Here is a 72,089-nt window from a genome sequence, read left to right as displayed (position 1 = left end):
ATTGAGTACAGAGCTGCATCAGTACTAAGGGTGTAGTACTTAAGTACCAGTACCAGTACTTGGCAAATTATGCAGTACCATTACCAGTACCAGTACTAGATTTTAGCTCGGTACAGCAGTACCAGTACTTTTTTTGGTGAAGTAATTAAGTACCAGTACCATTACTTTTATATATTCATCAAAGTTTGAATAAATACAGTGTCAAACAAATAATTGCAAATATTATTATTCAGCAAAGAAATAAAATCATAATTTACTTTAAAGTTAACATAACATGTTTACAACTTTATAGTTTTAACATACTTTTTACAAACAATATTTACAACATATATTCATGTCATATCTAATTGTTTAGTAACCAGTCAACTGTATAAATATAATGCAAACATCTTTCATTTAAAACACAACAGTCTTTTGTTGCCTTTCACACCTTCACACCTCTGTTCAATTTATACCAAAGTAAATAACAACTTTTTATGGTGCTAACAATATCACTTTTTTCACTTGAAATGGGTTTATTTAGAATAGAAGAAATTAATTAGTGTTTATTTTGCTCTTTTACTAGTAAATACAAAGTAATACAAGATTTTAATAAGGATATTTTAGAGTAAATATTTATTGAGTCTGTTTATCTTTATTTAATTTTTACTTAAAGTCTTTGGTGTTTTTTATGATGAATACTATGTTAACATTTGAAAGAATATTGCAGCAAATTATCACTTACTTTTTCACAAAAATAATATAGTTCATGTAATTAACAGCTTTTTTATGAGAAAAATTGATGCTTTTTAGAATTTTTATCAAAACCAAAAGTACTGGGTAATGCAGTAGCAGTACCACTTTTTAAGACAGTAATGCAGTACCAGTACCAGTAGTAGCAAAATTTTGTAAGAGTAATTCAGTATCAGTACCAGTACTTGCAAAATCGCTGCAGTACGTACTGCAGTACCAGTACCAGTACCAGTCATGCAGCTCTGATTGAGTAACACATAGTAATGTTTAACTTTAATCGCTACAAACTTTTCAATACAACTCATGGTGGAACCTTCAGTTGATTTCAAAGATCATAAGAATCAAATACATCAAAAGGTCAGAACTGTGTAACAGTAAATTTTCCATAATATTGTCTACAATGAACACTGTTTAAAAGTCTATCAAAAATATCTTTCACGAAAACAGACAGTGTAAAAACGCTTTTCCCTATATCTAGTAAACAATGCATTTTCATCAGGAGCTAATGTCAGTATTGTATCAGTAAATATATATAAGAAACCCATAAAATGTGTCTAATTATAAATGGCATGACAAGCTTGCATTTGGCATTTCAAGAGTTGATAATGTGCTTATAGACAGCTTCTGACAGAGGGATGGTGTGTTGGTAATATGTGAGTTGCAATCGACTATTTCATGTGATAAACTATTTTACTTTCGTGGAATTTTTATGCATTGTATAAGTAATAGAAAGAGCACCGAAACACGAGGTTATCTGATTTGTACGAGGGGGCGTAGCCCCCGAGTATTAATAAGATTACCGAGTGTTTTGGTGTTCTTTCTCTTTTGTATCATGGTCAAACATAAAAACACGTTCCCTGTTTTTACAATATGAAACCCCGGCAAAAATGAACCAATGAACGAACATCTGAATATGATATTTCTGTCGCTTTCCCTTTCTCTGCCGTCACAATATGTAAACTCCAGCAAAAATGAGCCAATCAATGGGCATGGTCTGGAGTGCGTGTAACTAATACCCGCACTCCAGTTAACGCACTGTGCATGTACATTTTGTATATGTATACGATTTAACCCTGACACATTTTTAACAGAAAGGTCTCCAAACTATGATACAATACATAGTAAACTGTTTCCCGTTTTTTTATGATTCGAGTACAGTTTGCAAAAGAACATTTGATATTCAGTGTGTTATGTACAAATATTACGTCAATATAAGCATAATTATTAAAAAAATGGTATTTGTCATAACTGCATTACATTACATTGGACAATAATTAGACTTACTTATACCCGGTCTAAAAAGGAATCATTCGAGTAAGTAATTATTACTAAAGTCTTATGATAAGTTGTTCGTTGTTAAAAGACATTTGTTAACTTCAGAAAATAATGATTTTATTCCTTTGGTAAATCATACTGGTCGCTCTTGTCAGTCTGGTAAATCAAAGGAAGTGATATAATTTCTTTCCGAAGAGACACATGAACAGTACGTCGTCTAAGATTAGGGAACCGTTGACCTCATACAATAAAAGATGTATTCTTGAAGTTATTCATTGAATATAGATCAAGTTACAATTTAGTTTAAGTTAATTTCTATCATATATAACAACTACAAAATGTAGATTGTATGAGACATAACAACAAGTTTGTATAAGTTATGGATGAGCTGTCATTATTAAACGGTAGGTACTGGATTGTTCTAACCGTAACTCACCTTTCTTGCATATCAGACTGGCGTTTCCGTTAGTTTTACCCATGCCGGAAATTTCATCTGGCATGGGGGGTTCCAGATGAGTCGCGTGCTGTACAATGGCACGATAAAGATGACGTCATTTTACCGTTATGAATGATTTTGTAATTCATACGCTGTTGAATGAAAGTAGTTACGGTTGTAATGATATAAATTTTCATTGAAAATAAAGATATAGAATTTAAAATATAATGGAATATGGTAGAATATGCAAGAAAAAATATCTGACATATGTTTGCGGTTCGGATCGGAATATCCGTCCCGAGGTGACCCGCCCATTGGGCGGTAACGAGGCTTGCCGAGTTACCGCCCATGGGCGGGTGACCGAGGGACGGATATTCCGATCCGAGCCGCAAAATATGACAGATATTATTAATGTGTTATGACAGATAATTTGTCTGAAATACAATTTGCATGCAAAAAAATAAAATTATAAAAGGTGTATCATGTACATACATGTATACCATTACGTGTAAAATGAACAAACGTAACGAAATACATTAAATGGAATATCAAATTTACTGCTTGTCGTCATGAACATTTTGTTGAAAAAAAAATGTTTAAAAAATTGAAAAAATAAGGGTAATATTTTATTGGTGGGAGTTAACATTAAAAGCAAACATGCCATTCACATTCATTAGTGAAAGCTTTACGCTATAGTATAACAAGAGATCTCTAAAAACATATCGTTATTCTATAAATACATGTAAACTTCAGTTCAGATTATTATGCTAACTCAAAGTTGCGATTGTTCCGTAATCAGAATACCCCCGATTTTTTTAGTTACATTAAACATGGCAGAATCCAATTAGAAATAATACTGAAAATTCAGTGATGGATATAAAAATATATATTTTTAATTGCGTTTTATCTGATTTCCGTTTAAATATTCATGAAGGTTTTAGGGCAAATGAAAATATAATAGATGTATCATTTACATGTATATGTATGTATACCCTTGTGTGAAAATTGAAAAAATAACTTAGTATATTGAAATTGAAATAGCAAATTGACTGCTTGCAGATCTCATACGACACCGTCATGAAATTTTCGTTTTGCTTCTATCTAAAATCATATGTAGAAATAATAAGTGTTTAAATATTTATGAATGGAAGATAAAATTAAAAGCAAACCACACCATTCGCTATCAAAAGGGAAGGCTATATACACTATGGTATAACATTTTGCTATTGTTAAAAATATCGTAAATCTATAAATACATGTATTAACTAGCTTAAGTAGCTTGTGTACATATACGGTAAAATTATATCTGGCTATTTTAAGTTTAACAGTATAAAGAATAAATAGCTACTGTTAATAACCTAACGACGTATCCTCGATAGTATAGTGGTGAGTATCCCCGCCTGTCACGCGGGAGACCGGGGTTCAATTCCCCGTCGGGGAGGATTTTTTTGAGTGAAAGAAGTTTTTTCTTTAAAACATAATATATTAAATGTCATTATTATTATTATTGTTGTTGTTGTTGTTGTTGTTGGCGGTTGTTTCATATAAATACTGTTACATTGAAATTATGACAAGTTATCATAAGAATGTGTTAAATCATTTTTACACAAAACAAGCAGTTCAGTCTAATGTGTGAAACAAACATGCATGCATTAGCTATTCCTCTAACAAGGACGCTATGTGTTAAACACGACATTAGGAAATCATTGAAATATTGAAAGGAAATAATAGTATTGCGCATTTAAATGTAGTCAAACCTAACACTCGTACAATAGTATCCAAATAATACAAAATACAATTCTGCCTTGTAGCTAGAAAATTTACCACATTATCTTATTATCAAAGAAATGTTGCACATCAAAACCATTATGATACAAAGGTTGTTATCAAACCAGACCATCTATATGATTTTTCAGTAAAATTGCTAGGGGCGTGAGATATAATTATAGATTAATGAAAGTATGATGTGTATTTAGCTGCTGTTAAATCTTAGTCATAGTAAAGTAGTGAGTGTGTCACACTGGAGACCGGGGTTCCAATTTACCGTCAAAAGGTATAATTTATTGTTTAAACTTACTCAATTGATAGATTCCTTCTAAGATCTTTTATTTTAACCACAATACATTTAACCACAAATATTGACATGTGCTCTTTTGTTCATAAATTTGTTGTGGAGAAATTCTTAGTGTATCCACTATCTGATAATTAAAATTAGGCAGGTCAGGGATCTATGCATTCGCATGTAATTGAGAATTGTTTTATAAAAACTATTACATGTACATTCAGAATATTAATGTCAACACTGAATTGAGATAATCAATATCGACACATAATTAATTAACTTGTTCACTTCTTGTTTTCGCAAGAAAGATACAAGTAAAAACAGATGGGCTCCACAGACAAGCACAGTGATCGGAACTAGAAGGTTGTGGTCGCGTAAAGTGTTTTAGAACTTTAATGAAAGATATTGTAAAGACATAATGTACGAATCTTGATAGTATAGTGGTAAGTATATCCGCCTGTCACACCGGATACCAGGGTTCAATACCCCTTATATTTTTTACACAAATATCTTGTAATGTAGTAAAATTTTCAAAAACAATCTCATTGAAACTTTTGGAATTAAATATACAAACCATTCATTCCAATCATCATTACATTGTCTATTGTCACTATTATTTTATTTAGTATTTATGAATGTTAAAAGCCTAACAAAAATATCTTTTTTACACAATAATCTATAGTATACAAACACTGTTACCTATATCTAGTAAACATTGCTTTTTAGTTGGGACGTAGTCCCAACTAGTGCACTTACAAACCCGAAATTTCCAACCATACAGGGTAACGCCCACTGCTGTGACGTTTCATCGCCACTCTATATGCTATATTGTATTCTAACATATCAAGGTAAGCTGAATTCATAGTGATCACCCGACCATGACCGACGCATAACCGCCGCGAGTGAAAAATAGTGCTCTGAATTTCTGAAAACTTCGATTTATTGCGAACAGAAGTGGAGACAAGAAATTTATTTTTTGAAAATAATGTGCAATTGAGCTTGAATCACGGTATTAGAAACGTAGCGGATATAATTTGAAAGGTCACATAATTCTATGAATGGGATAGTAAATTAATTGGGTCATAGTGCTTGACGGCTTGCAATATTTAACTTAGGCTACTCATCCGCCTTATCATCACATTTTTTTGTATTATATTCCAGAATTTTTGAAAAAGACATTATTTATCGGATAAATTTTGTAGTTTATAATTGCAAAGTGGATATTGAAATAGAATTAGCCAGAGATGTAGATAATCTATTCGTCTCTGAATTAGCCGATAATTAGGTTAAATGAATCCGACAACTTCCGGTATATTTTTCGACCTACTTCACGAGCATAATTATCAGCCTGTTAAGCTCATAAGGTATGTTATAAAGCAAAATATGTTATGAATTTGATGACTAATAATATTAAGTTTATTTATTGATGCCAATTTGTTTCCGAGGACTAAAACTTTCGTAAATAATTTCGAAGTAATTTGGAGATCTCGAGTCTTTCGTACCCAAGACATTTCGATCATACTTAGAGTTAGACTGCAAAACCGACCTATTTTACAAATTGATATTACACAGATGTCTGCCTTTACAGGAAAACCGGCATATACGCCTACAATTTTTTGGTCTTGTCACGGCCGTTACGTCTCTACCAAATGGGGCACATTCTTGAATATTTCAGAATAATTTTATTTTGACCTTTATAAATTATTATATATAAAAATATCTATTTAAAGTCTAGCCATTTCATTTTGGGTCATCTTTTTACAATTTGAATAATTATTCTGGAAAAACGAAGTGCGCAAATGATCTAAAGGTTTGTACAAAGATTAGTGTTCTAAACATTCATCAAATGGTACATTTATCTGGAAAAAATATTTCAGTCCCATCATGACAAAATACCTCAATGGAACCCCTTTAAATTGAATTACACTTTTTTTAAATGTATGGGTAAATTCCATTTTCAGTGGTTGAAATTTTTCCTCTTTTCTGATTAATCAAGCTATAGTTTCCCATTTATAAAGCCACAGGTTCTGTTTTGAAAGTTGAAAAAAAAAATCACTGCCACCTTGATAATTGTTAACCTGAAAAATCTTCAGGCACTTAAAGGGATTTGAACCCCAGACCTCTTGATTACAAGGCAGACACACAACCATGTCGCGAAAATGTCAACACAACAGCAAGACTGTTGGAAATGATCTATACCTGTTCTCAATACATGGTTGAAGAAATTTTTCAGTGTTAATTAGACATTTTATATGATTTAACAATTTTAGACACTACTGATATTCACATTTTTTTGATAAATGTTGCTGATGACGCCGCTTTGTATATTTGTCTCTAAAGAGGGGCATTATTACAACTCAGTTCATTAAATATTTGCTTGAACGAAGTTACATCACACAGTATATTCCAATTCTCAAAAATCTGTTAGCAGAATGGAACGGACAGTATTATTAAGATATGCATCATTAAATGATATGTTAATGACATTCAAATATAAACACCGGAAATAAATATATCATCAAGAACTGAGGACATGGTTTACATGAAGAAAATTTCATTCTTAGCATCAAAATGTGTCCAGCGGCTGTGTAAGAGATTTCATTTTATGTAAAATTTCGGCTCTGGTTGCCATTTTGTCCGGCAGACATGAACGACTGACTTTAGCAGTATTTTTTGTAAAAGACCTACTAACGATACTTCCCATTATATTCACCACCTACCTTATGTTTTGAAATACAAATACAACAACAAAACATTCACCTCAAGGAATAAATACCTCTTTTAAAAATTACTTTGTAATTACCAGTCAAATGGACAGTTTATTTAAAAGTTATTGTAAATAATCTTTAACAATTTTGTAACATGCATAAATGGTATTTTACGTTGGACCCGACATCCCAAAGTCAGAATTCTTAGTAATTATAAAGCGAATATATCAAAAACAAAACAAACATCTTTATTAAATTGTCTTGAAACAAAATATGTAAAAGGCTAAAATTAATATCATTTTGACAGTAAAAGATATATTAAATAGCTTACATGAATTCAGATTCAGCTCTTGTTGGTATGCAAGGCTTTTTAGTTGAAAACAACGAACATAATGGAGAAATGTTCATTGTATGTAATATGACCGCAAATATAAAAGGTGGTTTAAAGATACGAATAGCAACGTATATTGATTATTCATGTAACCCGTGTTTAAGGGAAGACAGACACAACCCCACATGTCAAAACCCCACACGTCAAAATTTTATAGAGGGGACAAAACCCCATACATGAATTTTATAGAGTCGACAAAACCCAACACCTTTGATTCTATAGAGTTGATATAACCCCACACTTTATTACTAATTTGTATAAACCTTTGATTGACCATAAAATAACTTACATTGTGGACACTTGGAATTATTAATGTTGATTGGTGAATATTTACCATTCGATTTTTATTATAATAGTTTGTAATATTTGTATAGAATATTATTATTCATTCACATTGTATTGTATATTGAAATATAATATAAGAAAGCATTCATTATCATGATCAAAGGCACTAGTATATAAAATATTTAAAGTAACTACATGTATATCAAACTTTTACAGAACTGTAGTAAATAATCTGCTTGTTCTTTTCTTATAAATTTTCTTTGCATGATCAAAGGTGTGGGGTTTTGTCAACTCTATAAAATTCATGTGTGGTGTTTTGTCAACTCTTTAAAAATTTTGAGGTGTGGTGTTTTGAGGTGTGGTGTTTTGATGTGTGGGGTTTTGATGGATTTTCTCCTACATTTGTTTTTAGACGTAACATTTTCAGATCATCTAAAATGATTTGTTCTATTTTGAGATAAATCATTTTGGCGATAACATAGAGGATATTTGTTTGTTTGTGTGTAAGATGAAATTTTATTTCATCGAGTGGGCTTTAAAAATAGTATTCTCACGAGTGGCGTAGCCACGAGTGAGAATACTGTTTTTAAAGTTCACGAGATGAAATAAAATTAAATCTTACACAACAAACAAACAAATTTTCTTTTTATTTTATGCTAAAAAACAAGTAAAAACAAAATTTCCATAATATAAACGTAAATATTAAAATCTGTTTTCCCCATTGAGAGCCCCATTTAGTCGGAATTTCTCATTAAAAACAAGAAGTCTTGAGCTGTAAAATAAGTCCGACAATCAACGTTAAATGACAGTGATATTATTTATTTTGTTAAAAAAATATGAATGATCGCTTGTTTTAATAATAAAAACAAACAATTCTTGTAGGAGAAAAATTCCAACCATCCATCCATATTTCTGTTACTTACTGCGTATTTATATTAGACCTGGCTTTGTTAAATGTAAGCGGCAGCCATTTTTTAAAGTTGTGTATTTCACGGGAGGAAAATAATTGTGTTTGATTCAGAGGGATATCATTTGGATTTGTTAGTCATACACCTTTTTAAAAGAAAGAAAACATATTTGAGGATTGAAACAGACAAAAAATAAGTGTTGACAGATGTGAAAACATGAAAAAAGCAGCTATGAAAATGGAAAACTTGGAACTTGCTCGGAACGCTGGGTGGTTTAATTGTTCTACGAGGTGATAGCTGTCATTGGCATTGCTTTTCAATTTTTCATAAAGCATACAGCAGTTATTGCTCGTAGGATACTTTAATGTGCCCAAATGTCATCAAGAGCAGTTTGCATGTGGAAGGAATGTATTTGTCAGACTGTAAAAATGAAACAAAAAATTTAGAGATGAAATTTGGTGATTGGAATTTGAATGAATAGAAGTAAGTTTTCTTCTTTTTATTACTTTTGACATTTAAGTTGATTATCAATTTCAGCTTTGCGTTTTCTTTAAACAGCCTGACACTGTCAGAATTGTTAGCAAAAATAAAATTGAGGTACCACATGGGAAAAATCTAAAAAAAAGTAGTTTCGTCATTGAAAAGTGTGACATTATATTTTGATAATTTTCACTTTGAAATTATCAAATATAATTTTCACGGATAAATCAGTAATCCACTGAAAAGCATAAAATAAAATTTTTTCATCTTTTCTGAAATCAGAGATAAACATATTTACTGCAACCAGTGCATGTTTTTCGAGTACTAGTGTTAAGTTCACATGACAATATATCATTAAACATAAAGAAGTAAAGCATCGTAATTGCAGTTATTCCTAACACGCGATGATTGTTCAGAAATATATACCACCTCAAAGAAGAATTTACCTGATTTATCAAATTGGCACTCTTTCTTTGTTAAAGATGTCAGTGTCCATTTAACTTTATCATTTGAATCAATGTAATAAAGGTAGGAAAACTAGTCCGTCTTTTATAACGCAATTCATTAAGGTTAACATACATCATATACATTGTATATACATCTACTGCATGTAGTCCGCCTTCATCGATGGATATAATACTAAAGTTTATAAACATAGGGTGGAACGCATTGGTCATCAGTCACTGTGTTTTGATTGCATATTTACATTACCTCTCATGTACAAATTCAATTTTTATACTTCAAAACCTTCGGTGTCAGGTGTCATGTGGAGGATATAAAATGATGTCCCGTACTGCACTTCAGTGTTGAGTTCTCCGGGATCAATGAGTGTTGAGAATTGAATACATGTTTTGTAGGGTGACACTTTGTGCCTCTTGTTCAGATTTCTGCCTCTAGTCGACTGTCATAGAAAGCTTCAATCTAACAAAAATTGATGTTGATCTATAATTGTTGGTGAAATTATTTTTGTAATTTATAAATGACGTAAGGGAAAATAATTTAAGATATAGGCAAATTGAGACAATGATTAACGAAAATCTGTTCACCATTAAAACACTGTGAATCTCATTTAATTATAATTACGAACAAAGTGTCTGTTATCTTTTGAAAATAAAATACAATGTTTTGCAAATGCCTTTAAGGTAGTTCTTTTTAATATAAAAGATGAAAAACATAAAAATTGAACATGATGTGATACAAATCCTTGAAGTTACATTTTAAACATACTTGTACACAAAACAGACTAACATATGAATCAAACGAAATGTGGTAATGCTTTAACCTAAATTTTACTGAACGTATAACAACAACTTTAAGGCATTTTTTGCATAACTATAAAAATAAACTTACCAAAAACAAATCAAAGAATTATGCTGTACAGTCTAAAATAGAGAACGATTTCATCTGATTTTACAAAAAAAATTACAAGAACATGTTTATGTATTTTATAGCCACAAGTATAATTAAATCCTCTACTGCTAAAATATTTGTTCTCTTATGAAAGATCTCGGAAGCAAAAATTCATTGATATGCTGAAATCAGTTAAATAAACTTTCGGTTAGATTTATCCTTGTACTTCACCAAAAGCTGCTTTGTTGCGAGAACATCTTCAGATGTTAGTTATATCTTATCTTTAAAGGGTACAAATGTAATTAATGCTCAATAGTGCTTTTAAAATAACATGCTTTGCTCCTTGCTTTTATGTATATGGATAGTACATAGCTCTAATTAGCTTGTTTTATGTATGTGTATGTATAGTTTCAAGTTTCAAGTTTATTGGCAAATCGACAATGAACATTGTCTTTGGCCATTTACACACATACATTATATGGCAAAGACATTTAACAGCAATATAACTATAAACATGTTTACATTTTACACTGATATAATCAAACAAATGTACAGAAAAATACAAGTTAATAATCAATCAATTTTATACTTAAGAGACAATGATTTAAGAATTCGTTAAGAAGCCGTGAGAAATTCTAAATAATTGTTTCGGCATTTCATTGACTCATCTATAAATTTCGCTATTTTAAAAAGTTTAAATTTATTTTTTGTTGACATAAGCTGTTTGAATTTATGAACATTTGGCCATGGGATATTTCCCAAGTATTGTCTTCTTAAATCATCATATTTATTACAACATAGCAAAAAATGATACTCAGATTCAATAACATTTTGATTACATAATTTACATAATCTATTCTGTCTATCAATCCCATTAAATCTCCCTTGTTCAATTTCCAAATTATGTGAACTAAGTCTAAAGCGAGTAAGAGATTTTCTTGTAGTCTCATTGCTAATTGAAACTAAATAATCTTCAAACTCAAAAAATTGTTTAAACTTACAATAATAGTGTAATTTCGGTGAAGTATTAATTGTATGATTCCAATCTTGAATAAACTGATCCCGAATCCTACTTTTAAATAAACTTAAGTAATTTGCATTACAGTCGTAATTTAAGCGAATATTTGTAAGACCTAAATGATCAATAATTGAATGGAGTTTAGAAGCCCAACAATTTGTGTTTACATTATTACATAGGTCTCTATATAACATATACATAGGGGAGTCGGGAGTTTTCATAAACTTTAACCAAAATTTTATAGACCTTTCTTTACAAATGACTGATAATGGGATTCTGCCAAGTTCACCATAAACGGCAGATGTTGGAGTTTGTTTTTTAACACCTAAGATATATTTGCAGAAACGTAAGTGTAGTTTGTCCACATCTTTAAAATTGTACAGACCCCATACCTCTGACCCATATAATAAAATTGGTGCTATCATGGAATCAAAAAGTTTAAGTTTTGTTTTAATGTCTAGACTAATATTATCGAATAAAGACAATAAATTGTTGTAGGCTCTCAGAGCTTGATCGTTCAATGCTTTTACTGCACCAGACATATTACCAGTATATGTAAATCGGACACCTAAATAAGTAAAGTTATCAACATATTCAATTTTCTCCCCATTTATAAAAAACTCATTTCCCCTGACTTGTTTACGTTTTTCAAAAACACAAACTTTTGTTTTATTAACATTAATTTTGAGACCCCATTTTTCAGAATAGTTATATATCTGGTCTATTTGAGATTGCAAGCTTGTTGGATCAGTAGTGAATAAAACTATATCGTCAGCAAACAAAATTTAATACATTGATAAAAGTTCTAGATCCTTATCTGTCATAGTATCAAAGTTCAAATTCTCAGCAATATCATTGATAAATAATGTAAATAACAGGGGAGATAATGGATCGCCTTGCTTTAATCCTATTGTAACATCAAAAAAGTTAGATAACTCCATAGTATTTGATATTTTTACACATGATTGTACATTATTATAGATAAGTTTAATCATATTTGTCATTTTACAGCTGACACCTGCTTGAATAAGTTTAACCCATAGGGCATCTCTATTTATCGAATCGAAAGCTCTTTGATAATCAATAAAAACGCAATATAACTTTGACTTTTTAGATAAAACTTTTTGAATTACAGTATGTAATAGAAATATAGCATCAGCTGTAGAGCGACCATCACGAAAACCAAACTGCGTATTATTAAAAATATTCTCGGATTCGCACCATTTATTTATACGATTTCTCAATAGTAGAGAAAATATTTTACCAATAACATTTACCAGTGTGATTCCACGATAATTTGAGGGATTATCTCTATCCCCCTTTTTATATATAGGAACAATCACTCCCTTGATATATGTGTACAAGTCGAAAATAAAGCATATGATCTGCCCCAAGGCTATCGTGAAATTTATAATGATTATACGGTACGTGTGGTAATATCATTACGTATGTTATAATCACGCGAATCCAGCTTCAAAAAGAATAGAAAATAAGCAAATTATTGAACGTTTAAAAGATTGATTGAGTAACACATAGTAATGTTTAACTTTAATCGCTACAAACTTTTCAATACAACTCATGGTGGAACCTTTAGTTGATTTCAAAGATCATAAGAATCAAATACATCAAAAGGTCAGAACTGTGTAACAGTAAATTTTCCATAATATTGTCTACAATAAACACTGTTATTCTATACAGTATTTATGAATGGTAAAAGTCTATCAAAAATATCTTTCACGAAAACAGACAGTGTAAAAACGCTTTTCCCTATATCTAGTAAACAATGCATTTTCATCAGGAGCTAATGTCAGTATTGTATCAGTAAATATATATAAGAAACCCATAAAATGTATCTAATTATAAATGGCATGACAAGCTTGCATTTGGCATTTCAAGAGTTGATAGTGTGCTTATAGACAGCTTCTGACAGAGTGATGGTGTGTTGGTAATATGTGAGTTGCAATCGACTATTTCATGTGATAAACTATTTTACTTTCGTGGAATTGTTATGCATTGTATAATACATAGTAAACTGTTTCCCGTTTTTTTTATGTTTCGAGTACAGTTTGCAAAAGAACATTTGATATTCAGTGTGTTATGTACAAATATTACGTCAATATAAGCATAATTATTTTAAAAAATGGTATTTGTCATAACTGCATTACATTACATTGGACAATAATTAGACTTACTTATACCCGGTCTAAAAAGGAATTATTCGAGTAAGTAATTATTACTTTGGTAAATCATACTGGTCGCTCTTGTCAGTCTGGTAAATCAAAGGAAGTGATATAATTTCTTTCCGAAAAGACACATGAACATTACGTCGTCTAAGATTAGGGAACCGTTGACCTCATACAATAAAAGATGTATTCTTAAAGTTATTTATTGAATATAGATCAAGTTACAATTTAGTTTAAGTTAATTTCTATCATATATAACAACTACAAAATGTAGATTGTATGAGACATAACAACAAGTTTGTATAAGTTATGGATGAGCTGTCATTATTAAACGGTAGGTACTGGATTGTTCTAACCGTAACTCACCTATGTGTTATGACAGATAATTTGTCTGAAATACAATTTGCATGCAAAAAAATAAAATTATAAAAGGTGTATCATGTACATACATGTATACCATTTCGTGTAAAATGAACAAACGTAACGAAATACATTAAATGGAATATCAAATTTACCTCTTGTCGTCATGAACATTTTGTTGAAAAAAAAATATGTTGAAAAATAGAAAAAATAAGGGTAATATTTTATTGTGGGTAATATTATGTTATATTTATGGTGGGAGTTAACATTAAAAGCAAACATGCCATTCACATTCATTAGTGAAAGCTTTACGCTATAGTATAACAAGAGATCTCTAAAGACATATCGTTATTCTATAAATACATGTAAACTTCAGTTCAGATTATTATGCTAACTCAAAGTTGCGATTGTTCCGTAATCAGAATACCCCCGATTTATTTTTTAGTTACATTAAACATGGCAGAATCCAATTAGAAATAGTACTGAAAATTCAGTGATGGATATAAAAATATATATTTTTTAATTGCGTTTTATCTGATTTCCGTTTAAATATTCATGAAGGTTTTAGGGCAAATGAAAATATAATAGATGTATCATTTACATGTATATGTATGTAAACCCTTGTGTGAAAATTGAAAAAATAACTTAGTATATTGCAATTGAAATAGCAAATTGACTGCTTGCAGATCTCATACGACACCGTCATGAAATTTTCGTTTTGCTTCTATCTAAAATCATATGTAGAAATAATAAGTGTTTAAATATTTATGAATGGAAGATAAAATTAAAAGCAAACCACACCATTCGCTATCAAAAGGGAAGGCTATATACACTATGGTATAACATTTTGCTATTGTTAAAAATATCGTAAATCTATAAATACATGTATTAACTAGCTTAAGTAGCTTGTGTACATATACTGTTAAATTATATCTGGCCATTTTAAGTTTAACAGTATAAAGAATAAATAGCTACTGTTAATAAACTAACGACGTATCCTCGATAGTATAGTGGTGAGTATCCCCGCCTGTCACGCGGGAGACCGGGGTTCAATTCCCCGTTGGGGAGGATTTTTTTGAGTGAAAGAAGTTTTTTCTTTAAAACATAATATATTAAATGTCATTATTATTATTGTTGTTGTTGTTGTTGTTGGCGGCGGCGGTTGTTTCATATAAATACTGTTACATTGAAATTATGACAAGTTATCATAAGAATGTGTTTAATGATTTTTACACAAAACAAGCAGTTCAGTCTAATGTGTGAAACAAACATTCATGCATTAGCTATTCCTCTAACAAGGACGCTATGTGTTAAACACGACATTAGGAAATCATTGAAATATTGAAAGGAAATAATAGTATTGCGTATTTAAATGTAGTCAAACCTAACACTCGTACAATAGTATCCAAATAATACAAAATACAATTCTGCCTTGTAGCTAGAAAATTTACCACATTATCTTATTATCAAAGAAATGTTGCACATCAAAACCATTATGATACAAAGGTTGTTATCAAACCAGACCATCTATATGATTTTTCAGTAAAATTGCTAGGGGCGTGAGATATAATTATAGATTTATGAAAGTACTATGTGTATTTAGCTGCTGTTAAATCTTAGTCATAGTAAAGTAGTGAGTGTGTCACACTGGAGACCGGGGTTCCAATTTACCGTCAAAAGTATAATTTGTTGTTTAAACTTACTCAATTGATAGATTCCTTCTATGATCTTTTATTTTAACCACAATACATTTAACCACAAATATTGACATGTGCTCTTTTGTTCATAAATTTGTTGTGGTGAAATTCTTAGTGTATCCACTATCTGATAATTAAAATTAGGCAGGTCAGGGATCTATGCATTCGCATGTAATTGAGAATTGTTTTATAAAAATTATTACATGTACATTCATAATATTAATGTCAACACTGAATTGAGATAATCAATATCGACACATAATTAATTAACTTGTTCACTTCTTGTTTTCGCAAGAAAGATACAAGTAAAAACAGATGGGCTACACAGACAAGCACAGTGATCGGAACTAGAAGGTTGTGGTCGCGTAAAGTGTTTTAGAACTTTAATGAAAGATAATGTAAAGACATAATGTACGAATCTTGATAGTGTAGTGGTAAGTATATCCGCCTGTCACACCGGATACCAGGGTTCAATACCCCTTATATTTTTTACACAAATATCTTGTAATGTAGTAAAATTTTCAAAAACAATCTCATTGAAACTTTTGGAATTAAATATACAAAACATTCATTCCAATCATCATTATATTGTCTATTGTCACTATTATTTCATTTAGTATTTATGAATGTTAAAAGCATAACAAAAATATCTTTTTTACACAATAATCTATAGTATACAAACACTGTTAGCTATATCTGGTAAACATTGCTTATTTTTTAAAAGCTAATGTCAATATTGTATTATGACACGCTGAGGAAAATTTATTCGCGTTATAAGTTTAGCCTTTCTGAAGAAAGCAACATTTCTCGATGTTTACGTCTACTCCAATCTGATTAAAATCAGCTCTAAATAACTGCTTTTGGATTTAACCGTGACCAAATACAAAATATTTTCAGGTGACCTTTCACACAGTCAGCCAATCATCATCGAGTTACAATAATTTTGAAACCGTATTTTTTTATACTTCTTATAATGCCTATGTAAAACCCTGTTTAATTGCACGGCTTTCTCGGGAAATCCTAATTTTAAAGAAGGCGACAGGTATACGGCCATCATCAGATCTTCATAAAAGAAATAAGTAGATCTAAACTTTAGCCGGATTGACGTCTACTCCAACCTTTGGCAATGAATAAAAGTGTAATGATACGTAAACATCTATTTGAAAGATATATAAGAAAACAAATGTATCTTTATTAGAAATAAAACGACATGAATGGCTTGCAGCAAATATAATTTAATGTGATATTTCAAAAGTAAAAAAACTAGCTAGACAGATACTGACAGCGGTTTTGTGCGTTGGCGTTACGTGTGTTGACAATTTTGTTTCAATGAACGATTTTTTTTAACAGTGGTAAACATTTCCTCTCAATCTTTGTTACATTTTTATCTCATTTTTGTTTTCTTTTTTTATATGATACGAGTATAATGTGTCAAATTACATTTTATATACAGTTTGTTATGTAGGTATGTTATGTCATATTAATCATACATATAGAAATTAATTAATGTTTTGTTTGTCAACTGCATTGCAATAGATTGGACAATAAATATTTTTTCATTTTATAGAGTCTAGACATGGTGTTTATTACCTTTATCTTATAACAACGTGTCTGTTCTTTATATATTTCTTTTCGCTTCACCAGAAACAAAAATGTTTTTTTTATTCCTTTAGGAAGTTATAATGGTCACTATTCTCATTTTGATAAATCAAAGAAAATGACATTATTTCTTTCCGTAACGACACATTAAAGTTACGTGATCTAATATAAGGGAATCGTTGACATCGTACTATAGCTTATCAATTTATTCCTAAAGTAATTATTTGTAACATGCACTTGTAAATCAACTTACAATTTAGTTTCTTCAATTGATCGGTATGATTCAATAAGCAAATCCTATTTATGATGTTTAAAATAATGAATAATCAGGCGCCTTCCTATTTATTGAATAATTTCATTTTATCGTCCGATGTTCATACTCGCATTTTGCGTTCATCATCTGATTTTCAACTTTATACCCCAAGACCTAATTCTGAACAATTTCGTAAGTCTTTCGTTTATTCTGGATCTTGTATTTGGAACGGCCTGCCTGATTATATTAAGTCTGCTACATCTGTTAACCATTTTAAAACCTTATACTTGAGGTTTTATCACGCATTGATGTATACAAATTGATAATCTCCTGTATGTTTTTACATTTATGTATTTTAATAGTTTGAATATGTTAAATTTATATTGTTCCTTGTTGAGGGCCTCATGGAAGATTGATAGGTTTGTTCAAATGAGTTCTCTCGTTAAATAAAGTCTTTATTATTATTATTATTATTATTTGTTATATATTTGAAATTCCTTCATATCAGTATAATGTAAAGATATATGGTTCTCGTAGATGCAACATTGCCCAATCTTCTGAAGTAGTTCATGTTGTTTTTGATGCGTATTGAAAATAAATCTTTTATCTAAACCCATAAACACTGTTTAAACATGTCCTATAGTTGTTTTCTAATGATAACGAGGCTAAATGAATCAAAAAAGAAAAGAGATCAGCATCTCAATTTTATCAACACCAAAATGATCTTAACTTTTGCAGATAATTATGTGTTCTGATCAGAATAGTGTGCCTGATTTAGCAAATGAGTATATTTTGCTTTAGGTAAATGGCATCAACAGTTCGTTAAATGCGACAAATAGAATCAATGTAATTAACGCTTGACAAATGTTGCTGATGACGCCACTTTGTATATTTGTCTCTAAAGAGGGGCAGGGCAATATTACAACTCAGTTCATTAAATATTTGCTTGAACGATGTTACATCACACAGTATATTCCAATTCTCAAAAATCTGTTAGCAGAAGCGAACGGACAGTATTATTAAGATATGCATCATTAAATGATATGATAATGACAATATAAACACCGGAAATAAATTTATAATCAAGACCTGAGGACATGGTTTACATGAAGAAAATCTCATTCTTAGCAGCGGCTGTGTAGGAGGTTTCGTTTTGTGTAAAATTTCGGCTCTGGTTGCCATCTTGTCCGGCAGACATGAACGACTGACTTTAGCAGTTTTTTTGTAAAAGTCCTAATAACGATACTTCCCATTATATTCACCACCTACCTTATGTTTTGAAATACAAATACAACAACAAAAACTTTTTCCTAAGGAATAATTATTTTTTTTAAAAATTTCCCTTTGTAATTACCATTTAAATGGAAACAGTTTATTTAAAAAGTTTTTTAAACCCTTTAAAATTTTGAACATCCCAAAAATTTGGTATTTTACTTTGGGACCCCACCCCCAAAAGTCAAAATTTCCTGGGTTTTTAAAAACCCAAATATATAAAAAACAAAAAAAAGGGCATCTTTATTAAATTGTCTTGGAACAAAATATGTAAAAGGCTAAAATTAATATCATTTTGACTGTAATATATATATGAAATAGCTTACATGAACTCAGATTCAGCTCTTTTTGGAATGCAAGCCTTTTTAGTTGAATACTTCGAACACAATGGAGAAAAGTTCATTGTAATATGACCGCAAATATAAAAGGTGGTTTAAAGAGGCATTATGAGTGATACGAACAGCAATGTATATTAATTACTCATGTAACCCGTGTTTAAGGGAAGACAGACACAACCCCACATGTCAAAACCCCACACTTCAAAATTTTATAGAGGGGACAAAACCCCATACATGAATTTTATAGAGTCGACAAAACCCAACACCTTTGATTCTATAGAGTGGATATAACCCCACACTTTATTACTAATTTGTATAAACCTTTGATTGACAATAAAATAACTTACATTGTTGACACTTAGAATTATTAATGTTGATTGGTGAATATTTACCCGATTTTTATTTTAATAGTTTGTAATATTTTTATAGTATATTATTTTTCATTCACATTGCATTGTATATTGAAATATAATATAAGAAAGCATTAATTATCAGGATCAAAGGCACTTGTATATCAAATAAGTAAAGAAACTATATCAAACTTATACAGAACTGTAGTAAATAATATGTTTGTTCTTTTCTTATAGAACTTGCATGATCAAAGGTGTGGTGTTTTGTCAACTGTCAAATGTGTGGTGTTTTGTCAATTTATTTAAATTTTGAGGTATGGGATTTTGATGTGTGGAGTTTTTCTCCTACATTTATTTTTGGACGTCACATTTTCAGATCATCTAAAATGATTTGTTCTATTTTGAGACAAATCATTTTTGCGATAACAATTTTTTCATCTTTCCTGAAATCAGAGATAAGTATATTTACTGCAACCAGTGCATGTTTTTCGAATACTAGTGTTGAGTTTACATGACAATATAAGATTAAACATAAAGCAGTAAAGCATCGTAATTGCAGTTATTTCTAACACGCGATGGTTGTTCAGAAATAAATCACATCGAAGAAGAATTTACCTGATTTATCAAATTGGCACTCTTTCTTTGTTAAAGATGTCAGCGTCCATTTCACTTTATCATTTGAATCAATGTAATAGTGATAGGAAAACTAGTCTGTCTTTTATAACGCAATTCATTAAGGTTAACATAGTACATCTACTGCATGTAGTCCGGCTTCATCGAGGGATATAATACTAAAGTTTGTAAACACAGGGTGGAACGCATTGGTGATCAGTCACTGTATTTTGATTGCATATTTACATTATCTCTCATGTACAAAATCAATTTTTATACCTCAAAACCTTAGGTGTCAGGTGTCATGTGGAGGATATAAAATGTTGTCCCGTACTTCACTTCTGTTCAGTGTTTAGTTCTCCGGGATTAATGATTCGAGCTTGTAAGTGTTAAGGATTGAATACATGTTTTGTAGGGTGACACTTTGTGCTTCTTGTTCAGATTTCTGCCTCTAGTCGACTGTCATAGAACGCTTCAATCTAACAAAAATTGATGTTGATCTATAAATGTTGGTGAAATTAATTTTTGTAATTTATAAATGACGTAAGGAGAAATAATTTAAGATATAGGCAAATTGAGACAATGATCAATGAAAATCTTTTCACCATTGAAACACTGTGAGGCTCATTTAATTATAATGACGAACAAAGCGTCTGTTATCTTTTGAAAAGAAAATACTATGTATTGCAAATGCCTTAAATACAGTTCTCTTTAATATAAAACGTTTTCCTGTGGAATGTTTCAGTGAAAAGAGATAATGCTTTCAGTTCTGTTAGAAATGATTTTTTTATGAAATGGTCTTATTTCTAATTATGTTATACTGAAAGGACCTTGAGGAAATGATATATATATATTATTCATATAATTAATATTCCTTGACAGTTGTCTGGTTCGCCATTTCAAATAATAGTTGATTTTCCTGTGCAAATTCATAAAACAAGATGACTAAGTTATTGAAATTAGAAGCCAAAGCCATATACTGAAACAAAAAAAATGTGAACATGATGTGATGCAAATCCTTGAAGTTATATTTCAAACATACTTGTACACAAAACAGACTAACATATGTATCAAACGAAATGTGGAAATGTTTTGACCTCAATTTTACTGAATCTATAACAAAAACTTTGAGGCATTGTATGCATAACTATAAAAGTAAACTTACAAAAACAAATCAAAGAATTATGCTGGGCTAAAATAGAGAACAATTTCATCTGATTTCATGGAAAAAATACAAGAACATGTTTATGTATTTTATAGCCGCGAGAATAATTAAATCCTCTATTGCTAAAATATTTGTTCTCTTATGAAAGATCTCGAAAGCATTTTCATTAATATGCTGAAATCAGTAAAATAAACTTTCGGTTAGATTTATCTTAAAGCTGCTTTGTTGCGAGAACGTCTTCAGATATCAGTTATATCTTAGCTTTTTTAAAGGGTACAAATGTAAATAATGCTCAATAGTGTTTTCAAAAGAATATGATTTGCTCCTTGCGTTTAGTGTATATGGATATTACATAGCTTTTATTAGCTTGTTTTATGTATGTGACTAAGTATATGTGTACAAGTCGAAAATAAAGTATTTGATCTGCCCTAAGGCTAACGCGAGATAATTTTACGGTACGTGTGGTAATATCATTACGTGTTTTTTAATCACGCGAATCAAGCTTCAAAGGCAAATAAGTCTACCGTTTGAAAGTTTGATTTGTGAGTAACATGTAGCAATGTTTAGCTTTTATCTCTACACACTTTTCAATGTAACTCATGGTGAAACCTTTAGTTGATTTCAAAGACAATAAGAAACAAATACATCAGTAGGTCAAAACTGTGTATTTTTTTTATAAAAGCAAATCTAGCATAATATTGTCAACAATAAATACCGTTATTCTATACAGTATTTATGAATGGTAAAAGTCTAACAAAAATATCTTTCACGAAAACAGACAGTGTAGAAACACTTTTCCCTACATTTAGACAACAATGCATTTTCCTCAGGAGCTAATGTCAGTATTGTATCAGTAAATATATATAAGAAACCCATAAAATGTATCTAATTATAAATGGCATGACAAGCTTGCATTTGGCATTTCAAGAGTTTATAGTGTGCCTATAGACAGCTTCTGACAGAGTGATTGTGTGTTGGTAATATGTGAGTTGTATTTGGCTATTTTATTTGATAAACATTTTTTTACTTTTGAATTAGTGGAATTCCTATGTATTCTATAATATATAGTAAAATATTTCTCGTTTTTTATATGATACGAGTACAATATGTAAACAGATCATTTGATATACAGTGAGTCGATGTATTCTTAAATTTATTATTCATTACATGTGCTCGAAGATCAACTAACTGTTTAGTTCAAGTTCGTCAACTTCTATCATACATAACAATATATTATTGAAAATTGTGAGGAAAAATAACCAGTTTGTATAAGTTACAGAAATACAATTTTGTACGCAAATGAGATTACAATAGATGCATCATGTACATACGAGTTTCGTCGTAAGTACATTTATAAAATTAAGTTGCCGAAGTTGATGAACATTTTGTTTGCTAATGATCTATCTTAAATTATATGTTGAAATAATAAGCGTTAAATATGTATTGACTGAAGAGAAAATTAAAAGTAAAACATAAGTGAAGTATTGTTTTGATATGTATAAACATGTCGTATTTCTATAAATACATAGTATTTTAACTTTAACATGTACTGTTAAAGCCAACTTGACAAATCCTCGTTAGTATAGTGGTGAGTATCCCCTCCTGTCACGCGGGGGTTCAATTCCCCTTCTGGGAGATCGTTTTTACACATCTTATAATGAACTAATATTTTCAAAAACAATCTTAATCTAAAAAACTGTAATATGATATACAAAAACATTTTTCATTCCAATCATCTAACATAATATTGTCTATTATAATCACATTTATTTTATTCAGTATTTATGAATGTTAAAAAGCCTAGGAAAATAGCTTGGCACGTTTACCTATATCTAGTAAACATTACTTTTCTGTTCAGCTAATGTCAGTATTGTATCATGAATCTTTGAGGAAGTCATAGTAAGTTTAGCCTGTATGAACAAAGCAACATTCCTCGCTGTTTAGTTCTAATTGAAAAAAAAGTGTAATAATACGTAAATATTTACTGTTTGATAAAAGATATACCTGTATAAGAAAAACACCTATACAACGTTTCTTCATTATAAATGAAACGACATGAACACAATTTAATATAGTATTTAAAATGTTTTAAAATACTACCTAGACAGATAATGACAAGTGATTGATGTGTTTGATAATTTTGTTTAAACGATTAAACGATTTTTAAACATTTGAAAATATTTTCTCTAATCCATTTCTTTGTATATATTTTGATCTCAATGTTTTTTCGTTTTTATATGATACGAGTATAATATGTCAAAGTACATTTTATGTACATTTTGTTATGTATATAATTATTTTATGTCATATAAATCATAGTCACTTGTGTATTAAACATAAAACTAAATAGATGATTGTGTTTGAGTATACTACCGGTATGTCAAAGTTCACTTGATATCATTGTTTGTTATGTATATATGTTATGTCATAATAATCGGTTTCACTAGCAAAAATGACTGTTTTTTGTTTGGCATAACTGCACAACAATACATTGGAGAATATATAAAGTTTCATATGATATAGTCAAGACGTCATCAAGTTGGTGATTATTACCTTTATCTTATTACAACCTGTCAATTCTTAATATAGTTTTATTTGATTCAGAGGAAACAAAAATATTTGTTGATTCCTTTGGGAAATTATAATGGTCATTATTGCCATTGTGATAAATCAAAGTATGTCTGAAACGACACATTAACGTTACGTGGTATAAGATTAAGGACCCGTTGATATTATACTGTAGTCAATGTATTCTTAAAGTTATTATTCATAACATGTTCTTCTAGATCAACTTACATTAAGTTACTTCAACTGGTAGCTGATGACCATAAAACAAAGTCTGATCTCATTTAGGTCACAGTAAATTCTCTAGAGAATAGCTTCAAATTTTCATATAAGAGGACATAATTCCTTGATTGTATTTATGATATTCTCAAATAGTGACAGAAGAAGAAGATAATAAACATATAAAACAAAAAATACAAGATTAATAAACGAGTTCCATTTCTTATAGTAGATCGTACAATATTACCATTTGACATAACGTAAATATTGCAATACCTAAAGAGTCAAAACAAAACTAATCACGGGAAAGATTTCTTTTATTCACAGTGAAATAAAACAAATTCTCTTATATTAAACAGTAGTATACACAAAAAAGAACCCGTTATTTCTTTGTATATACATAAAAACAAGATTGTATGAGTCATAACAACCATTTTGTATGAGCAATTCTTATTCTACTAATGTTAAACAGTATGAATTGTAGCAGTAAACCGTAGCTCACCTATTTATTATGACTGAAATACAATTTGACAATAAAATAATAATGTACATACTAACTATCTAAACGTAAAAAACAATAGTAACTTAAAATATTTAATGCATTTGAAATATCCAACTGTTTGCTGTAGAGAGACAAGTCATCGGTGAAGGCTTCATGTATATACACTATATGCTATCAATAACGATGTCGTAATTCTATAAATAACTAGCCCAAGTAGAGATTATTATGCTTAACCATCTGCCCACATTTAGTTTAACGGTATAAAGTACATAAAACTACCGTTTAAATAAGTGCAATATATCCTCGATAGTATAGTGGTGGGTATCCCCGCCTGTCACGCGGGAGACCGGGGTTCAATTCCCCGTCGGGGAGGTCATTTTAGGGTAAAACAGCTCTTTTTTATTATGTTATATATTATAATTTTTCATTTTCTTGTTTATACATCACATACATACTGATACGTTCATAGGTTAAGCTTGAACAAAGTTAACATAATTATATTAATTCATTGGTATAATCATTAGAACCAAACGTACATTAGAAATCGACATTAATAGTGTGTAATTTCGTTTCATTTTTCGGAACTTTTTTACTTGGCAACAATAAATCAGATTTGAGATTTGGTCATGATCGTTCAAACCAGTGTCTTTCAAATAGAAAAATACAAAGAAAAACCCTGTTCAAAATCATCTCTGTCTTTGGAATATGAACAGTTACTAAAGCAGTTTCCCGCACAAAAATGATAGATCACTGAGTTTTTTTTTTGTTTTTGTTTTTTTTATCATTTTAGGGTATTTTTTTATTTTTTTACAGAATGGCTAATATTAAACTTGTGAACGCATTAATAAAATTATTGAAGAAGGAAGCACCGGTTCATTACAACACCAATTGATACACTCATGATACATAATGACGCTGTGATGTTTAAACAAGGAAATTAATAAATACAAGTTTCATTTATTCATTTATTAATATTTTAATTATTTTCTAGATTATTTGAATAAGACCTTTTATACACCAACAATACACCTCCGCGAGCATGACAAAATTTCAAATCTGATTTATTGTGGCCCAGTAAATATCATAAACACATTCAAGGGAATATGCTCACTTATCTAAAAATTCATAACAGATTCTCAAGAGAAATAACTGTGATCAAACTGAGACCAGACATTGTTTTATAAGCAAATGGTACTACTTGAACTAACAGTGAAATGAGAAGAAGGAATTGAACTACGAGTGGCATGGAAAGGGACAATGTTTGAGTTATTGGTGCTTTTCAGTAGAAGCTGATTGTCGATGCTTTTAAGTTCATTTTGGTGGAAGTTTTGCCGCTTCTGTGTGACATGACAAATGCGCAAAAGATACCGGTCATTGTACAAGAGGCAGACCAAGTCTCGTTGATGCTCTGGTGCAAGGGAGAAGAACTATGGATGGAAGACCGGAAAGGCAAATCGGTTGGCAGTTGCTGTTCATGGCAGATGAAAAAATGATAAATCAAGCCTTAATTTTCTAGCTAGATGTTGACGTAGTTGAAATCCTCTAATTGAAGGAGGAGATGGTGTCATAAGAATACATCGGTGTCATTTTGGTTAATTAGGTCACTTCCTTTGACAAGAGCAACCATTATATATTTCCAAATGTAGCGAAAATAAGTTTCTTTCTTCAAGACTAAACAAAAATATATTAACAATTGGAAAGTCGTAACAAACAAAATAATTATCATGAAATCGAATGATGCCTTATTTGACTATTTAATATAACAGTTTATTTGTTGTCCAATCAAAAGTAGTGCAGTTATGACAAACATCAACATTCATTTACATCTTTGTGAAATAAGAATGTTTATCATGACATAACAAACTATAAGTTATCAAATGTACTTTTGTATACTTTTCTCGTATTATATAAAAAGAAAAACATTGATACCAAATGTACACAAAAAAGGAAATTGAAATGTGTTTTTCATTAAATTAAAACTTTTTATCAAACGTAGTGGTCGAATTCAACACACATATGGTCAACTCGTCAGGTATGATAATTGCGACATATTATATAAATATTATATACGTAACAAACTATATATCAAATGTACCTTTTATATATCATACACATATCATATAAAACGGGAAGACTGTGGCCAAAAGTACACAAAGCAGAGGAATAGAGAATGTGTTTATTTATTGGTTTCTTATAGATAGTACTATGCTCACTTGGTAATACACTTTTTTATTCATTGTCAAAAGCTAAATTAGAACAAAAACACCGAGGGTTGATGCTTTATTTAGGCAGACTTCACTTACAAGAATAAATTCTGTTTTCTCCTATAGTCATGATACAATACAGTAATTGATATTAGCTACTGAGGTTACTGGATATAGGAAAGGTATTTCTATATTATAGATTTTTTGTGTCAAGGAATTTTTGTTTTAAAGCTTTTAACATTCATGAATACTGTATAAAATAAAAATGTTCTTTGTAGATGATATTATGATAGATTTGCTCTTACATAGTTCTGAATACGTTTAAACTGTTGAATTCTTATGATCTTCGAAATAAGCTAAAGTTTCAATCATGTGTAGCGATTAAAGCTAATAAAAAGAATATTTCGACATGTTTCCCAAAAAACGAAAGACTAAATTTGCTTAGAACTTTTTTGAAACCTTGCAGTTTGCATGATAATATTACTACACGTTCCGTTTGACTATCACGCGGAAGCCTGAGAATCACACATTTGCGTTATAGTCACATAAAATCGTTAAAATTAGATAGTATACTTTCGACTCGTACTCATGTACATAGTAACAATATAAAACAAAATTATGAAGGCAATATAGCAAATTACAATGATCAAATTAAACATGTACTTTTCAAATCAATATAGAGGATGAATTACCTTTTATTGCTTATATATAACTGTATTTATTTAAGAGATTCTCAATGCCACATCAGCTTTTGTATGATAACAATGATAAAATTAGTCCTTCGGGATCATTGAGTCCAGAGACAGTGCAAGGGTGTGTGTGTGTGGGGGGGGGGGGATGGCAGGGGGTATAAGAAAAGTTGAACATTATCATTATATCTCATGAACAGACAAAATCAAACCGAATCTGAAGGTTTATAGTTATGCTTTTTTACCAAGATAGAATAACTGTGAGTGTTATTTACCAATGGATATTTCCAGCACGGTTTTAAGTTACGTCTGAAGGTGATAAACATTGAACAATGTAATTGAAAGTACGAGTATATAATACAAAATTGAATCCAAATGTATTTCCTTCCGTATTTTGATATCTTTGTATATACTCGTTTGAGTAGAAATCACTCTTTTTATAATTTTTCTTATTTATTACTTTGTCTCATGTACAGGCTTACAAACGGCGCCGTACTTATCAAATGTTCTTTCGTGTCGTGGTATTCTATTCTTAATGTAGTAAATAATATAAGACTACACGCAGTGAGAACAAATAAACGATTCTAAATGATAAATAACTATTTGGTATATATCTCGTAAAGCAACATAAAAATGAATCAACATATTTGTTGATTTCTTCAAGGCCCAATCATATACATTTTTTGACTAAGATACATCTCTGTCTTAATCTAATCTCCGAATATTGTTACCTAAACTTGTGAGTCATATTTGTCATACTGTTAGAAATTAATGTCTTTTTATGTCTGCAATAATGTTAACAATAAAATTTAAGAAACATTTAAGAAACACTGTTCACAATAAAATTTAAGAAACAAGGCCCAATCAATATATCAGGTCAACAGTATTAGAAAGCACCAATTATTTATTAGAAAGCACCAATTATTTATTAGAAAGCACCAATTATTTATTAGAAAGCACCAATTATTATCCAAAAGCTGAATATGAAATAATAAGGGTTAAGATATGCATTGATGGGCAAAAACTTATCGAAAGGAATCAATACGATATGTTTATAGATATGGAATTATGCATAGTCGAAAATGATGTATAAGTCCTCGCATATTTACTATTGTAACCTGCATTTATATCATTAAATCGTTTAACCTCCCCGACGGGGAATTTCACCCCGGTCTCCCGCGTGACAGGCGGAGATACTCACCACTATACTATCGAGGAGCTTTAATTATATCCTTAAAACTGTTAAAATGAATTGAGACTGGTATAATTTTGCAGGGTTAGCATAATAAATATGCGACTACTTATCTGTACTTGAGCTAGTTGGTTTAAACATATTTTATTCGATATATTTACATTATGATGAACAATATATACACAATACATTTGGGATTGGGCAGAAAGCTATGAAAGCTTATGAGTGTCCTGTCCCAGTTTAAACAATTTACATATATACAGTTCATGGCATTATCATGCACAAAATTCATTTAGTTGAAAATATATCAAAGACATTTTCAAAAAATATGTATTTTGCAATTAATAAATACTAAATAAATGGTCATGAGAAAAAAAGCAAAAGAAAAATGAAACAAAATGGAGGTGAAAAAATAAATTATTATATGACAGAGATTAATTTAGTTAGAAGTCGCCGTTTAATTTTCACCTAGGAATGTGCAATCGAAAAGACAACTGTTTATTAACGGAGACAAAAGAATGTAATAAGAATCTTAATTGATAGTTATAAAGTACAATTATGCAATTACGAAAAAAACAAAACTACCAGCTAATATTGACAAAAAAAATTGAGAAAGAAAAGGAGAGGTGGATGAACAATAATAAAGCAGTAGGAGTAAACAAAGATGCATTGTATAGTAAATATGTATGTTTAGATGTAATAAGTGTAAGTAAGACTTGGGGTACGCGCTAAAAGCGTTTCGTTTCTCGGATGTATTTTTGAACAGCTGTAAAGATAGATACATTAGACTCGTAAGATAAAGAAGTGTTTCCAGTAAGAATGACATTTAAAGAAGGATTACAAAATTGGGAAATAGCCGTTATTAATTCTGGTCGAAGGTTAGTATATTTAGGGCATTCCAAGAAATAGTGATAAGCATTTTCTCTCGCACCACATTCGCAGAATGGAGATTCGATAATATTCTTTTCAAATAGATCGGCAGAAAGCGAACTGCAGTGAGTGCGTAATCTTGTGTGAAAAATTTGAAGTTTGCGATCACCAGAAAGAAAATAAGCAGGCACACTTGGCAAATCATTATTAAGAAGGCGCTTAAAAGAAGCTAAGGTTGATGCATTTTGCGTTTGAGGTGGAAGAGAATTAAAATCTCTGATAACAGAAGGCAAGAATGATTTATAGTAATAATCAGTATTTGTGTGAATATTCTGTGTGTCGTTTGAGTTCCGGAGTGGGTACCGATGCTCACTACCAACAGACGAAGGGACAAGGTCAGAGAGGTATTGAGGGGTAAGACTATTTTTCATTTTAAAGAAAAGAATCAATTTATGTTTGTAACGCCTTCTTTCCAAGGATTCCCACCCAACTTCTTTCATGAGTTTATCAATAAACACAAGTTTAGTTGTTCCGGTAATTATTCTAGCTGGCTCTTGGTGAATTTGTTCGAGCTCTTTTTATCATTTTGATTGCAATTGTCAAATAATACATCTCCATATTCTATAATCGGTCTAATAAATGATAGGTATATGATTTGTAGTGAGTTCCTGTCGAGTTGAAATTTTAGTTTTTTCATGACATTTATTCTTTTATAAGCTTTATTTTTAATGTATTCAATATGTGTTGACCAACGTTAGTTATTTATAGAATACGACATGTTTATAGATATATCTTTACAATAATGCCATTATATATAGTCTACACTTGTGGTAAAAATGCTGTTTTTGCCCATCAATGAATTATTATTTATTATTTCATATTCAACATTTGGATTATAATTCGTGCTTTGAAAATTGTTAATGCTGTTGACTGGATATTGATGGGACAATGTTTCTTAATGAACAGTGTTTCTTAAATGTTTTTTATTGTTAACATTATTGTAAACATGAAAAGACAATATATAGACAGTATGACAAATATGTCTCACAAGTTAACGAGATTATATTAAGACAGAGATGTATCTAGTCAGAAAATTTACATATATGCTTTGGCCTTGAAGAAATAAAAAATCAAAATACGTTAATTCAGTTTTATGCTCCTTTACGAGATATATATATATAATATTTACCACGATATATATAGGATATTTGTTTGTTTGTGTGTAAGATGAAATTTTATTTCATCGAGCGGGCGTAGCCACGAGTGAGAATACTGTTTTTAAAGTTCACGAGATAAAATAAAATTACATCTTGCACATCAAACAAACAAATTTTCTTTTTATTTTATGCTTAAAAACAAGTTAAAACGAAATTTCTATAATATTAACGTTAATATTAAAACCTGTTTTCCCCATTCAGAGCCCCATTTAGTCTGAATTTCTCATTAAAAACAAGAAGTCTTGAGCTGAAAAATAAGTCCGACAGTTAACTATGGATTTTCCCTCAGGAGCTAATATTAGTTTTGTATCATGACTGTTAAAGGAAAATAGAATCTACTCTCGTAATAAGTTAAGCCTGCCTGAACAAAACATAATCTTTGGTGTTTTTGTTTTAATTCAGCTTATGGCAATGAATAAAAGTATATTACCAAGTGAACGTAGTACTATCTAAAAGACACCGATAATGTAAACAACACATTCCCTGTTCCTCCTCTTTGTGTACTTTTGGCCACAGTCTTTTATAATATATAAAAGTACATTCGATGTATTGTTTGTTTATATAATATGTCGTAATTATCATACATGCTGAGACAGAAAATTGAAAAATTGACCTTATGTGTGTTGAAGTTTGACCATTTATTATCAAAAAGTTTTAATTTAATGAAAAACACATTTCATTTACCTGTATTTTGTCAATGTTTTATATGATACGAGTAAAGTATACAAACGTACATTTGATTACTTAAAGTTTGTTATGTCATGATAAACATTCTTATAAAACAAAGATGTAAATGAATGTTGGTGTTTGTCATAACTGCACTACTTTTGATTGGACAACAAATAAACTTTTATATCTAAATAGTCAAATAAGGCATCATTCGATTTGATGATAATTATTTTGTCTGTTACGACTTTCCAGTTGTTTATATGTTTTTGTTTACTTTGGAAGAAATAAACACATTTTTGTTACATTTGGGAAAAAACAATGGTTGTTCTTGTCAAAGGAAGTGACCTAATTAACCAAAATGACCCCGATGTATGACACCATCTCCTCCGTCATTCCTTGTTTAAACATCACAGCAATAGTCATTATGTATCATTAACAATGGCCGGTGTTGTAATGAAACGGTGCTTCCTTCTTTAATAATTGTATTAATGTGTTCACAAGTTTAATATTAGCCATTTCATAAAAAATACCCTAAAATACACAACTCAGTGATCTATCATATTGTGCGGGAAACTGCTTTATTAAGTGTTCATATTCCGAAGCCAGAGATGATTTTGAACAGGGTTTTTCTAATTTGTATGTTTTATTTGAAAAACCCAGGTTTGAACGATCATAACCAAATCTCAAATCTGATTTATTTTTGCCGAGTAAAAAAGTTCCGAAAGATGAAACGAAATAACACACTATAAATGTCGTTTTCTAATGTACTAATGGTTCTTATGATTTACCAATGATTTATTGTGTGTTAACTTTGTTCAAGCTTATATTATGTCTTGAAACCTATGAACGTATCAGAATGTCTGTGATGTATAAAGAAGAAAATGAATATAAAAAAAACTTCTATTTATTAAATTTTTATTATTTTAGTACATAACATGAAAAAAGAGCAGTTTTACCCTAAAATGACCTCCCCGACGGGGAATTGAACTCCGGTCTCCCGCGTGACAGGCGGGGATACTCACCACTATACTATCGAGAATATATTGCAATGATTTAAACGGTAGTTTTATGTACTTTATACCGTTAAACTAAATATGGCCAGATGGTTAAGCATAATAATCTCTACTGGAGCTAGTTATTTATAGAATTACGACATCGTTATTGATAGCATATAGTGTATATACATGAAGCCTTCACCGATGACTTGTCTCTCTACAGCAAACAGTTGGATATTTCAAATGCATTAAATATTTTAAGTTACTATTGTTTTTTTACGTTCATTTAGTCAGAATGTACATTATTAAATTTATTGTCAAATTGTATTTCAGTCATTATAAATAGGTGAGCTACGGTTTACTGCGAATAAGAATTGCTCATACAAAATGGTTGTTATGACTCATACAATCTTGTTTTTATGTATATACAAAGAAATAATGGGTTCTTTTTTGTGTATACTACTGTTTAATAATAGAGAATTTGTTTTATTTCACTGTGAATAAAAGAAATCTTTCTCGTGATTAATTTTGTTTTGACTCTTTAGGTATTGTAATATTTACGTTATGTTAAATGGTAATATTGTACGATCTACTATAAGAAATGGAACTCGTTAATTAATCTGGTATTTTTTGTTTAATATGTTTATTAACTTCTTCTTCTGTCACTATTTGAGAATATCGTTTGAAAATGACATTTAACATAAAACGTTAATTAAAACAAAATTGTCAACACACGTAACTCCAATACAACAACCCCCTGTCAGTATCTGCCTAGGTAGTATTTTAACTTTTGAAATATCACATTAAATTATGTTTGCTGCAAGACAGTCATGTCGTTTTATATTTTAATCACGATACATTTGATGTTTTTTCTTATATATCTGTTATCAAATAGATGTTTACGTATCATAACACTTTTATTTATTGCCAAAGGCTTGACAAGAACTCAACAGAGAGGTATGTTGATTTGTTCAGACAGGATAAACTTGCAACATTTTACAATTTTGTCGTGTTGGGCTGTCTTTAGGGATTCTGTTTTTCACTATTACAATGATTTCCGCAAAGATTCATGATACAATACTGACATTAGTTCCTGAATGTTTACTAGATATAGGTTAACACTGGTAAAGGTGTTTGTATAACTATATCAAGATTTTTTTTTTGACATTCATCAGTACTGTATAAAATAAAAGTGATCATAGTAGACAATGAAGAATGTTTTGTGTATTTAAATTCAACAGTTTTTAGATTCAGATTGTTTTTGAAAATTTTAGTTTATTATGAGTTGTGTAAAAAAACGACCTCCCCGACGGGGAATTGAACCCCGGTCTCCCGCGTGACAGGCGGGGATACTCACCACTATACTATCGAGGATTTGTACTTTCCGTTTAAACAATATCTTAGATGTAAATATGTATTCTAGGCTTCGTGAGATTCAATGCGCTCTTTCAGGCGCTGAGAGTGAACCCCGGATGTGTCACCATTTATTGACATTCAGTAATTCCCTGAATGATACTTAATATGTATGCAAATCGACTTTTGTGATGATACTATTTCAATTGTCTAACCACAATCACTTCTAGTTACGACCACTGTACCTGTCTGTGGAGCCTTTTCATTTCTACTTGTAATGTCTTGGGAAAAAGAAGAAGAAGTAGACTCGATTATTATCTGTGTTTCGATATTGATTATCTTAATTAAATTTACCATCTATATTTTTTGAAATAATTCTCAAAATAATTACATTTGAATTGAGCAAGTTTAAAACATAAATTATACCTCTCGATGGGGCAAATGAACCCCGGTGTCATGAGTGACAGGCCCACCACTATACTATCGAGGATTATTTGAGACTTAACAGTAGCTAAATACACTTAAGACTTTCATATTTTATAAACATAATTATTTCACCCTTCTAGCCTTTTTACAAATAATATCATATACATTTTATATGGCCTGGTGTGACATAACAACCTTTGTAAAGTAATGGTTATTCAAAGTTTCTTGGATTTAAGTAGACTATGCTATAAAATAAAGCAAATTGTTCAGTTTTTCCCTTGTTGCTACAATTTTACGTAATAAAAAAGTACTTTGTTTAATTTGGATATAATGGTACGATTTATAGGTTTTGCTACATATACATACGCAATATAAGTGTTTTCTTTGTATATTTAAATGATTTTATAATTTCAATGAGTTCGTAATGTCGAGTATAACAAATAGCGTCCTTGTTAGAGGAGTGGCAAATGCTTGCTTGTTTCACACACCAGACTGATTATTTTGTGTAAATATTGATAAATCACAATTGTATTTTAAAGAGTCATGATTTCTCGTTAACAGTATTTATATGAAAGAAGCAATATTTAATTTGCGAGTGCACTAATAATATTTTCATTTAATAGATCATGTGATAAAGAAAAAATGTCTCCCGGTCTCCCGCGTGATAGGCGGGGATACTCACCACTATGCTATCGAGGATTCGTCAAATTGGCTTTAACCTTAGCTTTATATTATTTAACTGTTAAACTTAAAATAGCCCGATATAATTTTACATTATAAGTATTAAAATATGTATTTAAGAAAATTACATGTATTTATAGAACTACAATATGTTTATAGATATCAAAACATACTATAATACATAGCCTTTTAATTTTTGCTCTCCAGTCAATAAATAGTTTAACGCTTATTATTTCAACATATAATTTTTTCATGACGGCAAGTAAATTTTATAAATGTATATTCGTTTAATTTCCACGTAAGGGTAAACTTGTATGTAAATGATGCATCTCTTGCATACCAAATTTCACTGGTATAACTTATACAAACTGGTTGTTATTCCTCACAATTTTCTATAATATATTGTTATGTATGAAAGAAGTTGACGAACTTGAACTAAACAGTTAGTTGATCTTCAAGCACATGTAATGAATAATAAATTTAAGAATACATCGACTCACTGTATATTTAATGATCTGTTTACATATTGTACTCGTATCATATAAAAAACGAGAAACATTTTACTATATATTATAGAATACATAGGAATTCCACTAATTCAACATTAAAAATGTTTATCAAATAAAATAGCCAAATACAACTCACATATTACCAACACACATTCACTCTGTCAGAAGCTGTCTATAGGCACACTATCATTTCTTGAAATGTCAAATGCAAGCCTGTCATGCCATTTATAATTGGATACATTTTATGGGTTTCTTATATATATTTACTGATACAATACTGACATTAGCTCCTGAGGAAAATGCATTGTTGTCTAAATATAGGGAAAAGTGTTTCTACACTGTCTGTTTTCGTGAAAGATATTTTTGTTAGACTTTTCCATTCATAAATATTGTATAAAATAACGGAATTTATTGTAGACAATATTATGCTAGATTTGCTGTTACACAGTTTTGACATATTGATGTATTTGATTCTTATTATCTTTGAAATCAACTAAAGGTTCCACCATGAGTTACATTGAAAAGTGTGTAGCGATAAAAGCTAAACATTGCTACATGTTACTCACAAAGCAAACTTTCAAACGGTAGACTAATTTGCTCTTTTTGACGTTTGGAAGAAGAACTAACACCAATAAGCAATAACAACTGGCTGTATGCATTTAAATTCTCTCTATATGGAACCATCGTTAAACTTCCCTTGGTCCACGTAAGTTGGAGTCAACACGTCCTAAATCAACAACACCAGAAGCAGTTGATAATTATTTTAAGAATTTAGAGAAGATAATGATCTAATATAACCTGCAGTCCAAGCCCCATCTTAAATTTAACGCGGATGAGACCGGTATCCAGCCTAAACATAGACCACCAAATGTTATTGCTACACCAGGAAACCATTTCAATGCGTAAAGATAAATAAACACTATTTCGTAAATAATAAATACTTAGTAAAATTATAAATGATTATTGAGAAGTATAAATAGGGACGAGTTTACTCTTTTCCTAAATACTAGTCGTTTGCTTTTGTGCAAGATTATGCTGGGCAAGCCTGAAGTAAACATATCTCAAAATTAGGCAAATTTGACCCTATAGGACGTTGAGGACTTGGGCCGTGATAGTTTAAGTGCTATGCTGACCCTGATAATGGAATGCCAGACTCTGTTTAGGACGACAGACTTTAAAAAAGGTAGGTTGGATATAAAACGTCACAGACAAAACAAAAGCAAGTAAAATATCACGACCACCAGTGAGAGAAGGACTGAATGTTGCTGAGAGAGTGCACGTTTCAATCATGATTAAGAATAATTTTCCAAGCTTCTGACTGCATTTCACTCTGCTTTTATTATTCCTAATAAATGACAATACTTATTTCAAGTTAAATGATGGTATGTGAGCTTCTTTATATACATGTACTTGTAGCATAGTTGTATTGGGAAAATGGAGTTTTGTATGGCCTTGGTAAAATCTTGCTCATAGGACGTGCCGTAATTCTTTAATTCATTTCTTTTACCTTGATCAAGGTCCAATTTTCTAACGGTACATTTGTCTTAAGCCAGAGAGTGTATTTTCTGAAATCACTGGCTGTTTTGTTATTCTCAGTGTTTTCTTTGGAGAGGTTTGTCATCATGTGGTGCAACGGCTTGAAGTTCATCGGTGACATTTTATTAGATGTGAAATATTAAAACAAATCAAGGGTTTATCTATATACCTAACATAAACCTTTGGTACTCAAATAATTTCACATTTTTTTAGAACTAATCGTTGGATATATAAAACTGATTTCAAAATATACTTCAAAGTAGATCATTTTCATGCTTTGCTTATTTTTACACAAGCAATACTTATGATTGTTTTAATCTTAGAGTTTTCTATTCAAAAAAGGCATCTTAGTTGATAAAAACCAAAGATCTACTAATAATGAATAATAACTGTAAGAATATATCGACTAGAGTTTGGTCTCTGTGGTTTCTGAATTCTAGAGCATGTAACGCAGGTGTGTCATTTTGGAAAGAAATAAGGTCACTAATCTCTCCTTTGATTTATCACAAAGACAAGAGTAACCATTATAATTTCCCAAAGGAATCAGAATATGTTTTTGGTTTTTTTTAAAGTAAACAAGGATATATATTTACAACCAGCAAAGTAATAATCATCAAATCGAATGATGACAGATTTCACTATTTAATATGAAAGTATATTGACCAATCTTATGTTGTTAATGCACTTTTATTGCCAAAACCGATTTAGAACAAAAAACACGAGAGTTGTTTCTTTGTTCAAACAGGCTACACTTATTGCGAAGAATCAATTCAATTTTCCACCAAGAGTAATGATACAATATTGAAATTAGCTCCTGATGAAATGTTAATATTAATTGTTTACTGGATATAGAGAAAAGTGTATCGATACTATAGTTAATTGTGTCAATATATTTTGTTAGGTTTTTAACATTAATAAATACTTATAAAATAAAAGGTTTCCTAATAGGCAATATACGTATTATGCTAGATCTGCTGTTACACGGTCCTAGCCATTTGATGTACTGAATTTCTATGATCTTGATAAGGTTCCGGCATAAATTGCAGTGAATTTTGTGAATGAACATTTCTACATGTTTTCCTCAAATCAACTTTTAAACGAAAAAGCTTGCTTGCTTTTTGTTTGTGTGTGTGCGTGTTTTGCTTTTTTGTTGATTTTCCGGTGCCGTTGTAGCTCTAAATTTGGCTCGCATGATGATATTATTTAACGGCCCATGTAATTATCACACAGTAGCCTCAGAATCACACGTTTAGTGTTATAATCACATGGAATCGTCAAAAGGAACATATCAGATGGTTTATTTTCGACTCGTACAAATGTGGATCAACAAGTTTATTATAGCAATATATTAATATATTTGAATTACAATGTTCAAATTAAACCTGTACTTTTCAAATCAATATAGATGATTAATTAATCACCTTTCATAGCTTATATGTAACTGTGTTAATTTAAGAGGTAATTTTAGATTATACGCCAACATATAGTATTATTTGTTATATGTTTATTGTTAAGTTAGATTAACTGTGCGTGTTATTTTCAAATGAATATTTCTAAGACGGTTTTAAGTTACGTCTGGGGGTGATAAACATTGAAAGAAACAAAGAGCAACGATGTGACTGATAGTATATAATACAAAATTGTATTCAACTACATATACTTCCTTTCGTATTTTGATATCTTTGTAGAAACTCCGTGTCAGAAGAAATGGTTCTTTTTATTAAAAAAAACTGGAAACAAAGTGATCCCTCGGAAATATAAATTATATAAATTATTTTACAGACTTACAGACGTCAACCTTACATATCAAATGTTACTTTATATTTTGGCGTTGTATATTTAATTTCACGACAATAACCTCTGTATACAGTAGTGTATAATATAAAATTTCAATCAGTGAGAAAAAAATCTCATAAAGGAGCTTAATAATTGAATATTTCTCCAAGGCCAAAATATATACGAAGTATTTGTTACTTGGTACACATCTATCTTAATCTCCGATAAATGTGTTGAATACTTGCGACTTATAATAAAATTGTAATATTACAATTAGAAAATCTCCTCATCACATTCTTTTCTAATAAACAGAACAGAACAGAACAGAAATTTTATTAAGACTTGTACAAAGTACATCATCTACAATACATTATATTCACATATATTTTTGCTGCATGAAAATTTACAAACATAATCTGGATATCACATTTTACGTATTCAATAGTTTCATAATAAAATATAAGTAGATAAACTAATAAACAAACAAACAACATGCATATAGCTATGAAAAAAGATGTGCATTTACTGTATACTTTTATAAATAAATAAGATTAATTATGAATATTTTTGGAATGGAAACAAATCATTTGGAGAATGAACATTGATTCAATTCAGACATTATTAGTTAAAAGTGTATACCTAATGGAAAGAGCTTCTTTAACAAATTTTGATAAACGTACAAGCTCATTTTTATTTTTTGAGTTTAACAGTTGAGTAAATTTGTATACTGATGGATTTCTGTAATAGTAAGTTTTTAAGTGTTGTTTTCTTATAACGTCATAGCATTTACATATACAAATAAAATGGTATTCATCTTCAATATCTAAATTATTGCAACACAAACAATATCTTTCTTCGCGAGGAATTCTATTTCTACTAAATCTACCTGTTTGAATTCTAAGCGGAAGACCATTCATTCTTAATCTACAAAAATAAAATCTAAAACACCTAGGTAGTATATTAAAATAACATTCATATTCAAAACAAGATTTAACATTTCTATATATACATAAAACAGGACTTTTTTCAAGATAACTGAAATATTCTTGCTTGAAGGAATCAATAAGGCGACATTTAAATTCTGATAAAAACATAACCTTGTCTATATTGTTACAATTATCAAAAATGTATGAAAATCCATAGTTATTTAAAATATTTTTAACATTAGAAACCCAATTTGTCTGCCCCTTATTGCTATCTTCAAGTGCTTGAGTATAAACTGTTTTTAATATTATATTGTCTGTATTTACAAGTTTTAACCAGAATTTAATAATTCTTACATATCTATGAATATATAATGGATACCTTCCAAGTTCACCATAAACACTAGTATTACATGTATTTAATCTAACTTTTAACAACCTTTTACAAAATTTTAAATTTTAAATCCTTAGATTTAGAATTAAACCAAATTTCAAATGAATAATTTAATATTTGTGAAACGAAGGCATTAAACAACTGACATAATGTTTTTGGGGTAGGATCATAATATTTGCATTTACATTACAGCATGTTCGTTGATTTTAAAGCTTTTCCAATCAAATGTTCTTGATTAAGAATAAATTTACCAGTATAATTAAAAAAGTACCTAGATAATTGAAATCATCAACAGCTTCGAATTCTTTGCCATCATAGGTCCAATGCTCAGATGCTAAAAGTGCACCCTTTTTACGAAATACCATAATTTTTGTTTTTGAGGTATTAACTTTAAGGCCCCAAGTATTACAATAAGACAATAAGATATTCAAAAGAGTTTGTATTTCATCTGGGTTTTTACCTATGATAGCCATATCGTCAGCAAATAATAAAAGAATTAAGACTATGTCATCTAAAGTAAGACCTGCTTCAGTTTCAGACTGAAGATATAATTCAAGGTCTTCAACAAAAAGAGAAAATAAAAGAGGGGACATAACTTCCCCTTGACGAAGACCTACAGCATACAGAAAATAATCAGAATAGCTAGAACACGACTTAACACAAGATTTTACTTTTTGATACATATCACGTATTATACTGAGTAACTTCCCTTGAATTCCGCAATTGTACAATTTAAACCAAAGGCCATTTCTATAAACAGAGTCAAAGCATTTCATCATATCGACAAATATAACATACAATCTTTTATTATCATTTAAAAATTTCTGAACCAATGAATTAAGAATAAAAATAGCGTCTACAGTGGATCTTCCCTTACGAAATCCGAACTGTGCATCAGAAATAGTGTTGTGTTCATTACAAAATTTTTCGATTCGTCTATTTATAACTGTAGTAAATAATTTTGACAAGCAACTTACAAGTGTAATGCCTCTGTAATTATTAACGTCATTTTGATTCCCTTTTTTATGCAGAGGGATAATTATGCCTTCGGTCCATTTATCAGGAAAACAGCCCGAGTTTAAAATACAATTAAATAAGTCACAAATATGAGACGATAAAATATCAATACTTTCTATAAAATATTCGTTCAATAAACAATCATTACCATAGGCTTTATTACGCTTCAGTGATTTAACAGCCGATAAAATTTCAGAACAAGTAATAGGCTCGTCTAATTCAGGAAAAATGTCATATTAGTATTTGTAAAATCATTATTTTCACAAAATTCCTCAGCTTCAGCGTTGTAACACTAAAAAAATCATTGCTTAAATTAGAAAAATATTCTCTAAATTGTTCTAAAGTTATTTTATTATCAACCTTTCCTGTTTGTTTTTTAAAAAATTTCCAAAAATCTTTCGGCTTACTCTTTTTCAAATTTTCTATTTCTTGCATTTTCTTTCTATAGAACATATTTTTCTTCTTTGTAATAACAGATTTATAAGCAGATTTATGATTACACAAAATTACTCTATTTTCATCCGTTTTACAACAATTAAATGATTTTAACGATTCTAAATATACGTTTCGTGCATCGATACAATCCTTATCAAACCATTCTGTGTGCTTCATATATTTTTCTGCATCATAATAATGAACATTTCTATATTGCAAATTATAAGAAAAAAGAGGATCTGCAATACTCCGTATTGTATCTGTAAATTTATTCAATGCATCATTAACAGACTGTCTACTATTACAATCTAATGTATTAACAATTAATAGTATTAAAAACAGGTAGATTTACAATTATGCCAGAACGAAATTGTTGCCTGAAATCATTGTCCCACTTAAATTTAATCTCAGAATGACCTGCATTATTATCGTGCGTATTATTACATACAAGTGACAAGGTCAACGGGGAATGATCACTCCATTCATTAAATGGATGTATAGTAAAATCACTGATCAATGAAAAATTGCGTTCGTTGCATAATACATAGTCTATTAAGTTCCAAAAGAGAGCTGCAAGACTAATTCTAGACAAAGATTATGACACTCCATCTGCTGAACTTTTTTCTGAACTCCGCTGGATGACCTTTTCACAGAGGGTTGTTTTTCAAAAAGCTATTATGATGTTTAAAATAATAAATAATCAGGCGCCTTCCTATTTATTGAATAATTTCATTTTATCGTCAGATGTTCATACTCGCATTTTGCGTTCATCATCTGATTTTCAACTTTATACCCCTAGACCAAATACTGAACAATTTCGTAAGTCTTTTGTTTATTCTGGATCTTGTATTTGGAACGGCCTTCCTGATTATATTAAGTCTGCTACATCTGTGACCATTTTAAAACCTTATACTTAAGGTTTTATCACGCATTGATGTATACACATAATTGATAATCTCCTGTATGTTTTTACATTTATGTATTTTAATAGTTTGAAAATGTTAAATTTATATTGTTCCTTGTTGAGGGCCTCATGGAAGATTGATATGTTTGTTCAAATGAGTTCTCTCGTTAAATAAAGTCTTTATTATTATTATTATTATTATTATTATTATTATTATTATTATCACAGATAAACCGCTATGAGATAAAAAAGTATAAGTGTTAGTGTTCCCGATACGGCCATTAATAATACATAAACATGATGATTTACAAAGATCTAACAGTTTAATACTGTCCTAGGATGATAACTTGCCTTTGTTTACATAACAAAGACCAATAACAATGCGAAAAATAGGTTAGGCAGATCAATGCCACAACCTATAAAAATGAAAATAAAACTGCATGTTATCATATGTCTTGTTAGGGCAGTAGGTAGAGCAACCGTGTCAGTAATGTGTTCGACTACTGGTATGACACATTTTTTTTTACCTCAGAACACTCAATTGTTCAGAAAACGAGTTTGACCGTTTTTTTTCCATATACATACATGAATATCAGATCGAATATTTTATTACACTGCGATAAAAAAATACAAAAAGAAAAAAAGAATAGAAATGAAAATAAATAAATATATACTATAAAATATATATTATAAGAAGAAAACAAAAAGGAAAACGAAAATTAAATAAATAATTATAATGATAAAAAGAACAGAGCAAGAAGAAAAAACTGTGGTTATAAAATGGCACTACGTAGGGTTCGAACCTATGAGTACAAAACACTAAAAGTTACAATAATTTCGATCTACCGACAGAGCCATAACGGTATTACAAACGATACTGTAAGAATAATGCTATATAGTATATGTAAGTATTTACTTTAACGATATCTGATAATAATCCAGATAACCCCGTTTTTGGACTTTCCCATGTACCGTTAAGACCAAATTATCATCCTAGGACAGTACCATAATTGTTATGTTTACTATCTATTGTGGCCCTGCATGAGGTACTATCGGGTTCATAATCTATGTCATCAATGTTTTTGTTTACTTTATCATGTACAATAAAATCATTTTTATTGCCTACCCTACTGTTGAAGTCACCAAAAAGATATATAGAACCAAGACTTTCATAAGTAAATACATCATTTTCTAATGTTTCAAATAAGTCGGTATTAAAAGTATTATATACAGGTGAATTTTCGCCCCAAATATATACACCACATAAATATATATCTTCATCAACATTAAAAAAGTACGATCTAATTTTAACCAAATAATTGTATGAAAATGATTCTGAACAACTTGAATTCCTTCTTTTAAGTGTTCTTTATAATAAAGCACTATTCCGCCACTGCATCTGCGCGCATTCTTATTTTGAAACTTTCGAAAAAAGTTATGAGTGACGTAACCATTAATAGAAATATTACTTTGAGAATTTGTCCATGATTCATATAAGAAACAAATATCATGTTTACTTATAATATTAACAAAATCTTTATTTACTTTCTTATTATTAGTAAGTCCGTGGACATTCCATGAAAGTATCGAAAGTTCATCTCCGTCGCACCCCTAATCTTTGATCGGTCGTCCGTCTATAAATAGCGTATCGTACGCTATCCATGCTCTTTTCCCTTCATCTCGAGCTGCCTTTAATTTGGGGACTAGTTTTCTCCTTTTAGAAATCACTTCCTGTGGGAATTGTTCGTACATTTGAAAATCCGTTCCCTGTAAATTTTTCCATTGTCTGCGCACCTGTTCCCGGTCTTTGAAATACGTGAATTTGGCCACAACTGTCCTCTTTTTTCCTGGTAATATATGACCTGGTGATCGGTGTACACGTTCAAATCGGATTTCGTTAACGGCTTCCTTCGAGATCTTCAGGGCCTCGTGAAGATGATTCCTTAACTTTTGCTCGGTAACTTCCTGTGATTCATTTCCACTTGAATTGTCCTCCGGTATATTCGTAAATATGAGGTTATTGCGCATAGATTGCGACTTAAGGTATGTTACTTCATCACGGGCAACGTCACGAGCTTTTTCTAATTCATCGACTTTGTTAGCAAGTAAAGCTGAACTTATGTCTGTATTTTCCATTTTATCCTCTAAACTTAACACACGTAAACAATAGCTATAATAAAACATTAAAGATAAACGTGAATGTGTAAATATGCGTGTTTTAAGTTTACAATAGAAATGAAAAACTAAGCCCTAATATTAGGTCAATGACATTTCGTTCGAAAGCACTAATTTCAATCAAAATGCCAAATATGTGACAAAATGTTGGTGTTTTTTAAAATACCAAAATATGCTGATTTACTTTCATATAAGAGAAAAAAACGTTTTTTTTTATGTTTTTTTTTTCATTTATTTTTTCTTCTTTTTTGTAATATTGTAATAAAGAAATAAATATTCTTATCGTAAAAACGCAAGAACATAAATAAAACACACATTTCTACGGAAATGAAATATTAGCAACGTTCTATATTAAATTTTATTATCCATAAAAATGAAACTAGACATCATACTTAATATCATGCTTATATTTAATAGAGAAACTTTATAACCATTGATTTATAATGCTAATCTGTTTATTTGATTAAAGTTTAAAGGATTTCAAGTGTATGTTTCGTACATCAACATATTCACATTTGTTGCTTCAGTATATGTCTTTAAATTTTATTTTCAATACTTATTGATGAAAAAAAGAATTACACTAGTAAACCAACTATTTCTTGAAATATCATACCAGACAGCCGTCATAAAATATTAATTATTTTAATAAAGTATGATAACCACCTCAAGGTCCTTTTAGTTTCACAGAATAAAGAATATGACCATTTTATAACATAAGTAAATCGCTAAAAGCATTATTTCTTTTCACGAACAAAGTTTTACATTGAAGATGGTTGTCTTCAAGGCATTTGCATCAACTTTGTCAAAAGATATCAGAGACGTGTTCAGATTCGAAATATTATTAATTTAGATTCTTATTGTTTTAACGGTAAAGAGAGTTTTTATAAGTCCTTGACTGGATTTGACTATGTCTTGAATTCTTTACTTTGTCGCTCAGTTATAGAACTAACAAAACTTTTTTACGAATACGTGCATTTGTGGATAATAGCTACATTTTCCAGATCCTTACCACTTTTTGTTTGCTACATTCACGTCTCGTACAATGAATCCTTTCACTTTGAAATCTCGAAAGCTAAAATTGAAAGGCAGGAAGTCATATAAAAGATTATGATACCTTTAAAACAATACATTACATAACGGAGGAGATATTAACAAAAAAATGTGAAAATCCTTACCTGCACTTTGCCTCATTGGTGATTAATCGTCAAAAGATATAACTCATAAATATACTAGCAGGCACATGGAATGAAACAACTATTTTCCCTGAAATTATGGATAAACATCAAATAATAATTTTCCTTTACTTAGATTGAAACGCACGCAGAAAGTAGAAATCTCAAGAATCGACAGGTGGTCACACAGCGAACAAAAATGAAGAAGGTGTGTCTTGATGCTGAAGGAGAGGAGCAATAAACACTGTGACTGATCACCACTATGAGTTATATGAGCCGCGCCATGACAAAACCAACATAATGCGTTTGCGACCAGGATGGATCCAGACCAGCTGCGCATCCGCGCAGTCTGATCAGGATCCATGTTGTTCGCTTACAAACCCTATAACAAGTCGAGTAACTGACAGCGAACAGGACGGATCCTGACCAGACTGCGCGGATGCGCAGGCTGGTCTTGATCCATGCTGGTCGCAAACGCATTATGTTGGTTTTGTCATATATTGTTTTATGAATTAATTTCTCATACTAAATGAAAACGCGGTTTATGATATTCTTAGCAAAAATAGCTAATAAAAAACGTAATAAAACATGAACTACCGGCTTCTACTTCAAGAACAACAAAATATTTTCTTCAATTTTTTTAAGATAGAATTAGAAAGGACCATGTTCAACGAGCGTTGACATTCTTCAAAAATAAAACCATTGTATTGATATTTTAAGGGATAATGCTATACAGAAAATTTAATTTATATCATTTTAACAATCACTAAGCATTCTTTACTTTATAATTTCTCTTGAAGAAACTCTTTTTTTTCAATGTTTTACAATAGAAGGTGAATTCAATGGGAATTATCACTGTTAAGCCTTTCAAAAACCGTTGAAATCTTTGAGGTCTGGTAAACAAGATGGCGACTGGAGTTAAAAATAACTTGAAATAGTTTCTTCACCTTAGCCGCTGAACACTTTTGATGATAATATTGAAATCTTCCTCATGTAAATTATGTCCTCATGCAGGTCTTTATAAGAGTATATCTGAATACCATGAACGTGTTATATAATGATACACATGTCGTAATACTGTCCGGTTATATTCCTAGCACGAACATCAATTTAGTCTTACAGACGAACCAGTTTCTGATATTTTCCAAGCTTTTAGCTTCACTATATATAGCATTTGGATTTTTTCCAAGCTTTTAGCTTCACTATATATATAGCATTTGGATTTTGAGAGCACCATATGAGATTGATACTTTTTATTTTCCTAAATGTGTTACAACGACTTCCAGTCATTGCTCGGTTCAAATTACAAAACATGTTTTTGTTGGGATTATTGAGAATTATAGACTACTGAATCATACAACTTCATTATTATTATAAATGGAATTGAGTGGTCTTCAGAGACAAATATACCAAATGGCGACAACAGCAACATTTGTCACGCGTTAATTACATCGATTCATACTGTCGCGTTTAACGAACTGTTGATGACATTTAGCTGATAGCAAAATATGCTCATTTGCTTAATCAGGCACAACATTAAAATCAGAACACATCATTATATTCAAAGTTAAGATCATTCCGATGTTGACATTTGTTAAGATACTGACCTGTTTTCTGTTTTGTCTATTTTGATTCATTTAACTTCGTTACCAATACGTATTACACATATTTAAACACTGTTTATTCGTTTCGATTTAAAGTTTTTATAACGCAAGAACAACAATGTAAACTACTTCTGATGATAAGGCCATGAAGCATCTACGAGAACTCTTTTTTATTGTGTTCTTTATTACGTTTATATGTAAAAACGTAAACGAATAAATGAATTACAACTAATTTACCAAACAAATAAGATTTGTATATTAGATTCCACTAATTTTCTATAGTTGCATTTTAGGATGAAAAACATGTGTGCACGTCTCGAGTTTATCTCACTGCAGCAAGAGAGACTTAATAGAGTATCAAAACCAAGTAAAAACGTTTGCTTGACAAAATTGACAGTGAAACAAAATGAATTTTTGAAAGATCCCCGAAGAAGACATTTCTATATATAATTGTTACGCAGCCAGATTACATTTTGTGCGCATCTAACTGGCAAAAGCTCCACGACAGCTGTAATAAATGAACAAACCACTTTTTAGGGTGATGAAACTTGCCTTGTCAATGTTTTGAATTATCACCCACAATTAATAATATAAGAGTGCATGTTCATTTACAAAACATCCAAAACGTATCAAGTATTGTAGTAATTTTGATATTATTTATTATAGTGTTATATTTTTTATAATGAACAGTGTTCAAATTAAATTACAGAGCACTTGCCACAAAAAATTGAATACATTTTTGACATTCAATTTCAAAAGAAAAAGTACCTCCCCGACGGGGAATTGAACCCCGGTCTCCCGCGTGATAGGCGGGGATACTCACCACTATACTATCGAGGATATGACATTTATGACTTAACAATATATTAATATTAATAATCATGATTATACATATTCATTATTGCTCGTTTTTTTTATCTCAGTATATTCGTCAATCTAAATATTATAAAATTCGTAAAAAGAACAAGCAATTAAGATAAGATGGCGAATTCAAAGGAGTAATCGCGTTAGAATTGTATATATATATGTCTATATACTTACTACAATTATACGTTACAAATGTTTAAATCTTGTAGAAATAAATAAAAAAAAATGAATGTGTTGCTTTTAAAGATGTGTCATACAGAATGTCATAAACTTAACTGAAACAAATCATAATCTGTTTTAATTGTCTTTACCTAATACTTCGATTTATTTTTAATACTTATGTAGGAAAAGTATAAAATGTTTTACGCTTTAAAAGTCTGAGACTGTATTGCACCAAGGGGCCTGTAATGCACTGACGTTCACTCCATATGATAATCTTTACGACATCTGTACTGGGTACGATGTTATATTTTTGTTCATGTAATTTCAATATATCCAAAGACACTTCATATTCTAATATCACTGATTACGATACACTTGGTCACTTGAAAAGGACTGATTACATTACTTCTCATACTAATTTACGATTTCTTTGAAAACGTCAACAGATGTGACGTTTTCGTAAATGGCAAGGGCTAAGGACATTTTGTGTGATTTATATCAATGGCATAAACAGCAAGAATAATTTCTCAAGAGAGATTACTAATAAGGTTATTAAGGAAGTCAACTATTCATTAACACTCATTAAGCTATAATATGACATACTCTATTAAAGTTTTAAGCTAACTTTATATTTTGAAAAAAACAACAACGAAAAAACTGTTGTATCTATTTGAGAATTCCGCATCACATATTTTACAAGATTTGATTTTCAATTTACTTTTACATACTTTACCAAACGCTCCTAAAGCTTTATTGCAAATTGCTGTCTCTTAAATTGATTTTAAGATCCCGTAATACATTAAAAAATTTGCCATTTCATGTTGAATGTCGAATTCTGCTTAAACCGGTACTAGGGCTGGACGGTAGCTTGCACTATCCAGTAAAATTCATATACTGCGAGTTTGTTTTTTTAAAAGCCGTGACATTAAAATCCATATACACACCTGCTTTAAGTGTGTTAAGCAATTTTCGTTTTATCTCAAATAAAGGAATTGTGTTATAACATAGTGTTGTATCAGATCGTTATTAAAAGTAACTTTGACAGGTATATGCCCGTGTGTAAACGGTTGTTTAAAATATAACCTTGCAGTTGGACTTGTATAAGCATGTTTATATAGGCCTAATTTAATTTCAAAAGATCTTAATAATCTTTATCTAATTTACTGATTAAAAGGCAGTAAAGCTGTGTTTTAAGAAAGCATAATCTGGCAAAATTTTCAAATACAATTGTGTATACTTGATTTATCCATGGCCACTTTTGACATATTCTAAACTAGATTAATTTAAAACGTAAACAGAAATCATATTCATCATCAAGGACAAACAAATCCAATTACAAAATGTAGTTCACACAGATTGGGGTTGTCATGATATACGAACTGATGACAACCTTTAGATAATAACAAATAATGCTCATTTGCTAAATTTGGCAAAATATCTCAAATCGATCAAAGTTTTCGTGTAAGCATTCTGCTTATATTTAAGAGCTTTTACTGGTTTATGTATGATTTGTTGTCAAGATATAGTTATTTGGATATGTCTAATTATGCATCAGGTTGATTATATTATTGACAAACAGTGATTTTAGTACCATAATGGAAACAAAGTTCACAATTTTGTACAATTTAAGTATAACGTGAGTGGTCATAAAATATATAAGGAAGAGTAAAAATCTTTTCGTTGTTTGTTCTAGTTAAGTGTCTGATTTTTTAAGTCACAACTTAAGTAAATTAATGCAATTTCTAAAATTCAAAGCTAATAATTAATTTAGTATTTTGTGCCTCAAATAGGGCGAATAGTATATCAAGCAGGTTTATACGTAATAAACTTGCTAAAATGTATTACATGTAGATATAATGTCTACTGGTTAGAATCAATTGTTTGAGATAATTGTAAAAACTAATAAATGAGAAATACATCATTAGGACTTTGATTTGTTGCCTTTGTCATTTTATTTTGGTAAGGAAATTGAATGAACTCCTTACACTTTAAAGCACTATTGTTGTCATTATACAACAATTGAACCAACTATTGCAAAATAATTTCTAAAACAGTGTTGCAAATAGTTTAAAATATCTAACTATATTCGTATTGTGCTGTATTCTTATAGAAAGTTGATTTATCAGTTTTCCATGAACACAATTACCATCATAGAATCATGTTGCTGATTAGTAATTAGATTTGTTGAAATAATTGATAGCTTAAATCTGGCTTATTACAAGCATTATATCGGCTACAAGGAGGTTGATATGTACCAAATACGCAAGAGGAGAATAGACGTTTTAAGTTTAAATATATTATATTCAATGATTGTAAAGAAAAATAATTGTTAATTCTTTTTATTAAATACATATATAGACTTGTCAATTAAGGACTCTCAAATGATATAAAACAAAACATTGCCTGTGTTAAGGAAGATGATTAAAGAGTTTGAAATATATTTTCTCTATAGCTATCTAAAATGATGCTTGCTTCATCGTTATCCAAACTGTATAAAGTTATATATGTTATTAGAAAATAACGAATACTATATAATCAGAACAAGACAACCTGTTGGTTATAAAGTTAAAATAACGAATCCTCGATAGTATAGTGCTGAGTATCCCCGCGGGAGACCGGGGTTCAATTCCCCGTCGGGGAGGTGTTTTTCTTTTAACGTGATAATGTTTTATTCATTTTTGTTACATCAAAGAGACAAGTTTTTTCCAGTTATTGAAATTCAAACATTCATTTTTCTTTAATTTTTCAGCGATGGGATAGGAACTTAGTAGGAAATTAACTATGGCTATGGTGATAATGATATGACAATCCATTCCTCTTAGCTTGGTAAAATAACCAACATTTCATTAAAGTGTACGCAAATTCAATATTGGTTTTGATTCTAATTGTAATAAATGTATATATATGTATATTAAAGACTTTCCATTCTTAATCTACAAGAATAAAATCTAAAACACATAGCACATGTAAATAGCATTTGTGGCCAAACGAAGATTGGACATGATTTCTAAATATTCATAAAACAGGCTCTTCTAAAGGTTACTAAAGCAACCTTAACTAAATAAGTAAATTAGATTTATTTCATCACTTAGAAGGCATAACAATGTGGTTATAGAAAATGCTATCGAAATAAAAAGAAAGGACATGATGGAATTCGAACATTTTGTGTCATCCGTCATAATAATAAAAAAGATTACTCCTGCATTTTCGATATATTTGTTTGTAAAAAATAATGTGAACAAAGATCAGCCCTCAATACACCCAAGCCACACTGGCCTGGCAAGTCACACAAAAATGCGCCCAACCAAAAATGGGAGAGGACACAAAGGCGGAGGAAGGAAGGGAGAGAAATGGCAATAACTGTTACAATTATCGATTTCATAAGAAAATTAATACGAACTACAAAACCAAAAAAAGGGATACGGAAAATAATGTTGGCACAAAAGACAGTACATAAAATAACGTACTGCAAAATACAAAAAATGTATTAATACACAAGATATACAAACTTTACACAGGGTCCTACGTCTAACACGCCAGAATATATTTATTGCCGAATTACAAAATGTAATTAGCACAGATTGCTAAAATTCTAGCCATTATATAAAATGTTGTATCAATGAAGTTATTGTTAGATCTATGTATTATAAGTTTCTAAATAAACTGAACCTACCTTTCTATTGGGTTGCAATATGTTTTATGTTTCATTTAACAACATGTATTTAGATTTAAAAGGCTATACAAATAGTTTCGCGTCGGTTACATTAATATTTGCCTTCAAAGTGATATTTTTAGACATCAAGGAGCCTAACTGTATAGGAAGATGTTTATCGGGAATAACAATTGTTAATCATTTTTTGCTCAAATTACAAAATGTCACATTACTTTCTTCCTGAAAATTAATTGATAATGCTAAATTTTTTAAAAAAAAACTGTTGTTATGATAAAGTCTGTGATGTATAATTAAAATCTATGTCACTCCTTAATGATGCTCCTTGAACTTTACACAAAGTACAAACAATCCTTAAATCATGATACACGAGGATGCTTCTTTGGACACCGGAAATCTCTGTATAAAAAGGGAATAGTCAACCATGTCTATGTTTTTGTTTATTTGTTGTTGTTTTTTATATTACTTTATTTTAGGTATATTATTCCTACATGCATACTCTAAAAAACTAATTGCAAATTATGCACCATTTGACATTCTGAACTTTGTCTTTTTATAAAAAGTTACAGACGGGCTTGATATTACTTCATATTTCACTTACCATATTGCGTAACGTTTTATAGTATGTCTTTAAAAACACAAGGCTATCAGTTATATTATTATTAAAACATACTATAGGCTACATTGCTTTAAGGTAATGAAAGAAAAGATAGTGAAGCTGACATTTCAAAGATTGATATGTCATATTTTCCTAAAACAACATCAGTTTACACTGTACATATTTCATTTAGATTAGCTGAAATTAAATTTACCAAAAATAAATCTGACCACCGAGGTCGACAAATGTGGAATTCACCGAGGTAGTATATTACATTGTCCATACACTTGGATATTTACCGAAATCGTCATACGCTAATTGGTTTTACTATCCGACCGAAATAAAATTTACCAAGTAGTTTATTTCTGCACCCGTGAATAAGCCCTTATGCGGACGAGCTAAACGGACGGCTTAAGTTCAGCCGTAGAAAAGCGCAGAGGTTTTCACTTGTTATCGACATTTGTATCCACTTTAAATGTTCATATGGTGCGAAACAAAACAATTTGTTATTGCATTGTTATGTTTTGACAGACAGAACGTTGTCGACAGTTACTTTACACTTAAATATATCACTTTCTTTTGACTATCAATACAACTCAGAAAATATTTAGTCATGAAATAAAACCTGTTGAAAAGTAAGAGAGTTACTGCATCATAATGACATTCCGGGCGTATTAATGAAAAGTATACTTCAACCTACTGTTCACTGTACTCTAAAATAAAATTATCAATTTAATATAATGTTGTTGTTTTGTCTTTAGTGTTCAATACAATACATAAAGTTAAAAAGTCCGCCTTGTCATGGCTTGATAAGTGTTAACGAAATTGTGAACTTCCGAAGTAACCTTATTAGGAAACCCTCTTGGGAAATTACTTTCTATGTTTATTCCATAAATATAAATCACAGGAAGCGCCCTTAAAAAACTTGCCGTTTGCGAAATCACAGTGAAATAATGATACAAGAGTAATGAAATTGGTTTTATTATTTACTTTTTACTTTTTGTCGAAATGAATGACCTAGTCCTTTGTGATCATGTGAAATGTTTATACATTGTTTATAGATTCGAACCTTTAAAATAGTTGGTAATTTTTTATGTATCTTTGATTGATATCTTTTATATAAATATGCTCATGATAATTCAGCATACATCGTTTTCTTAGTTTCTTTTATTAAAAATGAAAGCAAAATAGTTTCTGCTTAATCGATGAACAGTTTTATGTAAGTCAAAGTGATATCTAAAATTCAGGAGGAACACACAATTAACAAAATTAAAAATAGTAACTTGCTGTATCCATACTGTATCTGATAGCAAATACGCATTTACAACAACAAAGAAATCGTTCTATTGACTATTTCTGTTAAATCTTATAATACTTTTAAGTATGATATTCTTGTCTTAGATATTATTATGAAACAATGGCAGAATGCAAGATATCATTCATGTTGCAGGCATAGGTATATAAAATATTAATATGTTGCCTGCATAAATACAAGTAGCTGCATTTTTGCATATAACATCCATACAATTCTTATAATAAAATCATGTCGCTGATTGCTCAATTGGTTAAATGAATATTTTAATAGCTAACGTTATGTGAATGATGTGGAGGAATAATGTTGCCTCCAAAAACTTTTTAATTTAAGAAACGAATAGATTTCATGAACACTAAGAATATTGTGTATTGAGATTATACTTGAGAAGCTTCAAGATATATTGAACTGCTTGACCCCCATGTTCCTGATATTATAAGCAATATAAAACTTTTAGTCTCAGAAAATAAAGTATAAAAATTCTTTTATAGTTTGTAATAGCATTCATTTATTTGTGAAAGGCACATCTAAAGACAAATTTTAAGATAATAGTAGTTACACATAGATTTAACAATGAATAAGTGAGAAACTTCTTGAAGGCATTTGTTTCTTTAAGAGTGTTTGACATTTTCTTTTACGCTGTTATCCATTAGTCAAATTTTTTCCGCACTTTCTCCTGGGTCATTAAGAAATGGTTTATTTTTTAGAGATTACAAAAAGTATATAGTGATCATAGGCAGAGTTCATAAATAAAAGATAAGAATGTGATATTTCGTGAAATACTTATGTTAGGCATATATTTGTGAAAAATCAATCATTTTGAATAGTACCTCTGATATATACTAGATAATTTATTTACAAAACGCAAAAGTCCCATAAATACGGAAACATCAGAAAGAGATATCTTTAGTCACAGTTTTAAACATCGTCATTATATGCAAATAATACAAATTAAAACTGCTCAACTTTGTGCGACAACTCTGTAAGAAAGACTTATTCAAGTCGTCCGAGTTGATTAAATTGCAAATAATTATAACCATCTTTTTAATTTGCGTGCTGCTCCATAAGATTAAGTATTGTTAACTTTAGGAAGAATCAGCAAACAAAGGACAAGGCGAAAAAGTATGTCGATATTAGAGCAGACTTTCCTTGCACACGCCTTATCAAAAATTAAGCAAAGTACCAGTGAACAGAATCAGTAATTGTTGTTTCTTTTAGAGATTAAAGTACATTGAATAAATTATTTAGACTTAATATGTATGCAGTAGACATTTAGTAAAAATGTGGCATTGTTAGTATTCAACAGTTAAACCAACCATTGCAAAAAATATATTTGATATACAGTGTCGCAAAGAACAATCTTTAAATATCTTACTATATTCGTATTGTGCTCTATTCAAACAAAAAAAGTTGATTGTATTAATTTTAAATGAACACAATTACCATCATAAACGATGTCGCTGATTGGTAATCAGATTTGTTGAAATAATTGATAACTTAAATCTGGCATAATACAAATATTTTATCGGCTACAAGGAGATTTTATCTATAAGGTTGATATGTACCAAATATGCAAGAGGAGAATAGACGTTTTAAGTTTAAATATATTATATACAATGATTGTAAAGAAAAATATTTGTTAAGTCTTTTTATAAAATACATTCTATATAGACTTTGGCAATTAAGCTCTCTCAAATGATAAAAATAAAACACGTAAAAAGGAAGCTGATTTAAGAGTTTAAAATATATTTTCTCTATAGTTATCTAAAATGATCTTTCATCGTTATACAATACTGTATAAAGTTCTATATGTCACTAGCAAATAACGATATATATATATACTCACGTTCGTGAGATGGCGAATTCAAAGGAGTAATGTATATATGTATATCTGATAGAATATATTTCTAGGTATAAATAGAAAACGGCTAAAATGTGTTTCTTTTTAAAGATGTGTAATATAGAATGTCAGAAACTTAACTAAAACAAATCATAATCAGTTTTAATGTTATATCACTGATTGCAGTGCACTTGGTCACTTGAAAAGGACTGATTACATTACTTCTCATACTAATTTACGATTTCTTTGAAAACGTCAACAGATGTGACGTTTTTGTAAACGGCAAGGGCTAAGGACATTTTCTGTGATTTATATCAATGGCATGAGCAGCAAGAATAATTTCCCCAGAGAGATTACTAATAAGGTTATTTAGGAAATCAACAATTCATTAACACTTATCAACCTATAATAAGACATACTATATAAAATTATTAAGCTAACTTTATATTTTGAAAAAAAAAAAACTGTTGTATCTATTTGAGACTTTCGCATCACATTTTTTACAAGATTTGATTTTCAATTTACTTTTACATACTTTACTAAACGCCCCTAAAGCTTTATTGTAAATTGCTGTCTCTTAAATTAATTTCAAGATCCCGTAATACATTAAAAAAATTGCCATTTCATGTTGAATGTCGAATTCTGCTTTAGCCGGTACTAGGAGCTGGACGGTAGCTTGCACTATCCAGTAAAATTCATATACTGCGAGTTTGTTTTTTAATAACCGTGACATTAAAACCCATATACACACCTGTTTTAAATGTGTTCAAGCAATTTTCGTTTTATCTCAAATAAAGGAATTGTGTTATAACATAGTGTTGTATCAGATCGTTATTAAAAGTAACTTTGACAGGTATATGCCCGTGTGTAAACGGTTGTTTAAAATATAACCTTGCAGTTGGACTTGTATAAGCGTGTTACAGTTTATATAGGCCTAATTTAATTTCAAAAGATCTTAATAATCTTTATCTAATTTACTGATTAAAAGGCAGTAAAGCTGTGTTTTAAGAAAGCATAATCTGGCGAAGTTTCCAAATACAATTGTGTATAATTGATTTATCCATGCCACTTTTAACATATTCTAAACTAGATTAAATAAAAAAGTAAACAAAAATCATATTCATCATCAAGGACAAACAAATCCAATTACAAAATGTAGTTCACACAGATTGGGGTTGTCATGATAGACGAACTGATGACAACCTTTAGATAATAACAAATAATGCTCATTTGCTAAATTTGGCAAAATGTCTCAAATCGATCAAAGTTTTCGTGTAAAGAATGCTTATATTTAAGAGCTTTTTCTGGTTTATGTATGATTTGTTGTCAGGATATAGTTATTTGGATATGTCTTATTATGCATCAGGTTGATTATATTATTGACAAACAGTGATTTTAGCCATTTTTGGGTCGATTGTACATCGACCCAAAGGTATAAACTACCCCCGTTCAGGCAAACAATCGCAATTCCAAACAATCGCAACTCTCCCTTTCCATTTCACGAGATACGGTATTTTTGCACCGCACTATATTATATAACCGCACTATTTCTTAATGCGAACCGAATTTCGTTAACAAAAAAAAATAGTTCCTTATGTTCGGTAACAAGTTAGAAAATTGATTCATGCATTGAATATAGAGGGGTTGTCATACATTTCGAATTATATCACATTATCGAAAATTAAAATTACAGTTCGGTTATATTTTGTACTGTTCGCAGAAATTATATAAATGCGCGAGTGAATCACGTGACTGACTCTTCAATGACGCCATTTTTTATTCAACAGCCCAGATTGAAACGCAGTTTCGACTTCGTTACCTGACACAGATAATCATATCAGGATATTTGAAGAAATTGTAAGTATCGGATACCCATACAGCGATTTATACAATTATACCTCGATTAAGCAAAATAAACTGTCCCTGAATGAGCAAGGCGTGTGATTATTGAAGATTTGTTTCTGTGTTCATTTTCGAGAAACAACAGCAGGGATAGATGTGATGCTTTTAAATCCAAATAACTTGTATATTTGACAATTGAAATAAAGATATCGTTGAGGCTATCGAAAATTTTAATATAGGAATTGTGACTTTGTAAAAACTATGATATCAATGTATGTAACATTTAATTTCGAAGAGGTAAAGTGCCAACTCGGCCCTAAACCAACTCGGTCCGCAACAAAAAAAGAAACCACTTAAGATTGTTTAGTTGATGAACATCCAGCGTTAGATCACATATACTAAAAAAAAATTGAAAAGGTCTGAATGTTTTATTTTCTTTGTTTAGATGAGATGTTTCTATTATTAATAAAAAAAAATGAACTAGCCTAGCCTAAACATTTATGAACTGTAAATTCTTCCCTCACACACTTTCATTAATAACAATTTCAATATCAATTAGAAATGGTCTATAGATTATAACATGAAAACGTTAAACAATGAATGGTCTGAACACATGAAACAAAGATAATTCAACATAGAGCAACAAAACTAGTTCCACTACGGAATACCGTACCCCCGGATATTGCTCCATATTACGAGGACTTTCATCCCATTTCACGACTAACTTCACTAAGAACGGGGAACAAAGGTAAATTCAGCCACGATATTTAGTCATTTTGAATTGGTTTGATATAATTTTATAGACAAACGAATACTTCGATAATTTTTCTAGTCACTGTAATATTGAGAAATAATTTTGAAATGTAATGGAAATTATGTAAAATTTGTCTCTGCTCACTTATAAATGAGCTTGGATCAGTCAAATTTCAGAATGTGTTTGTGCATATAATTCCTTAAAAGAAATAAATCAAATCAAATGAAATGTGATAACAGTGATTATCTTTATGTTGTTAATGTTCACTCAACAATCGTAATCAGGATGACAGTGCATTTTGAGAATAAATATACATGTCAGTTACTGAGTATTGCTTCTGAGTTGCTCGCTGGAGTCATGAGTGTAACGAGTATTAGTTAATAATATCTTGAGTAAATGTGAGAAGTAATCTTAGAGTATTTACCACATTTAAACTTAAAATATTTCTTACTGTGTATACATAATAATACTTATTGTCATTATATGTGCAGAATATGTAGAGTTCGGAGGTACAGTTGTACTGGAAACATCTGCGAATAATCCATTGGCAGTGAGATTTTCATTCCTGCTCATGAAAAACTCAGCCATTTTTAACAAAGTCGGCACGTTTCTGTGGTGACAAAGTTCTCGTTGCTATCAAATGATCAACCTTTTCAGAATTCATAAATAATTTGAAAGTGCGTTGATGCTGCCTCAAGATTGTCAATATTAGCTGGTATTGAGCAAGAGAGCTAATGTCTTATATCAACCCACTTTCTTCTACATGTATGTTAAAAATCCATATACAAGTAATTTTTGGTTATTTTGCACCTGCATTCTAGCAACGGCAGACTGTCTGCATGTGAAATTTGTTACGTCTGTCATTAGCAATGTGTTATGAGCGGGTACTATAGTCTCAAACTGAATTGTCAGATATGTACATCACTACATGATGTGATTTAATTCATTTCAATGCTAGGGCGTTTTAATCTGTTTTAGCATTTCCACAGCAAATGCTGACGTGTTGGATATTCTATTGTTTACTCTGCAAATGATTATAGCTGGTATATGAGGTCAGGTATTGCACTCCTAACCCCCAAATTTAATGTCAACATTCTTGAAATAGACATTTAAATATTACAATTGAAATAAATCTAATTCCTTAATTATAGAAGAAACATGCATTTATTAATGTTATAAAGTAACTGATAGATTGACAACCAATGAACAAAGAAAAATATTTTAATTCAAGCATTTTCGGGGCCGTTCGGGTTTGGTGGTTCTCTGGTTTTGGTGGTTCCCAACCAGTAGCTGATTTGCCTAAGATAACTATAAATTGGGAATGGTATATATTAACAATTATTTGAAAATTACATGACTGTTATAAGAAATTCATTTATTTCAGGTATGTTATATGACAGACTGTTGTGTGAGGATTTGATTGTGACGTGGTTATTGTTTTATGAGAAGACTTACTGTATGCTGTAAGTTTCTGTTTAAATATTTTTAATTGTACAGGTTACTAAAAGAATTAACCAAGAAAATAATAATATTTTGATAGCAAATAGTACCGTTTAGTACGGAATATAGCCAAGAAAAAAATGGCCGCCCCCATGTTCAGACACTACTTACAGATTCCTGCAATGTTATTTGGTTATTTTGGGCTACAATTGGTGGGTTTCATTTGCCTGAAATGGAAAAACTTACTATTTTTTACCTTTTAAGTATTTAATTCCTTAGCATTCCAAAGAGAAAATAGAATTTTTTTGGGAAAAACTAGGCTATTTACCGAGAGGAAGATGCAGACTATCGGTGTATAGTTGTTAGTAAAAAAACTTCAGAGGAGTTTCTGGTGCGAAGAGTCCATTATCAAAAATGTCCACAAATCAAACATTTGACTGGCGTCTGTTTTGTTCAAATAGTGGAATGAGTTGACCTGCTGTAGTTGGATATATACTGGTCAGGGACCATCAGCTGGACACTTTCTTAACATTTATCCATAAAGATTTCATGATTTCAAACCTAGAGACCTGAAAATTTGACATAGTACAGTTGGGTTGTTCTCTTAACTAACAAACTAGTTTGTTTATTTCTGATTATATTGACACTTAAATTTGAGGCTCATAAAGGTGGGTATCAAAATTACCTATATTGTCTACACTACAGTAACATGTGTCCGGTCAGATATGTACATGATGTGATTTAATTCTTCTAAATGCTAGGGCGTTTTATTTTCTTTAGCATTTCCACAGCAAATGCTGACGTGTTGGATATTCTATTGTTTACTCTGCAAATGATTATAGCTGGTATATGAGGTCAGGTATTGCACTCCTAACCCCCAAATTTAATGTCAACATTCTTGAAATAGACATTAAAATATTACAATTGAAATAAATTTAATTCCTTAATTATAGAAGAAACATGCATTTTATTAATGTTATAAAGTAACTGATAGATCAACAACCAATGAACAAAGAAAAATATTTTAATTAAGCATTTTCGGGGCCGTTCGGGTTTGGTGGTTGTCCGGTTTTGGTGGTCCCCAACCAGTAGCTAATTTGCCTAAGATAACTATAAATTGGGAATGGTTTACTGTAACAATTATTTGAACATTACATGACTGTTATAAGAAATTCATTTATTTCAGGTATGTTATATGACAGACTGTTGTGTGAGGATTTGATTGTGACGTGGTTATTGTTTTAAGAGAAGACTTACTGTATGCTGTAAGTTTCTGTTTAAATATTTTTAATTGTACAGGAAAACTTGCCTTTTAAAGTAAAACAAAGCTTTGGTTTATACAGAATTTATATTAGTATGATTGTGTAGAAAGCTGTAAGCTTATAAATATTCCTGGAACCAACTATATAAATATTCCTGGAACCAACTAGTACTAAAAATGAGTGTAAAGCATACAATGTCCTGCCATATTTCCAGTCACCCAGATAGGAGAATTTGGCTTAAAATAAATTTAAAAAGAAGGGGATTTAGACCTAAAATAGGGGCATTTTAAGCAAGTGATACAGGTCATAATAGTAAAACTTAGCAAAGATATATATAAATATACATGTATTTCCTCCATTTTATTATCAAAATGAGCATTTCTACAACATCATATGATATTTTCAAATTTTAAACAAAATAAACGACAACTATAACAGGTATCCAAAATGTGGTATATCCTGGATCACATACTATTTCATACATGACCAGGGTGTTTGTTTCACCTTAGACCTTGGGTCTTGACTCGTCAAAATTCTGAAATGCCCTTGTTTGGCACATCATAAAATCAGCTTGTGTATCATGTTTGACCTGTTATAATTTCTGATGGATACATGGAGACATCTTTGTTTGTCAATCAATAAGTGCTGACCCAGGTATTTTACATTGACAAAGCAATTAGACTTGCCTACAGGTACAGTAGTTGGACAAATGATCTGCATTAAAGTGGTTTATGCTAATCACTGACAGGTACAGTCTCGCAGTTTGCATCTGATAGCGAGAAGTAAAACTGAGTTGTCTGCTAAATAATATACATGACATAATTTTGTGTAGATAATAATTTTCATTTATTGGTAAACAATAGTAATTATGTATGTGTGTCGATATGTCATATTTTGATTTGATGATTGAACTGTGGAAATTGTAATTTTATGGATAATTAGGACTGGATGTTTGAAGATTTTTTTTGCAGGCACCCGTGGCTAATTTTAGCCTACCCACTGTTATTGTTAATTATAAATGCATTTCTTTGAGTATTGTAAAATCTTATTTTTCCTGCTGGTCATTTTTATTTCTAAAACAGAAAACAAGGCTTTTGTTCAAAATATGCAACTGTTTTGGTCAAGATTATCAGCATATTTGAATTGTTGTCCATTCATAGCATTCACATCACCAAGTTTGAACATATCTGTTAATAATGAAAACCTTGTGACTTGGCCTATAATTTAGATAACTGGAAGTTTGAAAGGATTTACTGTATATTTGTAAATTATATGAGTGTTAAATAAGAAATGCATTTATTTCAGGTATGTTATGTGACAAACTGTTGAGGTTTTGATTGTGACGTGGTTATTGTTTTATGAGAAGATATAGAAGTGTATGCTGTAAGTACTTTTAAATGTTTTTGGGTACAGAAAAACGCTTATTAACTGAGCTTTTGATAACATCCATTTCAAAACACATATCTGAGAAATAGATTAGTTAGATTAAAGAACATTTTTGTGTGCTGGTTTTGATATCTGATCATGTAGAATGATGCTGTTTTTGTCCCTAAATTTCAAATAAAAATGTTGTTGATTACTTAATCCAACCATTACAAAGTCTGATTTCACTAAGAGGCAGATGTTATAACCCATTATGCTGGTGTGACATCACATCAGAAGTTATGTGAATTTATCCTTTATGATTCTAATATTGGAAGTTAATGATTACAAAATGTTTACCATTTCTTGGGAAATCTAATTATGGTCAACATGTCTGTTGGAGGGTATATGTTGTGTCCAGTCCATAACTTTCTCATTCATTTTTGACACATTATTGTTTGCTGTATGAGCTATATTGTTTATGTTAAATATGAAATGTAATTATTTCAGGAGAGGATCACAGCCTTGTGTGTGAGGTTTAATCAGCTTTTGGTTGTGAAGCTGTCAGTTGTTTAAAAAGAAACCGTTAAAAACTCGTATTTACTGTTCCTCCTGCATATCAGAACAGGTCTGTATCAATAAATTTACTAGTTTTGTTTTTAGTTTACATGACAATAAACACTAAATTTACAAGACTTCTTTCTAAAAAATCTAGGAGTTGAGTCTGTTGATATATTATTGACTGAAGTGTGATAAATATTTGATGTAAAATATGAGATTTTCATTTATTTCAGGTTTGTAATCGTAGACCTGTGTGTGGTTATGATTATGACATATTCAGCTGTTTGCAAAGTAACCTTGAAGATAGTATCCATTTGCAAAGGTAAATAAGCTGCAAGAAAAAAATATCATTTTATTTGTATAATAGTTTTAGTATTTACTTGATTCATATAGTGTGTTTTGAAATGACAAAATATTTTTTACATTGCTGTCTTTACATTACATATAATCTTACATTAATTTTATTAAAGTCAGACAGCATGTATGCCTACAAAGTTTTTTTTGTTTAAATGAATGTTGTTGTTTTTTGTGTGTGGAATTTTTTCTTTTTGTAAGGTAATTCAGTTTAAAATAAAGCATATATAATCTCTTGCATTTGAACATAATTTCATATCTTGGAACTGAGCTTAGAATTGAATTTATATATATATTTCATGGAATTGTACTTACATATATAACATGGATTTGAACATGGAATTGAACATATCTTGGAATTGAACTTACATATATATCATGGATTTGAACATGGAATTGAACATATCATGGAATTGAACTTACATATATATCATGGAATTGAACATATCTTGGAATTGAACTTACATATATATCATGGATTTGAACATGGAATTGAACATATCATGGAATTGAACTTACATATATATCATGGATTTGAACATGGCATTGAACATATCTTAGAATTGAATTTATAGATATCATGGAATTGAACTTATATATCTTGGAATTGAACTTATATATCTTGGAAATGAATATATATATATCTATATATCTTGGAATTGAACTTATATATCTTGGAAGTGAACTTGAACGTCATGGGTATTTTATATCTTGGTCATTTTGCTTTTCTAACATATTCATGATGGTTTAATTTTCAATCAATCATTTTATTGGGTTTGCTTTCCTGTTTTGATCATTCAAAATGGTATTTACATATTTGTGTTCTGCTGACTACAACCAAGGTGCTGAATGTTTTCCTGCAGTAGCAAGGGGAAGGCAGTGTGTTCCAAGTTGTCTTATGTTCTTGTTAACTGCCACATACATAAAACCATGTACAAGTTTGAAAACTGTTGATTTAAATGATATTATGTTTGCTGGCAGCTTCTTGTACTGTGCTCTGTACCAATTAGGAATAGCTTCTGATTTTGTTGATCCACAAAGAATACCTGAGCGTATTTCATACCAAAAGAAAACAATGTTTGTAACTCACAAGAGTGTTTTGTCTGGGTTTATGAAACATCATTCACTAATAGATAACCAAACATACTATTCTCTGCAAAATGCCTTATTAATTTCTTCTGAAATTGGATCAAATTCTATCATTGTATTTAAAGGTGTTTCTGTTGGAATACATAAACATGGGTCTTCATTTTACATCTTTGATAGCCATTCTCGTGATGAATATGGATTAAGCTGTTCAAACGGAAGGTGCATTCTAGCAGTTCTGGATTCTATCCAGGGATTAATTACATACTTGCAGTCATTGTCAAGTTCTTTAGGTATACCTGAAAGTGACATTCAATTTGACTTGCATACTTTTAAATTCATAACCAGATACAAACATACCCCATTTTGTGTAATTATTCTTGAAAATAGAATGGGTTTTAGAATTGAGACCATCTATAGGCGGAAGCGTCTGCATGACAAATCAAATGAACTTAAAGAATTGCGGCATTTTTTAAGCAAACGACCTTTGATAGGTTTTGTAGATGATAGGAATATAAACTGCATTCCAGAAAACAGATCATGCTCTGAAAATACAGTTGCAAGTGAACTTTTAGATTCAGTAATTTCGCAGTTTGATAAGCTTGTTTGTACTGGTCCAAATTATGTTTGTTCATGTTGCACTCAAACATTTTTCAAACATTACATGAAAAATGTGGAAAACTTATCTGATGCAAATAAGTCTTCTTTGAATAGATATCTCACACAAAGAAAGAGTGTAGGCAACAAAGAATGGGTTTGTCAGCTTTGTTTTGATCATGCACGAAATGGAAAAGTACCAAAGTTTTGGGTAAAAAATGGGTTGCAATTTCCTGAAAAACCAGCAGAGCTTGACCTCTCAAATTTGGAAGAAAGACTTGTTTCTCCTAGGTTACCATTTATGCAACTACGTGAAATGCCTAGAGGTGGCCAGGTTAACTTGAAAGGAAATATTGTAAATGTACCTGCTGATGTCAATAGTACAATTAAGTCGTTGCCAAGAATGATCAATGAAAATGAAACAATTATGTTGAAACTGAAACGCAAATTATCATATAAACATCATGTTGCATTTGAAAACGTCAGACCATACAAAGTTTTTGAAGCGGCAAAATGGTTGGTGCGTAACAGTTCATTATTTAAAAATGAAGGTATTGTTGTAAATGACACTTGGCTGCAACAACCATTTGAAATAACCATGTTGTCTGAGCAGGAAAATAATGATGAAGTCACCTCTGATGATAGTAATAATAATGTTGACCAGTGTGAATCTGATTGGATTGAAGAAAATTTTATGGACAGACCAACAGGAAATCTTGACACCTTCTTGCAGTCACTGGATTTCAGAGAATTTAACCAGATCTTGTCTGTTGCACCAGGAGAGAAAAGTTCCCCCATTGGGTTATTTCAAGATTATCATTCAGAGGTACTCTCCTTCCCTACACTATACTGTGGTCAGGCTCGTAAAGAAAATTCATCACGTTTTGTTCAGGTGCATTACAGTGATATTTGCAAATGGGAATTAAGAAATGTTGATAGGCGTGTGGCATTATGTGTACCAAACATCTTCTTTAAGTTGAAAAGGCTACAGATAAAGCAGATTAGAGACAAAGTTTTCCTTGCAATACGTAAATGCAAGACAAGAGGTGTTACTTTAACTGCAGGTGACATACTTACACCCGGTTTTATAGATAAACTTACAATGCAGAATGATGGTTACAGAGTGCTTAGAACACTGCGTGGTTCGCCACCTTATTGGGAAGCAGCAAAGAAAGATGTTTTTGCTATGATACGCCAGCTTGGGATTCCAACATGGTTTTGCTCTTTTTCAGCAGCTGAAACTAAGTGGCTGCCATTATTAAAGTCTTTAGCAAAGCTCGTCAAAGGAAGAGATTTATCTTCTGAAGAAGCAGAGGAATTGACTTGGCAAGACAAATGCATGTTGATCAAGTCTGATCCAGTTACCTGTGCTCGATTCTTTGACCACAGAGTTCAAATATTCATTAAACATGTCTTGAAACATCAGTCACAACCAATTGGAGAAATACTTGACTATTTTTACAGAGTTGAATTTCAACAGCGTGGTTCCCCTCATATTCATATGATCATATGGATTAATGGTGCCCCAATTCATGGAAATTGTTCAGATTCAGTAGTAGCTGAATTTGTTTCAAAATATGTTTCATGTGACAATGATAACTCAATGCCAACATTGATCAATTACCAAACGCATCGACATGCTCATACCTGTCAAAAAAATGGCAAAGCAATTTGTCGCTTCAATTTCCCTATTCCTCCTATGCCTGAAACAGTTATTCTCTATCCATTGGATGAAAATGAGAGAAATTTTGGAGTTGAAGCATATGAGAAAGTGATATCTTTTCTCAATGACCTACATAAGTCACAAAGAACTGAGTTAGAATTCAATGATTTCCTTGCTGAGCTTGAGCTTGATTATCAATCATACCTTCTAATAATCCGCTCTTCTCTAACTAGACCAAAAATATTCTTAAAACGCTCAGTTTCTGAAAGTCGCATTAACATGTATAATCCAGTTTTATTGAAATGCTGGAAAGCAAATATGGACATACAATATGTTTTGGACGCATATTCTTGTGTTTCTTACATTGTTTCATACATTTCTAAAGGTCAGAGGGGTCTATCTAACCTCCTTAGAGATGCTTGTAATGAGGCCAGAGAGCTAGATAGTGATGTGAGACAACAAGTAAGGAGGATTGGTAACCAATTCTTGTCAAGTGTTGAAATTGGTGCACAGGAAGCAGTTTATCTAACTCTTCAAATGCCACTGAGAAGGTGCACAAGGGATATTGTATATGTTGATAGTAATAAACCAGATGAAAGAACATCTCTTATCAAACCTTTAACAGAATTGAAAGAACTTCCATTAAATTCCAAAAGCATTGAAATGGACAACATGTTGAAGAGGTACAAACGGAGGCCAAGGATTTTGCAGCAACTTTGTTATGCTGATTTTGCCTCTTGGTACGATTTGTGTAGCGAGAAAAAAGGGGAACAGGTACCAGATGAAAATGATGAAACTGAATTGCCAGAGACTGTCTATCAGTATGAGTCAGAGGACAATATTTTGGATTTCAATGAAATTGACAGAGGAAATGTTATAACATTTGCATGTGGTACAAAAGTAAGGCGAAGACAAAAACAGAAAGTGATATATAGTAATGTCACCTCAATAAATCAAGACAAAGAAGAACATTTCCGACAAAAGATCATGTTATATACTGCCTGGCGAGATGAGGAAAAGGATTTGATGGGTGGGTTTGAGACCTTTGAGCAAAGCTATCATGCAAAGGGAGACGAAATCAATGTTAATAAATCTGTTTATGAGAAAAATGCTGATGTTGTTGAAAATATACTGGAAAACATTGCATCAGAAGTAATAGATACATCAATTAATCCACAGGCACAACATGAAGATATGTTAGATTCAGATGAATGTCCATCTCAATCAGCCACTTTTGGTTGTTTTGACCCTGGGGTTGCTTCAGCAGTAGATGAAGGTTATGACCTTGGTGAAGATTTAGGTATAAGTAGAAAGCGTGCTTATACGACACAGTGTGTAACAAATGAAATGGACGATGCAGAATATTTGCAATGTGTACAAAAACTTAACATAGAACAGAAAAATATATTTTACCATATTTTGCACAAAGTCAAGACACAGTCTTTACCATTTTATACATTTCTTTCTGGTGGGGCAGGTTGTGGAAAATCTGTTGTTGTTCGTGCACTTAATCAGGCCCTTTTGAAATATTTCAATCATTTGCGTCATGAAGACCCTAATACTCAAAAGTTACTGTTGTGTGCTCCGACTGGAAAAGCTGCCCACAATATTGGTGGAAGCACAATACATTCATCATTCTGCATTCCAGCAAACCAAAGTTTTCAATTCAAACCTCTTGATATGCAGCAGTTGAATACAATGCGAGCACTTTATCGTGACCTGAAAGTTATAATAATTGATGAAATCTCTATGGTTGGTCGTGGAATGCTGAATTATATAAACTTGAGGTTGCAGGAAATTAAAGGTTGCACCAAAACATTTGGAAACGTCAGTGTTCTTGCAGTTGGTGATCTGTATCAATTGAAACCTGTCCTTGACTCATGGGTTTTTTCCCAAGTCTACAATTCAGTACAGCTTCAGTCATTAGGCACAAATATATGGGTTGATTTGTTTGAATTCTTTGAATTGAAAGAAGTCATGAGACAGAAAGATGATCAAGAATTTGCTCTTCTTCTAAATAGATTGCGAGAAGGAGAACACACAGAAGAGGACCTGCTTGTGTTACAGGACAGACAAGTTGCCAACTTTGGAGTAAGTGGAGAGAAAATCAAACATTTACCTCATTTGTTCTGTACAAGAGCTGATGTTCGCTCTCACAATGACACTATCCTTGCAGAAATACCCTCTACAAACAAAATTGACATTGAAGCAATTGACACTGTTTCAGGTAATGTTAGTTCTTCAATTCATAATAGAATTCTTTCAAGAATACCTTTAGACCCAAGTAAAACAATGGGCCTGCAGAAAAAATTAGTACTTGGGATAGGCATCCCTGCAGAACTGTGTACAAATGTTGACACCACTGATGGACTTACAAATGGTGCGTCATGTTGCATTAAGAAATTTGACTACCGGGTTGAGAATTCATGCAGATGTAGCATAGTTTGGGTCAAGTTTGATGATGAGACTGTTGGCAAAAAATGGCGTGTAAAGTATAGGCATTTATATGAAGATGGTATAGAAATGTCCTGGACCCCAGTTTTGGAAATATGTAGGAGATTTATGTATAAATACTACAAAACTTACCAAATTGTCAGGCGTCAGTTTCCTCTCTATGTATCTGCTGGTAAAACAATTCACAAGGCACAAGGTTCAACAATTCAAGAGGCTGTTATGCACTTTGGGTCAAAAGCAATTAATCATGTTCATTATGTTGGTCTCAGTAGGGTCACTAGCCTGTCTGGTGTGCATATTTTAAATCTTAACCCTGCCAAAATTAGTGTTTCATCAGATGTTCAGATGGAAATGGAACGCTTAAGAACACATAGGCAAATATCTTTTCCTGAAGCTCCTGATAATTCTGTTGATTCAATGAGAGTGTGTGTTCAAAATTGTAGATCTTTAAGGAAGCACTTTGAAGATGTAAAAAATGAAAACAACTTACTGTCGGCTGATATTATAGGCTTTGTTGAAACAAGATTGGGCACTTTTTCTGCTGAATATAACATTGATGGTTTCAAAATGTTGGCTTCTACACCGGAACAATCACTTCATGGGATTACAGTTTACTACAGAAATAATGTAAACATTACATCATATGATTTTAAAACTGTATCTGGAATAGAATGTGCATTTATAGCTATTGGGGATCTTCTTATCACTTTTGTTTATTGTCCTCCAAAAGTAGCAACTATTGCAAATTTCACTGTTTTCCTCTCCTCAGTTTCTGAAAAGATTTATGGGCATTTTGTTCAAAATCATAGGACTGTGAAACTTGTAATAATGGGAGACTTCAATTATGAATATGCAGAAAGTAGCAGTATTTCACAGGTGTTTAGGAGCACTAGCATTCAATTAAATCAGTTGATTGATCAAGTGACTACTGACTATGGTAGTTGTCTAGACCATATATATACTGATTCTCCTTTCCATGGATCTGGGGCATTCGAATCCTATTATTCTGACCATAAAGTCTTGTATATTGATCTCAAAATATAGTCATATTTGACATCAATGAGAGTTGTAATACAAATGGCAATGCAAGATATATTCAAAATTTATGCAAATATTAAGCAGCTGTCGTTCAAATTCTGATATGTTCATCAGGAGCAAAATTGGTAAATTTATGTTAAGTATATTTAGTGTGCTAAAAAAGTATTTCATAAATTGATGAAAACATTCAGCATACCTCAAAACCGGTTTTTCCATTGATGATGCTGATGCAATAAAACTTATTATATTAAATTAATTAAGGCTATAAACAAAATGAAAAATCGAATTCGATCTGTTCATCACAGTGATTTTTGTGCGCCACTTTAGTGGCGGGTATTTAGATTACCCTTGTCCGTCCTTCCGTCCGTCCGTTCTCGTTTGTATCCCACGTTACTCAAAAAGTATTTCACCAAGAGTCATGAAACTTTACGGGAATGTTGGTCAGCATGTGTAGTTGTTCACCTGGGTATTTTTGTCTGGATATTTTTAGTATTTTTAGAGTTATTGCACTTGACTTAGTAAAAACCGTTTCATAATGTTGTTTTTTGTTCCTCGAGTGCTTGATTTAGAATCAACCAACTTTACAGGAATAATGATCAACATCACTAAATTACAGGAATAATGATTCACATTACTGTGAAGCTTTGCCCCTGGGACTTTGCATGTGGAATTTTTCAGTTTTGTTAAAGTTATTGCCCTTGACTTACAGTAGTATAAATTTGCAATTTCCAAATTGTTCATGCATAGCTCAAAAAGTATTTCACTTGTAGGCCTGAAAGTTTAAAAGTTGGTCAGCATGTGTACTTATGCACCTTGGGATTTACTTGTGGATTTATTCAGTATTCGTAAAGTTCTTGCCTTTTACTTAGTAAAAGATTTTTAGTTTTCAAAAAATATTTGACCTGGAGTCATATGATTGACAGAACAGTGGCGCGGTGGGGGCACCCGTGTCTTATGGACACATTTCTAGTTAATTCCTTACTTACTCGTATGCCAATGAAAAGTTATTTTTAAATTTTTTTTCCTGTTTATTACAATGGTTGCATATTTTTTGAACCCATCCTTTACTTAAATTGTACTGGAGTACTGAATGAAATAGCTAAAAAAATAATTAAAAATCATGTCACTACTTTTAAGTTTTTCCCAGTGTAAGTATTCTTTGTGTAGAGTCCATTACGTAATAATAATATAAAAGGTATCAATTCATAAACATTATTATTATTAATGCACCAACCCCTGCACACTAGAATTTGTGAAATTGATGTTTCTACCCCTGCCTAAATATGCACTTTTGCTCATTTAAACCATTTCTAGGTGAGCAATTAAGGGTTGTTCCTCAACATTATCATAAGGCACTTAGTTTGTGACTTCACTCTAGGCAGTTTATCATTTGTACAGATAAAATGGTTAAATTGAATGAATTACTGGTTAAATGGAATGAATTGCTTGTTTGAATACTGAATAAAGTGTTTTATTTTTTTTTCCCATTTGTCTTAAAGCCCTTTTTACTGTTTGGTAAATATGGGGTTTTTACAAAACAAGTGGGGTTTAATTTTTTCACCCAAAGAAAGATCATTTTCTGCATTTTAGTTTCGGGCAGCATTTTTGATGAAGGGTTTTTAAGCCATGACTTTTGTTTCCCTTTGGGTTTTAAAATTATGAAGGCCTTTGTGGTGAAAAATTTTTTAAAAATTGGGCAAAATCCCTTTCTGTTTAAAAATCTGTA

At 30.8% G+C, this 72,089-nt stretch overlaps 2 protein-coding genes and 5 non-coding genes across 9 annotated transcripts; 5 read left to right on the top strand and 2 right to left on the bottom strand.

Moving 5' to 3' along the window:
* The first annotated feature begins 3,812 nt into the window (after positions 1 to 3,812).
* Positions 3,813 to 3,884, top strand: Trnad-guc (transfer RNA aspartic acid (anticodon GUC)). Its single transcript has one exon. It is a non-coding gene; the product is annotated as a tRNA-Asp (tRNA).
* Positions 3,885 to 15,184: 11,300 nt separating this feature from the next.
* Positions 15,185 to 15,256, top strand: Trnad-guc (transfer RNA aspartic acid (anticodon GUC)). Its single transcript has one exon. It is a non-coding gene; the product is annotated as a tRNA-Asp (tRNA).
* Positions 15,257 to 25,060: 9,804 nt separating this feature from the next.
* Positions 25,061 to 25,132, top strand: Trnad-guc (transfer RNA aspartic acid (anticodon GUC)). The gene has a single exon. It is a non-coding gene; the product is annotated as a tRNA-Asp (tRNA).
* Positions 25,133 to 33,898: 8,766 nt separating this feature from the next.
* Trnad-guc (transfer RNA aspartic acid (anticodon GUC)) lies at positions 33,899 to 33,970 on the bottom strand. Its single transcript has one exon. It is a non-coding gene; the product is annotated as a tRNA-Asp (tRNA).
* Positions 33,971 to 48,269: 14,299 nt separating this feature from the next.
* Trnad-auc (transfer RNA aspartic acid (anticodon AUC)) lies at positions 48,270 to 48,341 on the bottom strand. The gene has a single exon. It is a non-coding gene; the product is annotated as a tRNA-Asp (tRNA).
* Positions 48,342 to 57,377: 9,036 nt separating this feature from the next.
* Positions 57,378 to 71,842, top strand: LOC132729517 (uncharacterized). 3 transcript variants are annotated; one of them, XM_060715292.1, is made up of 7 exons: positions 57,378 to 57,807; positions 59,931 to 60,009; positions 61,173 to 61,251; positions 62,554 to 62,631; positions 63,121 to 63,238; positions 63,405 to 63,493; positions 68,893 to 71,842. In XM_060715292.1, the coding sequence occupies exon 7, from the start codon at positions 69,164 to 69,166 to the stop codon at positions 70,367 to 70,369; it is 1,206 nt and encodes a 401-aa protein (XP_060571275.1). In that variant the 5' UTR covers positions 57,378 to 57,807; positions 59,931 to 60,009; positions 61,173 to 61,251; positions 62,554 to 62,631; positions 63,121 to 63,238; positions 63,405 to 63,493; positions 68,893 to 69,163; the 3' UTR covers positions 70,370 to 71,842. The 3 variants fall into 3 exon arrangements, with proteins under 3 accessions (XP_060571275.1, XP_060571274.1, XP_060571276.1); XM_060715291.1 differs by lacking the exon at positions 61,173 to 61,251; XM_060715293.1 differs by lacking the exons at positions 57,378 to 57,807; positions 59,931 to 60,009 and adding an exon at positions 60,120 to 60,198.
* LOC132729522 (uncharacterized) lies at positions 64,328 to 69,149 on the top strand. The gene is made up of 2 exons (XM_060715297.1): positions 64,328 to 68,962; positions 69,099 to 69,149. The coding sequence occupies exons 1-2, from the start codon at positions 64,328 to 64,330 to the stop codon at positions 69,147 to 69,149; spliced, it is 4,686 nt and encodes a 1,561-aa protein (XP_060571280.1).
* Positions 71,843 to 72,089: the final 247 nt, after the last annotated feature.

The sequence above is a fragment of the Ruditapes philippinarum genome, unplaced genomic scaffold, assembly GCF_026571515.1.
Source record: "Ruditapes philippinarum isolate M1 unplaced genomic scaffold, ASM2657151v2 ctg1928_1_1_1_1, whole genome shotgun sequence".
Lineage (NCBI taxonomy): Eukaryota > Metazoa > Mollusca > Bivalvia > Venerida > Veneridae > Ruditapes > Ruditapes philippinarum.
Note: the sequence above shows the minus strand (reverse complement) of the source record. Positions and strands in the feature narration are given on the sequence as shown.

Bases quoted from the DNA above. Each gene is read 5' to 3' on its own strand.
- LOC132729522 (XM_060715297.1), top strand. From the start codon at position 64,328: ATGGTATTTACATATTTGTGTTCTGCTGACTACAACCAAGGTGCTGAA. The intron at 68,963-69,098 runs GTAAGTGGAGAG...ACACTGTTTCAG, and splicing joins GACAAGTTGCCAACTTTGGA to GTAATGTTAGTTCTTCAATT.
- LOC132729517 (XM_060715291.1), top strand. From the start codon at position 69,164: ATGGGCCTGCAGAAAAAATTAGTACTTGGGATAGGCATCCCTGCAGAA.